At 42.1% G+C, this 72,089-nt stretch overlaps 1 protein-coding gene across 1 annotated transcript; it reads right to left on the reverse strand.

Moving 5' to 3' along the window:
* Positions 1-19,066: 19,066 nt before the first annotated feature.
* Positions 19,067-40,184, reverse strand: LOC115642542 (peroxisomal NADH pyrophosphatase NUDT12-like). Its single transcript, XM_030546166.1, has 5 exons — positions 39,234-40,184; positions 37,451-37,618; positions 23,440-23,553; positions 19,524-19,723; positions 19,067-19,072 (listed from the first exon to the last, which is right to left on the reverse strand). Exons 1-5 carry the CDS (start codon positions 39,298-39,300, stop codon positions 19,067-19,069), a joined length of 555 nt encoding a protein of 184 aa, XP_030402026.1. The 5' UTR covers positions 39,301-40,184.
* Positions 40,185-72,089: the final 31,905 nt, after the last annotated feature.

Genomic DNA, 72,089 nt, shown 5'->3' on the forward strand with positions numbered 1-72,089 from the left:
ACCATGCTGTTACCTCCCCCTGCTAGATTATTCTTATTATTATTTGTACAGTGATGGCTTCTGGAGACCCCAGTCAGGAGAAAGGCCCCATTGTGCTAGTAGTTGTAAAAACACATAGCTTGACACCCTTCCCCCACGAGGTAAGAATCTATGATGCAAGAAGCAAGGATAACAAAAGAACAGGGGCTCATGAGAGGGTTAACAGAATAAGATCATGTAGTTCCATAGGTGAGCTATGTGTACAGTTTGATGGGTCTGTATCATTTCCAAGTTTTTAGTTTTATTAATAATTCAATAAACTCTGCTAGCTCTAATTGCCCTCTAGTGTAACCATTATTAGTTGGTCAGTGTTTGATAGGAATCTCAGTGGAGGCGGAGAAAAAGGCCTATCAGGTTGCCTACTGACAGTGCCAGGAGAAAGAAGGTACAGCAGGCTCTCCCTGCAATTGTCAGAGGGGGTAGCAGGCTGCTATAGCACATGACCAAGAAAGCAGGATCACATAGGAGGAGCCATTGCCTCTTGGGGAAAGGAGTTTTGTGGGGAGGAGGGTTGCAGGACCTTCCAAGGATGGGATTGTTCACATGATTATCCAAGCTACAAAAAAGAAAGCTGGACTCAGACCCTTTTGTGAAGTTTTCCCCCTCACTCTCTGTGAGGTTTGTTCAACTTTCTACACCGAGAATCCTACTTTATATGCAAACTTCCTAAGGATGGTGACTGAAGGTTGTTGCTCCCTTAGTGTAACTACCAGAAGTTAATCAGTCCTGACTAGAGAAATGAATCCTTTCTAGAGCTGTGGCAGCAAAGAGTGGGTGGTTGACTCTGAATCTGAAACTAAAAATAAACTCTGCTCCAGAGATTTCAGAAAGCCCATCCTTTTTTCTTAGAAGCATAGAATCACAGAAGATTATGGTTGGAGGAGACCTCAGGAGGTCATCTAGTCCAACCCCCTGCTCAAAGCAGGAACATCCTCAGCTAAATCTTCTCATCATCTTATACTTGGATTTTGAATGTGAGCTCTTGTGTCTATGGAGAAAATTCTGAAAAATAATTTTTTTTTGCAAAAAGTGCCTGCTTTCCATGGATTTTTTTTTTGTCAAAAAAAGAACACCTGAACACCAAAATATTTCAGTTTGAATATGCTACCATGGTACCTCATGGGAGTGGTAGTTTGGTTTCCTCATGTCTCCATTCTCCTCTATGGGCTGTCCTCCTCAGCTGAACTATATCTTCCATTCTGCACCATAGCCAGGGACTCAGGTTATATATTGCCTCTGCTCAACAAGAAGTGAGACTGTGGTGCATTATGGGAGATGTAGTCCAATCCTGAAGCCTAACCTATTCAAATAGAAGCAGGAGGTACCACCACAGCATTTCTGAATCAAAATACTTTGATTTCCCCCCACCCCTCAAAAAGGAGAAATTTCCACAGAAATCACTTCCATTTTCTATCTAGGCCTAATATTCATGTAAAAAATGGCTAAACAATAAAGTAGACATGCAACATCTTCTGCTACTGCAAGGCCAGGTATCAAGTGACTAGTGTAACTGGGGTGACCAGGTGTCCAGAACACCCGGTTGAAAAGGGATCCTGGTGGCTCCGGTCAGCACCACTGACTGGGCCGTTGACTGTCCTGTTGACTATCCAGTAGCAGGTTCCCTGCTAGCATCTATGCTGTGCGGCTCCCAGGAAGCAGCCGGCATGTCCCCACTCCAGCTCCTAGGCATAGAGTCAGCTAGGGGGCTCTGCACGCTGCCCCCACCACAGCGCCACCCCCAGAGCTCCCATTGGCTGGGAACTGCAGCCAATGGGAGCTGTGGGAGCAGCACCTGTGGATGGGGCAGCGTGCAGAGCTGCCTGGCCCTGCCTCCATGTAGGAGCCAGAGGAGTGACATGGAAAGCACCATCTGGAGCCTGCACCTCTGAGTCCCCTGGCACCCCAATCCCCCACCCCAGCCCTAATCTCCCTCCTACTCACCGAACCCCTCCATCCCAGCCCAGAACCCTCCTTTACCTCACACCCCTTATTCCTAGCCCCACATCAAAGCCTGCACCCCCACCCACATCACTGCATCCCAACCCCTGCCCCAGCCCACAGACCTCTCCTGCACCCTGAACCCCTCATTTCTGGTCCCACCCCAAAACCTGCACCCCCAGCCCAGAGCATGTACCTCCTCCCACACCCCAACTCCCTGCCTCAGCATGGAGCTCCACCCCCAGCCCAGAGCCCCCTCCTCATCCCTGTCCCCATCCCAGAGCCCACCCCCACCCAGCGCCCTCACACCACTGCATCCCAACCCCTGCCCCAGTCCAGAGACCTCTCCTGCACCCTGAATCCCTCATTTCTTGCCACACCCCAAACCCGCACCCCCAGCCCAGACCTGTACCTCCTCCCACACCCCAACTCCCTGCCTCAGCCTGGAGCTCCACCCCCAGCCCAGAGCCCCCTCCTCATCCCTGGCCCCATCCCATAGCCTACACCCCCAGCCAGAGCCCTCACCCCCTCTCGCATCCCAGCCCACTGCTTCAGCCTGGAGCCCATTCCTGCACTCTGAACTCCTCATTTCTGGCCCCACCCCAGAGCCTGCACCCCCAGCCCCCAGAGCCAGCCGGGTGAAAATGAGCGAGTGAGTGAGGGGGGATGGAGTCAGCGGGGCCTAGGAGAAGGGGTGGGGCAGGGGCGGGGCCTCAGAGGAGAGGCGGGGCAGGGGACAGGGCAAGGATGTTCAGGTTTGTGTGAGTAGAAAGTTGGCAACCCTAATTGTAGCTGTGGCTATGCAAATAAGATCACGTAGAGTTAATATGCTAATACTTGTGTTAAGCATGGCCCACAGAGGCCTGGGCAGAGTCAAGCTGAGATGACAGCTCATGTAGTTCATAGAAGTGATGTGCCCCTCTCTGACCAATCTACCTCCTGAGTGATAACTAAATGTTACAACTACTGTAAAGGGGCATTTTAGTCCAGTGCACAAACTCCATTATAAGCCTAGATATACAGTACTAACATCTATTCTGATTCACACCATTTTACGCTGGAGTATGTGACGTTATTGATATAAACTGGGACCATATAGAACATGGTTTGCAACCAAGGTCCTGTAGTGGCACCAAATCCTATGTAAAGGGGGTCATATAAGGTGTCTAAGACCAGGTTATGGGTTACTGGTTATGATTATGCTGTCTGTATGTCTGTATCATTATGTAGTTGAAGTTATAAGCATTGGCTCTATACTGTCTGTATTTCCAATTGGTGCTGCAGTTCTGGGAAACACCCCAGACAAGTTGGTGTTAGTTCTGCTTAGCCTGCTTGATGGCCCATTAAGGACCATCAGCTACACAATTGACCCATTGAGAGGAGGCAGATACGCCTTGTAACTCAGCAAAGTATGCAGGGACTTGCCCATGTGACTCCAAACTCCATTTTGCTGTAACTTTCCACAGTAACAACAAAGACGTTTTCTTACACCTGGAAAAGCCTATAAAAGGCTGATGCCTCATCTCCAACTTGTCTTCAATCCTGCTTCCTACTTCTGGAGGGACTTTGCTACAAACTGAAGCTCTACACAAGGGACTGATGACCCATCCCAGCGGGGGATGTTCTCCAGAGACTTGATTTGAACCTGCAGTTTACTCCATCACTTTTACAAGCCTGAACCAAGAACTTTGCTATTACTGTATGTAATTGATTCCATTTAACCAATTCTAGCTCTCATCTCTATCTTTTTCCTTTTATGAATGAACCTTTAGATTTTAGATTCTAAAGGATTGGCAACAGCGTGATTTGTGGGGTAAGATCTGATGTGTATATTGACCTGGGTCTGGGGCTTGTTCCTTTGGGATCAAGAGAACCTTTTTCTTTTATTGGGGTGTTGGTTTTCATAACCATTCATCCCCAGGACGGGTAGCACTGATGGTGATACTGGGAGACTGGAGCATCTAAGAAAATTGTTTGTGTGACTTGTGGTTAGCCAATGGGGTGAAACCAAAGTCATTTTTGTCTGGTTGGTTTGGTTTCCCTTAGAGGTGGAAAAACCCCAGCCTAGGGCTGTAACTGCCCTGTTTGAGCAATTGGTCCTGAATTGGCACTCTCAGTTGGGTCCCACCAGAACCGCATCGTGACAGAGTAATTCAAATTCTTTATGTAAAAGCATAATAAATATCTGCTGTCAGATGTTACCACATGAAGGTGAAAACTGCACTGGGACCAATGCCCACCAGGAGAATTCAATGTGGGTGGTATTTCTTCCACTTGGGGCTCTATGGGAGCTCTGCTAGCTAGTGGAGGCAGCTGTGGAGATGTGCTGATTCATAGCATCTCTCCATCCCCAAATGCTTTGGCAATACACCTTCCCTGGCCTGCAGTGTACATTTTTTGGCTGGTGGCTCAGGGGTTCTGGTGCTATGTGCTGCTGCATTCCTACTCCCATGATTTGACTTTCCATTACAGGAACTATGCCCGGATTATGTTGGTGGAAGCTGGCACAGGCCCTGGAATAAGTTCCCAGAGAAGACTGTTGAAGCCTAGGGCATAAATTAGTACAAAACGGAGCTAGATTTGTTTCCTTAGAAAAATGGGATTAAGGGTTGCAATTATGCAAGAGAAAAAACCACCTAGACAAGAAGGTACAATGACGATAGGCCAATTAAAAGCATCTATGTGTTTGGAACAGTAGGCTTTTTCCTGTTCCTAAAAGTTCTATACCGTGGGCACAAGTTAGAATGCTGCAAAAGGGACCACAGTTTCTGGGTGATTGCTTATCTGTCTGAAGTTGACATATTAGTTCTATGTAAAGGACATTTTATAAAATATATGAGAAAATTAGGAACAACCGAGAACATGAAGAGTTGAATTCATCCCTGCTTCACTCCAGTTTTATGTCAGTAGTGCTCCAGTGATTTATCATTCAGGAGATGTGTAACATACATCTGAGAGAGGGTGCACTGGAGGGGGGGAGAAATGGTAGTAATAGGAAAAGCAGCTGAAAGGAGGATGTATGTTAGAGAGTGGGACTTGCTGTATATTGCATGTTCCTATTATTTTCTGCCTGCTATGCCTCTCATTGCACCCCTTACTGTATACATTACACTTATGTTGCACATCCATTGACTGCAAAGTCACTGCCAATTACTCTAATTTATCCCTTCCATCTACTTACAAATATTTTCTGGCCAGCTGACACCATCATTTATGTTATTTGGCCTAGAGATCGCCCTGAGAGTTGGGTTTACTCCAGAGTGAGGGATGGATAGATTTGCAGCTGGTGTAACTCAGCATAGCTGCACAGAGCTAAGGCTCTAGCCCTGAATTTGACCCTCATATCTTCCTGCATTTAATTTTGCTTTAAAAGTGGGGAAACTAATGCTTGAGCTCATGGACATGTATCTTTTTATAAGCTATGAAGTGTTTGACTATAAAAGATCAAAAATAGACACACTTGGAAATCAGTATATGTAATTTTGGAAGCATAACTTTCTGCTTGAGTAACTTTGTTGCAAAGTTACATAAAGGAAGGGACTGGAAACTTGTCATTATAGGCAAGACCTACTAAAGCGCCTTGCAAATTGTGCTATAATAGGATTGTAGAACAGATGAATTCGGCTGCTCTTCTAGGCATAGCAACTCTGAAAAATATCCGTTATCAAAGTCCTCCGTCTGCTGGATACAAGTTGAAATGCAACCATTGGAACCTTTAGGAACTGTCCAGCAGTGTTTAAGATACAGAACTTCTGTTATGGTGGTGCTAAGGGTAAGCAGATTTAAAGGAAAACTGCAATTAATAGAATTACAAAGAAGAAGAAACTTAGAAGCACTCATATATTTATATTTGACACAAACAGTAAGCCACCATCTTGCCAGTCTGCTGATTTACGCCTGGATTATGCCATTAAGAGACAGCATGTAAGAGTGCGTCCAGAGGTCCACATTGTGGTGGAAGTCTTGAGAGAATTTTTGGCCAGTTCAAACATTATCCCTTATGGGGCACCATCTGGCTTTCTTTTGGGAGAGCCTAGTGCTAACTGTGACATAAATTTTGTGCAGTACCTGTACCTCCCAGCCTTGCTGTGGCTGGCTCCTCCACAATTTTGCACTTGTGTGCAGAAGTCCCATGCTCATGGCTAATTTTAAAAATATTTATCTCAGTAGGTGGGTCTAGAGCTCCTGCACTTCTAAAATTACCACCTCACTTCATGTGTCTCTGAGCCTGTGTTCTGTCTTTGTTCATAACACACTGTAGAACCCTAACCACAAGATAGAATTAGAATCCACCAAAGCCTAACATTGCTATTCTTGAAGTAATGTCTTCAAAGGAGTTGCATGGGTGTAAAGGAAGGTAGAATTTGGCCATGAGCTTGAAGTGAGGGAGCCTCCTGTTAACATCTATGCAGAAAATACCCATCCAGGTGATAGCAGTCCTAGGCATTAGATGTCAATATATCTGAGCACACTTCCATTACATGTTTGAGTACAACACTGCTGCACCTCTCCGTTGTAAACTATGGCACTGTTTGCTTTCTCATCACACCCTCTTCTCCTTACCTTCTTGTGTTTGTAGTAGTGAAGGCAGCCATCATGTTTCAGCACAAACCATCTCTTCCTCCAGCCCTTCAGTAACCCTGAGTGAGTTTGCTTGTGCAAATATCCTCAACATGTTGGCCTGGGAGTATTGGGGCAGTGGCTAATGTCTGATCCAACCAAGAGGATCAAGATATCAGGGCCAGAAATTTTTCATTACAAAGATTTGAGAGTGGAGAAGAAATGGAAATAACAATTAAACTAAACTAAAAAGTGTATCCTCCTTCCTTGTAGAAATATAAAACAAGGAATGAACAGAAAAAAAAATCTGAACTCATTTTGTACTGGAGACAGCACTGTACCTTCAGGACCGAGTTTCCAAAGAAGCCCCTGAAGTTAGGCCTGCACATTTTCACATGTACCTCAATGAGGTTGCAAAACCTACATTTGAGGGGAAAAGCTGGTAACTGCATATATACCTGAAGGGGACACTTCTAAGTCCAAATCCAGATTTGTGTGCAGAAATGTTAGTTCACACAGAAATGTTGTAGGTGCAGCTTAGGAAGCTCCTGTGAAACTTTAGCTTTTAATCTCTTCAATATATTCTTTGGGATTCTTTCTTTGCATGTACGGATCCTCCTGGATTGCCACAACTTCTGTCTCAACCATCCTCCAGGCTATGGAGTACTGGATATGTGCCCCATGTGCACTGTCCCTGCCCTCCCACCTGCTCCTTAATTGGCTGATGGGAATTGCTCAAAAGGGATGTTAGACTGCTAGGCTAGCTGAAAATACAATTTCATGATCAGATTCTCCTATGCTATGCTATGATACTATTTTAAAATAATCATATAATACCTTGATGCTATCAGCACATGCATGTATTTACCCCCCAAAGACCTGAAATCCTTATTACACAGATGGAACTTCTAAGCAGCACCAGGACAGACAGCAATCCCTAAAAAAACCTTGAAAACTATGACTATGACACATTTTCATTTGCAAAATGTTTGCTGTTAAGGCTGCATCTTTTTATAGTGACAGTTGATGTTGGAACTACTGCTGTTAAGCCAAAATTCAGACAATGGAGAGTTTTCTTGGGTGAGTTAAACACCCCTCCACCCCATGAACAGGAATTTATCCAGGAAAAGCTGGTGCACACTGAAATTTAACAGTATGAATCAGTCCTCTCTATTTAAAGAACTTGCTATGTGTCAATATAATTTTGACACTGTTTTGTAAAAACATTTCAATTTATGTTTGGAACAGTCGGTCACTGCTTGTTTCCCAAGTATCCTCTCTCTCTCACCCTCCTCCTTCAAAGTCATTCTTAAATCCCACATTGTTGCTCTCCCCACCCAAAATCAGTTGATCTCTACACTCATTTTTTGTTCTGTTGCATCTTCCCTGTATTCAAATTTAAACTCTTTGTGTTAGAGAGCAGATCTAGTCCTTCATCTTGTAAAGTGCCAGGTACATTGATTGTACTTTATCACTAACACTGATAACTTTAAGATAACACTAATTAGGGGCCAATCATTCCATTAAGTTATGTAGGCAGAGAGATTCATATTCTTGATACCTTTCATATTTTCTCATATGCCTCCTTCCACACTGTCTCTTATTCTAGGAATGCTCTTCCAACATCTATCTGTTCACCAAACCATCACTGTCAGCTCATTTAAATCACTACTAAATATCCATTTCTGCAGGATGGCCTGCAAAAAGAATTTTTTTTATGTTAAATGCACAGACTCACACACCCAAGAAAAAACACGTGCTGCCAAGACATGTAGGCCTTAATTAAGTAATTTTGTTCTTATCTCTTGCCTCTACTGCTCTACACTTTATTCCCACTTATATTGTATGCTCGCCAGAGAAGAGAAGAGACCTGGCTTTCTTTAAAATATCTTCAGTGGACTGACTGGAACACTCACTGGTACTATAAAATCACCACAAAAGAAATGGGAAGCAAGGCATATGGGTGAGACCTTTGTTCACCAAGATCCCGAAACATTTCACAAAACATGAAAATAATTTGCTCACAGAAATACAGCCTCCACTTAGACAGAACTCTTCAACAATTTGAAGCATCCAACAACACTACGTACTGGTTCAGAACAGGCAATAAACAAGAATAGCATATCCAAATGAAAGTGTAGGTATGGGAATTATTCTCAGACTGAGGTCAGGCCAACACACCATGATTAACACGTCTGTCCATATGAAATATCCCATGGGATTTTTAATAGGCAAAGATATTTGGGTCTTGGTTTTCCATCTCACCCAAAACAAGATACCTCCCATTGCACAGTGCCTCTCAACACCATACTGAATTGCAGGAAAGAGTACTACCTGCAGAATTCATAACATCACTTAGGGAGCACATAAGGTTTTTCCAGAGGTTCCCCAAACAAATTACTCGAACTTAGCATGGCTAATACTGTAACAAAATGAACATGGAATAATCTAACATCAGACTGATAGTGTGAAACAGATTTAGATTGGCAGCTTGGAAGCTGGTTGTGCCAAATTGATGGTAGCTTTCATGTAGTCTTTCACACAGAACCAAATCCCTTCATAGTATTAAGAGCTGAAAGTAGAAGTTATTTCAATGTTACAAAGAGGACTTGATTTTAACTGAAAATTAGAAGTAGTTTAAATATAGGCAACATTATATTTAAAATTATACTTGGGCTGTCCCTAGGGGGCGGTGACAGGAAAGGGAAGACTTTTTTTCCCTCTCCTTTTAAGAAAGGAAAAAGACCTAGCTTCAGCTTTCAATTGTTCATCATCTCTGACCAAGCCATGTCTGACATTTTCTGTTGTGAAAGCTAAATATCTGCTCTGAGTCCCCTTTACTACTGAGCCAAGCTGACTTTTTCTTCAATTATTTTGAAACTTTATGGGGGAAAAAAAGATTAAGAAATTATACATAACAAGGGCCCCATGTCTTGCCCATGTCAAGGTGTGGAGACCCATTTTAGCCCTACATCACAAGACTTAGCCTTTGCATCAATTTGAAAATATACATCTCCCTTCACTGTATAAAAGAATGAACTCAATAAAGATACCTCCTCCCCCCACCTTCAAACATTCCATAAACAGAGCTCCTGTTGACTTTAATGGGAGTTCTGTACATTGAAGGTTCTGGGATGGGGCTTCAAACATTTTCCACTGACCAATATTCATTAAGAAGAATGACAGATGTTCATAGTACCATTACTGTATATATGCCTTGTAACTGACTTGAAGGGCTTCTGCACTTAGCTTAATTTAAAAAAAAAACACAATAAAAGGTTATGTTAAGTTCCTTGCCTTACACTCTCCCTTATATTGAATCCATTTTTTTTGGTAAAAGTTCTGTTAGTTTAATAAATTTTTCGCTGCATTTCTTTTTTCCATCTTTTGCCATTTTTGTCTCAGAACTCTTGGCACTATCCTGCTCCCAATGAAGTCAATGGAAAGACTCCTAATGTCTTAAATGGGAACAGGATTAGCTCTTTTTGATGAAAATGAGTTTGTCAAAGCTCCTAAGGTATTTGTGGTACTGCACACGTGTTTTATAGTAACTTTTATATTCATTTTTGCTTGGCAGATAATCCTTGATAATAAAGCATGATTCCAGAGAGCTGCCAGGTCAGGCGATCCTTTGGCAGGGCAGAAGGATGTGAAATTATTAGTAGCTGTAAGCTAAATCTTCATCAACTTTAATAAGGGAGAGCATGATTGCTGAAAAAGTGGCCTGGTCAGCCAGTCACAAATGGGGCACCCATACCGTCAGCCAGCTCTGGCTTTGCACATCTCAAATGCTTCAGTGACAGTGAGACTGTTCTGCAAAATGGGCCACAGACCCAAAACACATTGTGGCCTCCCGAGTGTAGTTACTAATATTATGGGTAAAGGAGTGTCTGGTTTATTTGGTTACTCACTAAAAGCTACTCTCTATTTGACTTCCAAACCATCGGTGTCTATTGTAACCAGGCACTTAGCAAGTGTCCATTTTATTTTTCCTCCAACCATAACATGCCTATTGTTAATCTGAAATCTTTTCCTGATTACACTTACAATTCACAAGACCCACAGAAAAAGACTGTGCAATGCAGTTACAATTTTCTTTGGATGAGAGTCAGGTTGTCATTTACCAGAGATTATTGAACACAGGAAAATAACATTATGATTCTAAGTAAAAAACAGAAAAAGAACAATAAGACCAATTTTAGATAAAATACAAGAGCAATATCCTCAAGGCTCTCATTCCCTAAGCCAGAGCAGCTGAGTTATATTGTACAGCACCTTCTGCCCATGGAGCAGCCCTGATGTGAACTTCTGGGGTCACTCTTTGGAGTGTCTGTATGGGACAGGATTCAACGGTGAGTGAGGGTGATGATCATGACAGAATGCAGTGGGTTTTCATACTTCAGAGGCCTGCCTGAATTGACTTTTAGTTCAGTCTAGATATGTTGAGAAAACACCTGTTTCTTGATTAAATTGTTTTTATTAGGATTAATGATAGATTGCTTGTCGTCTTATACAGGAGTGGGGAAACACTTCCTCTAAAGAGGTTAAATAGGCAGAGAAAAGAGTTGACAAGAAAATATATAAGCAGCTTTAGTTAACTTACCATCATATATTGCTGAGTTGGTAAACTAGTAACCAACTCTGCAGTGCAACAGGCACTGCTGGTTAAGCATTGCACTTCTCCATTCTACCGGTATCAGTCCTCACAGCCACCATCCGTCACTCGTATACAGATATACTTCCTTCAGAAAAGTGCTCAGGAGTATTACAGATGAGGGCAATTTAAATAACTGGGCAGACGGACTTTAAGCTTGTTATGCCTTCTGCTGTGCAAAATATTTGTATATTAGAATTAAGTCTCATATATAAAATATCATATTTAACACCAGGAAACAAAATCTACTCAAAATATCTGATGCTATTTAGCAAAACTTCATTCACATTTAATTCACAATATTAAATTACACACTCAAATGTAATTGATTCCTTAAACTGAACTTTTATTTCTTATTATGTAGAATTACTATAGAATTTCCATATTTTGTAAAAATACAGACGATGAGAATATGAGTTACAATAATAGTATAGCTACACAATCCATTTTGGACATTTAGGCCAGTTATTTTAAAACACAAAAGATGTTTATAGACGCATTTACTGTCATATGAGCCATTTTTCTTAGCTGTTCACATTCCCCATGTGTTAACACAGAAGCTTCATAAGTTTTCTAAGATAAGGACATGCTGGGATCTTGTTGGAGCTAAACAGGCTAACAAGTTAAAATATTTTTCCCTTTGCACTTATCCCTTTCTGTACTCTCAGTCCAGGTCAGCAATAATAGTATAACTATAGACATATATCTTTCCAATTACTGAAGGAAAGAAACCACTGGTGGCTAAAATAAAACAGGAAAAACAAACAACTCACCTGGGTAAATATTTTATCAACTGTCCATCTTTTCTGGAAAGTCTGGGTCAATACAATTAGTTACATTAAAAATAAAGAGAAGAGAAGAGGCAGAATTGTTCAGTGTGTTGGCCTGCTCCACTTCTTTTGATTTCTATTTCTGTCCCTTAAGCACAGAATCTGGTTAGTATATCTAATTCCATGCTGCATCAGGAATGGTCTACCTTTAATCAGACTATTAGCATCCACTTTATTTTTCCTTCACATATTTTACAGATTTAAAGATAAGAATTATAGATGTTTTTGTCACTATTCAAACTTTTAAGAGACTTATAGAAACTTTTGATAGTTATTCACCATGTTCAAATGTGCAGCTCACCAAAATTTGCAAATTGAAATTACTGACATTTTTCACAAATTTACATTTTCACTATAATATAATATGCTTAAGAGAAGGGTTCTGGTACACATTAAATATATAGTTTTTGTATACAAATGTCACTTATGAAGCCTCAGGGCATATATGCTATATTTTTAATGTGAGGTTATCCTGATTGCTCAGTGTTTCCTCATATATTTATGTTCTATTGTTTTGTCTGTTTTTGACTTTTATACATTCAGTATTGCATGTATTATATTTCTCTGTTTATAATAAGGTATTTTGTCCAGGATAAACATTAATACTAATCAACGTAAAAGTGATTAGGAAATAAAAAGTATTTATGTCCTCTGAAACAGCCCTTCTCACATTTCCATACAATCACAAATGCTTTTCAGATTGCTGTTGTATCAAAATGAAAGTGTTTTAAACAAACTCCAAGGAGGTTTCTTTCATTTCATACATTGAGCCATAGAGACGCATCCTTATTGGGACTGAAGCAAAACCACTAAACAGTATTAGTAGTTCAATAGATGGTATTATTCTCTCTCCATCAGCACTGATTCAATGCGCCGTCATGGTTCTCAGGAATACTCTGCTGGTGTAAGTGCACTCTACTGAATGACACACAAAACATTAAAATAATTATATTCTGTCTACTTTAATTCCCCATGCTAAATTTCAGTTGTGTTCATTCCTAATGTGCTGCAGCGCAGCATTTCATGCAAGAGGTGGCAGCATTTCAGTTAGCTGGCCCATATATTTGCAAATAACTATTCTTAAGAAAATTACTATGTATGCGGAGCAGATACTTTTCAAGAAAAATTCAAAATGAAGATTCCAGCAATAATTAAGAGGCAGCAGAATACAAAGAAAGCCATGGCAAACAGCTAGCTAAAATAGCCTTTATTTCCCATAATAACATACAAGTATTAATGTTTCATTCCACTTGTTTGCTAAATTAGAGTGAATGTAGCCTTTTTGACACATCAGCACCTTCTTGAAATACACAATTTTTGGGATGAAGAGAAGCGATGGTCATTCACATGTAGTAGAGAAGAGGGTTAAAATGGCCTGCCAGTTTAACATTTATATAATGTAAAAATTTAAAAAATAAATGTCCTTATGTTACAAATAAAACCAGAGAGGATTAAAACTGAAAGATTATTAAACCATTACTTTGTTCTTCACAATTTACCTTTCATTGTCTTTGGGGGAAGAAATAAAAAATAGTGTAAGTGAGTAGAATATAATGGGTTTTTCAGGTTCTTTTACGGTAGTACATGGGTTCTCAAATTTTTCATAGTGTGGTCTGCATTTTAAGAAAGAGATTGTCTTGTGAAAGCCTGCCTGAGCTTCACTATTCATTCTATCCCTATGGCAACTACCATGAAAAACTATTAGGAAAGGACCGTACATCCATATTTTTAGCTGCTTATTGTGATAAGAGATTTGTCTTTATCATGTCTACATTTGCTCTTCACTTCTTCTCCCCACTCCCATCTATTCCAGTCTCTCCCCTGGCTTATCATTCTCCTGCCCATGCTTACCGAATCACTTAATCCTCCTCTCTGCTTCGCATGCTGCCTATTATTCTTTTGCTTCTCTTGAACATACTGCTACCTGATTTCCTTCTCTCCACCTCCTGTCAACAGGAGCAGCAGTTCCATAGGTTACACTTGGTTCCCGTCCTACTGGTGGCTTGGGCCCCTGAAAGCATTTCCTATATCCTCTCCACTTGTGTAGCAGAAGCTCCTAGTGTACGCAGATAGTCTAGCTCACACTCCTCTCTTCCAGATGATTTAACAGAAGATGCAGCTGGAACACAGGTCAGCAACATATGACTTGTTAGCTCCCTGTGGGCCACCAGAAGTGCTGCCTGGACCACAGTTTGAGAACCACTCTGATAATAGTAAAATACTGCAGTGTTGGCATTGCAAACAATGCACAGGAAAATTTATTTCTACTGGGATTTGAAAGAGGCCATACAAATATTCCTGTTGGACTCAGACTCTTTAATCACTGAAAGAGCCACTTACGTCAAGTTTGGTCTCCCATTTTCTACAAAGATCTCTAATTTACTATGAATAAGTGAATCCCATAAAGCAATACACTATTTCTATGTTTAAGTCTTATATAATTACAATTTCTTCAGGTCATTTGCATTTCTCTTCAGACCACTACATTCTCTGTGTAATCAGCTTATTAAATAAAAATCTTTCCAGTATGATGCTTGCTAGTAGCAACGTATCGGTGCCCTTTTGCTATGTTGCTCCTAAGTGGCTATTGCTGTTACTGGGAGTGTTGTCTGACCAAAGGCGTATGAAGTGTTAAGGGTGTTTCAGAAGGGGTGGGGCACAAGATCTGAAACAGTGCTGTAAATTACTAATGTTAAACATATCAATAACTTTATATTTTATTGTTTAAAAATCTTGTCTTCTCTTCATTACAATTTAGATTTGGTATATTTAAGTTACCTAACATTATTGATTATATATGGTATTTAGATGAAATGTCATTAATTCTTGTGTCTTTTTTGTCTAGTTTAATCTACTTGTCTTCTGAAGTCTCTACACTAATGTGCACTGACCAAAGAAGCCAATCAACTGCAATCTTGTTTGCTGTCTACCAGTCAACACGTCTGTGGCTGCTTATAACAGTATCAGATATTTAGGCTTCTGGAGCAGCCATCCTCACCCACATTGATTGCAAACACAATATTCACCACTTCACTAAATGACCAATTATTTCAAATTTATTTACATTAGCAGTCACTGAAAACAGTCATTTAAGTCAAAGCACTCAGTTCCTTGAATTTAAAGATTAGCGTTCATTCCAATCCAGGGTTTTATCAGCTGGTGTGCAATAGCTCGACTCGACGGCACAAAGAACTAACACTGGTTTCCTTTAATGAGAACATCTACGACCTGCAATACATACAGATTTTGTTTTGGTAAATTAGTCTTATAAACACACAGAATCATTTTATGAAAATAGGAATTTCCATACTGGAGTGATCTAGTGGCCCTCTCCAAGTCCAGTATCATTTCTCTGATGGAGGCCATTACCAGATGCATCAGAGGAAGGTGCAAGAAAAAAGAGGGAAGGCTTTTTAACCCGTCAGGCAGCAAGTGAATTATACCCTAAAGCCTGCAAGCTTATTATTCTAAAGTAACTGTGTACACTCACTAACCATATACATGACTAATCTTTGTGTAGCTGATTGCTAGGGCAGGAATCACCACATGGCACTGTTATACTATTCTACACGTTCTTTTTCTTTGCGTGTGAACAAGCTTTTAGTCTGGAAAGAAAATGCTGTGTTGTTTATTTTTCTGATACAGATTTTTAGGGAGCTGTGGTAAGCAGCAATGGAATTTGCTAATCAAATTCTTGAGGCAGAGTTGTTCCTGAAAAGTAGGTATTTGTGTTTGGGCTGAGATTCCCTAGAAAAAGGGACTACCCCACATGCTGTTTGTGACCATCTGTGTTCAAAACCTGCATATACTGTTTAAAATAAACAAGTTACTCTAAGAATATACCCAGACTCCATACCACTGATTTCCTCTTTAATGGAAAACTGACTTGCAAAGCCCCAACATTTTCTACTGTTCTGAAAGATGCGTGACAATATAAAGATCTTGGCCTAACGGTCGCTTGGGACAATGATCTGCAGAGATTATATGGTGTGTTTATTAAAAGCATTTATTTTTATCAATTGTAAATTTGCTGTCTTTTTATGAATGGCTCCCTTGTATTATGAGAAACAGTAACGAGGTGTTCCTGATTTACTTTCTGTATATCATTCATTAATTTATACCTCTCTCATTTGTATTTTCCTTAAACTGACCAATACTTTTCAATCTTTCCTAACATGGAAGACTTTTTGTGCATCTAGCCACTTTCACTACTTGTCTTAGTACCACTTTCTAGTCTGTTATTCCACCAGAAGAAAGATGACAGGACATGATCTTTGATATATACAGTGGTATTATAATATTTTTTATTTTATTCTTTTTTCTACCATTTGGAGTGTGAGGCATCGACCTCCAAGGAGGACTGAGAGATATTTTCACTGAATTCTCTGCAACACGATCACATTTAATTTAAAACCCAGAAATGAGTACATTAGTTAAAATTACTCCTTCCAATGTCCATTACCTTACAATTACAGTAAGACAGTCACATAGTACCATCACCTTATAAAACTGATTTACATGCTATGGACATATTTGCACTACTTTAAAACTAGTTTCTGCTAGATTCTTTATAATTAAGGATAAGATATTGTCATGGAAGTCATGGATCCTGTGACTTTCAGAGACTTCGTGACATTTTCTGCTTCAGCCCTGTGCCCGAGGGTGGTGGGGGCCCTGGAGCTGTCAGCACCCCCGCTCCCCCCGTTATTTTTAGTAAAAGGTCACTGTTTACTGTTACAAAACATAATTGTGACAAAATCTTAACCTTATTTATAATACACAAATCTCTGACATGTAAAGCCAAATTCAGAACTGGTGTAAGGCTGTAAAACTTCACTGAAAGTTTACAGTTGCCCCATAATCTTTCAATCATCTTTTGAGAAATCACTATTGTATTTAAAGTATCCGGGTCATCCTACTTTCTGCTTTATGAAAATAATTGACAAAAGACATCTGAAGTTAGGCTTCTAAACAAAAGTGGCCTGATTTTCAAAGGTGCTGAGCACTTGACTTTCATAAAATTTGTGGGAGCTCAGCACGTCTGAAAATCAGGCCACTCTTATTCAGTGCCTACATACAGGTTTAAGAACCTAATTTTAGACACTCCCTTTTGAAAAAAATTGAAAATAAATTATTCTCCATTTCCATTACAAATGTAGAAAGAGAAACAAAAGAAAGCAATGCACAGGAAGGCTAGGTTTAGGCCCTATGTAGAGTAGAATTCTAATTTACTGAACTCTGATAACCCTAACTTGCCTATTCACTAAACTATGGCATGTTGCCTTGTAAAAAATGGAGGTTCACATACAATTTCAGTACATGGGGACTGGAGCTGCATGTTTCACTTCTGCACAACTTAGGTAATACAGAAGACTGAAACCAGCAAAGAAATTTACAGTCTGAAGACAGGAGAATCCCAATATACTAAATTTCTGATTATTCAAACTGAAATGGAGATGAGTAGGTGATTCAGATAACTGAAGTACTGTTGTATTACTCAGACTGCACTGGATGCATACATGTGTTTTTCAATAAACTTTATTTTAATTTCTATCATGACCATACAGGATATAGCCCCTCTTCACCCCACCCTCGGTCCTGTTTTAATATGCTAATAAAACTCATGACTGTTAGCATATAAATGCTGCCCTGATGCTACACACTGACTCCTCCTTACTTCTGTCATAAACAGATAGCTAAGGGTTAATGTCTCTTTCACCTGAAGCACCTGACCAGAGGACCAATCAGGAAACCGGATTTTTTCAACTTTGGGTGGAGGGAAGTTTGTGTCTGAGTCTTTGTTTTCTGTCTGCCTGCTTTCTCTGAGCTTTGGAGAAGTAGTTCTGCTTTCTAGTCTTCTGTTTCTAAGTGTAAGGACAAAGAGATCAGATAGTAAGTTATATGGTTTCTTTTCTTTGGTATTTGCATGAATATAAGTGCTGGAGTGCTTTGATTTGTATTCTTTTTGAATAAGGCTGTTTATTCAATATTCTTTTAAGCAATTAACCCTGTATTTTGTCACCTTAATACAGAGAGACCATTTGTATGTATTTTCTTTCTTTTTATATAAAGCTTTCTTTTTGAGACCTGTTGGAGTTTTCTTTTCTGGGAAATTTCAGGGAAATTGAGTCTGTACTCACCAGGAAATTGGTGGAAGGAAGAAATCAGGGGGAGATGTGTGTGTGTTGGATTTGCTAGCCTAATTTTGCATTCCCTCTGGGTGAAGAGGGAAGTGCTTTTGTTTCCAGGACTGGGAACGGAGAGGGGGAGTCACTCTGTTTGGATTCACAGAGCTTGTGTCTGTGTATCTCTCCAGGAGCACCTGGAGGGGGGAAGGGAAAAAGGATTATTTCCCTTTGTTGTGAGACTCAAGGGATTTGGGTCTTGGGGTCCCCAGGGAAGGTTTTTCAGGGGAACCAGAGTGCCCCAAAACACTCTAATTTTTTGGGTGGTGGCAGCAAGTACCAGGTCCAAGCTGGTAACTAAGCTTGGAGGTTTTCATGCTAACCCCCATATTTTGGACGCTAAGGTCCAAATCTGGGACTAAGGTTTGACAACTTCAGATAAGGAAGAATTCCATAATAAAAACAGAGCAGAGATCTGTAGGAGGTGGAAGTGAAAGCAATATGAAGGTGGAAAAGAATGCAGATATCTTTCCCCTTAACTTATTTCCATGCTTTTAAGGTTTTAGGTGGAGGGATATGGCCTGATGCCGCCTTCACTATTGCTGAATGTAGTTTGTTATTTATACAAATGTATAGACACACATTTGCTTTACTTGTATAAGACAATAAGGACCTGACTGCAAAGTACTTGCCATTTAAAGTTTATATAACAATGTAAATGCTAACCGACAGAAAAGGTGGCAGAAGGAATTCAGCAAGAACAAAAAAGCCTCATGTAATTTGTTTAATAGTTATATTTAAAATTCCATCCATTGTGATTTTCATTAGTTTTCTAGTTTTCCCCATTTAGACTCTGATCCTGGAGTGTTCTGCACAGTACACAGGGCATGCCCATGCACAGTGAATTGGATGACTGAGGCCTACAACTGTATGAAAAAAAGCCAAAAAAATAACTCTTTTAAATCTCTAAAAAAAAGAAGAGTACAAGTATTTCTAAATTTTGTTTTTTTAGAAAAAGCTCAAAAACTAATGCTACTTAACAGTTCTCTTGTCTAGATCCAAACAAAACTCAAGGAAGTAAATAGAAAGATGTTAGAATAACTAACAACAGATACTGCCCAAAGAGAAGCACTGAATAGTTAAGCATGGCAACAATGTCTTGAAATGGGCTTGCAGTGGGCACAGCATTCATCACAAAGTCTTTTATAAGTAGCTCTCTCTCTCTGGCGATGTGTAATTTACAATTACAATGTAATCACTGTATGATGTGGTGCATATAAACACCTATTCAACTTGCTGAAAAAGGGTGCATTCCTATTGTACACCAGAACCAATACAGGCACAGAACAATCAATGAGAGAAAGAAATGAACTTTACCTGTTCTCTAGTGACCCAACGGGCATCCTCTATTTCATTCTTGTCGACTCTAATTTCTGTAGACACTGCAACAGCTAAGCAACCAATCATTAGGGAGGAGGGCATTGGCCATGGTTGACAAGAGACATACTGAACATGGCCAATTTTGACTACACTTTCCTCCTCTACTTCTCTTCGAACAGCATCTTCTGTTGTTTCCCCTAATCAAACAGGGCAAAGAACAAGCATCTGATGAAAAAATTCTCCAAGCAAGGATTACATTCTGTGCCATGAACTGACTCAAAAGATTTAAAATTGCCTTGAACAATTATTTATAGGGGTCCAGTTCCCAGAGTGGGACACAGATCTGAAGTATGAGAAGCAGAAGTGTAATAAAAGAAAGGCAGGCCCCAAAGCAACATTTTCAAAATGAACAAAAATAAAATAAAATAAAGACTATAAAAATATCAGAATATCAACATTGTAATGTGTATTTCTTATGTAAAGCTACCATTACTCCTTGAAATTACTGTTCAAAATGTATAGAAAATAACACACCTTACCTCAAGTTAACTTTGAAACAACTAATCATTTGCTCACTATAACAGGTAAATAATTTTATAAACTTTAATTTAAGGTTAGTACTATGACTATAACAGTGGAATGTTACAGTTTAAAATTTAACTAAGCCTTTCAAAGTATGATAATCAACAGTAAAAAGATGCTGGATATTCAAATACACTCAGACACATGCCTACAAATACCCACTTTGACACATTCTTCCTCTCTTCAAGGAGCCTCCTTTGCACCTCAAAACATATAAAGAAATACAAAACAGACACTAAATTCCTCTAACTCAAGTTGTAATGAAAAACTTTAACTCCACCCTCAGGAATATTAATATTTATACACTGTTGGCATATGTGCACTGGATAAGTTTATAACATATTATTTGTACATGGGAAATGGTTGAAGTCAGTAGAATTTTTCCTTAATTTTCCTACCTTCTGGCTCTTATTTTTGCAAATCTTGGCCTACATACTTTAGGATTCTAGTATCCTACATAAGTCCCATAAAAGGAGGAGTTTTGTTCAAAGGATGAGTTGTCAGGTGTCATAACCTTAGTCCCAGATTTGGACCTTAGCGTCCAAATTATGGGGGTTAGCATGAAAACCTCCAAGCTTAGCTACCAGCTTGGACCTGGTACTTGCTGCCACCACCCAAAAAATTAGAGTGTTTTGGGGCACTCTGGTCCCCCTGAAAAACCTTCCCTGGGGACCCCAAGACCCAAATCCCTTGAGTCTCACAACAAAGGGAAATAATCCTTTTTCCCTTCCCCCCTCCAGGTGCTCCTGGAGAGATACACAGACACAAGCTCTGTGAATCCAAACAGAGTGACTCCCCCTCTCCATTCCCAGTCCTGGAAACAAAAGCACTTTCCCTCACCCAGAGGGAATGCAAAATCAGGCTAGCAAATCCAACACACACAGATTTCCCCGATCTCTTCCTCCCACCAATTCCCTGGTGAGTACAGATTCAATTTCCCTGGAGTAAAGAAAAACTCCAACAGGTCTTAAAAGAAAGCTTTATATAAAAAGAAAGAAAAATACATACAAATGGTCTCTCTGTATTAAGGTGACAAAATACAGGGTTAATTGCTTAAAAGAATATTGAATAAACAGCCTTATTCAAAAAGAATACAAATCAAAGCACTCCAGCACTTATATTCATGCAAATACCAAAGAAAAGAAACCATATAACTTACTATCTGATCTCTTTGTCCTTACACTTAGAAACAGAAGACTAGAAAGCAGAACTACTTCTCCAAAGCTCAGAGAAAGCAGGCAGACAGAAAACAAAGACTCAGACACAAACTTCCCTCCACCCAAAGTTGAAAAAATCCGGTTTCCTGATTGGTCCTCTGGTCAGGTGCTTCAGGTGAAAGAGACATTAACCCTTAGCTATCTGTTTATGACATCAGGTATGATTAAAGATGAATAAATGTCACTTTTATCCTGAAAGATCTCTGGCATAAAGAAATACACCACTTTCCTGCCAAATTGAATGGTGACCAGTACCTCTTGGTACAGTAATATAAAATTCCGAATTCTAGCTCCATTACATCTTGACAGTGCCTCTTGCTACTTTTCTATTGTGGATAATATCCAATTATTTTCTTCCATCTTTGCTTTAGAAATGCAAGTGACATCTTCCCTGCCCAAATTCAATGATAACACAGGCATTACTGTTATATGAGATAATTTAAGGAAGAGGTTAGGAGTTATGTGGTCAAAGGCTCCTTAAAGTAGATAAGACCCTATGTTGATGCATGGGTTATCGGCAGAGATTTCCAAAATTCCCTTCTCTGAAGTTTAAACTGGATCTGCAGTCACTGAAATTTCTCTCAGGTAGATCTTAATATACTGTGCATCTTTTGTGTTTTCTATTCTGACTAGTAAGAGGATAGCCCATTAATGCAGAAGGTTGAGTTCAACCAACTAGGTGCTAAGCTGCCAGATAAGAGGCTGTACTTTCACAATTTATATTTGTTCTCCAACACTTGATTGTTAAAAGGTTTCTCAAGTAAATAATTAGCTGATGGGTGAACCTGGAAGAGTTGGGAAGCTCACTGGTTGTTCATCCAAACTAGCCAAATCTCTTTGATAAGTAAAACTGGTATGAAGATAGCATGAAAATATGCTGGCTTGTGAGATTTCCAATAATACTGTCTTTAATTCAGTCTGGAAATACTCTGATAACAGGTGTCCTTGTATTTCAGAACTTTATGTCCACTTAAAACCAAAAAATGCAAAGAAGTACAACAATGAAAAATACAAGGGAAGGTGGGACAAGTGAGGAACTTTTACAACCTCTAAAATAATATTTGAGTCAATTCTTATTTTATCTGAACCAGTTCATTCAACCATATAGCAGAAGTCAGTCACACAGAATTTTTGGGCCTAGCTATGCATTATGGTCTCTTTAGTGAATAAGACACATTAGAGTAAGTGTTTAAAGATTAATTTTTGCCCCTTTTTTCCCAAAACAAAGGAAAGTCAATACAGAAAACTATATTTAAATCACAGTTGTGGATAGTGACAAAAAACAAGTAATTCAATATTAAGCCTTAATCTCTGTCCTTAACATGTGTAGCCAAGTGCCCTCTTTCTCCCCTGCTGTTCATTTGTACCAAAACCTCATAGTAGTGAATGAGTACAGTTTATTTGTACTAAATTCTCTAGACAATAATGGAAACGAGGTTTCAGCTGAAAGGGATGCCAACAAACTGAAAATCTCATTTCTGTCTGAAAATTTTGTACCCACTATAATTATGTTACTACCTGCGACTATTATTGCTGAAAACAGCTAGCAGAAAAAAGTATCTTCACTTTACCTTGTGCATTTTACAAAGCTTTTTCAATCTTCACTGTTCCTCTGTACAGTCAATTAGGCCTTGATTCTGCAAAACTTAAGCACATGCTACATTTTAAGCATGAGTAGTCCTGCTGAGTTCAATTTCCGTTTCTTTCTGGCCAAAAATATCCTCATAAATACTATGAGGGGAACAGAAAGAAATCCTGATAGAGATGCGTAAAGATTTTTTTTTTTAACTTAGGGCCTGGGATGTTCTATCATAAAATGGAATTTTTTGAAATTAACCTAAACAAATATTCAAGTTGACAAGTGTTCCTTTAAAAAAAATCAACTGCCAATATGTGAGGTGTGTGGAATATTTATTATAAAACATGCAGAACAGATAATATAAACATTTAGTTGACCTAATGTGGATCAAACTTCTGGCATTCTTTTCAAAGTACAGCACTGTTTAAAATCAATCTGCAGGAAAATCCTTTTGAAAAGCTCCAGGCAATTTCAAGGGTAAGCTGGGATAGAAATACAAGATGAATTGACATCAAAGCCATGAAGAAAATCTCACCAGGCTCTACAAATCCAGCAAGGCAGGTAAACATGGCAGGAGGAAACCTCCTCTTCCTGCCTAAAAGGCACTGGTTCCCATCTGGATGAAGGACTTGCATTATCACTACAGGATCTGGAATGCACATGAAAGAAATATATTTAACTTTTTGGGGGCTCAAAATATGGTAACAAATTGCAGGCATGTACAATTCTTTGTTCAATATTCATGGTGTAAATACAGATATAGTACAGTGACGAGCTTGAAAGTCCAATTCTGTAGGGGCAGGGGGACTGGACTCGATGACCTCTCGAGGTCCCTTCCAGTCCTAGAGTCTATGAATCTATGAGTAGATGTCCCAACTCAGGTATTATCAGGGTGTGTTTTTTAACAAGATCTCTATTCACCTGTTTTTGTTATACAAAGGCCTAATGGGGGTACTTAACTAGCCAGCGTTTGAGAGCCAGGATAGACGTTACTTGCAACTGTATGCAATTTGTAGAAGTACCCACAGCATTAACCTAGTTACACATCCAACAGAAAAACAATTTCAGTAGCAAGAATGATAAGCCAACACCTCTTCCTCAGTCATAGATGTGTGGGATGGATTTCCAAATGAAAAGCACTATAAAAGAACGAGATATTATTATTATTATGACCTAAATGTTGTCATGTTTTCTCATTTTTACCCTTTTATTTCCTTCTCTTGGTTTCTAGTTCTCATTTTCTCCTTTGGATTTTTTATCCATTTTCTCTCTCCTCTCCCTGTCCGTCTCTTTATCTTTCTTTTAGAATTTTCTGTTTTATTTTCTCCCCTTCCCATCAGTCATATCTACATTGAGCCTCTCTCCTTTTCCTATACAGTCTTCGGTTATCTCGTTGCCTCTCTCTCATTTAACCATCCTAATCACTATCCATCCTCTCATTTAACCATCCTAATCATCTATGTTTTCTTTTTGCCTTCCCTTTCTCTCTCTCTGCGCCTTGGTATTCATCCCACTTGCTTTATCTTCCTTGCCTGACTGATCCTTCTTCTTGTATATCCCCCTCTGTTAGAATTGCTGATTTATCAATCTCACAGGCAAATGCTTCTCAAAGATTGGTGTCGGATTCAAAAAGCACCTGCCATGGAACAAATTGTAGTATTTCAAGTCCTGCTGGCCACCAGCTTTTTTTAGAAAAAGGTACCACAAATGCTGGCTCAGCAATTTTCCATTTAATCTTACTCCTTTTCTTATGCGTTCTGCTGCAGACTGTAAAGAAAACATTACTAATGATTTTAGTAAGCTGCACTGCAGTCCACAGAGCGCAAGACACAAGTGGAGCAGGTAGGATTAATAAAAATGAGAAGCAACAGACAAAAGGAGGGAGAAAAGGGCCAGACATACAACACACTATGATTGAGAGGGACACACTACAGAGTGAGGGGAAAGAAAAAGAGGTCAAAGGGTAAAGATACAAGAAAAAAGATGGTGAGACAATTGAATGAGAGGAAAGATACAGTCACTCAAGCTTGAGGAAGGATGGTCCAATGATTAAGACAGTAACTTGGGAGACTAGAGTTCAAGTCCCTGCTCTACCACAGACTTCCTGTGTGATTTTGGGCACATCACTTAGCCTCTATGTGCCTTAATTCTCCACCTGCAAAACAGGGATAATGATACTGCCTTCCTCATTAAGGCGTTGTGAAGATCTAAAGACTGCGAGGTGCTTAGATACTAAGGTAGTGGGGGGGGCCATTTAATGAACTTAAATGGATTAAAAAAAGCATAAATTTCAAGAAAATATATTCTACATATAGTAAACGGCCAACAGGGAAAGAGAGACCAAGAAGGAAAAATATGATGTCAAGGCATAGGTAGTATAACGAGGTGGCAGCATCTCCTACTGGTCTTCCTTGGGAATTAGCTCAGTCCAGGGTCCAGAGCACCCTCGGCAGGCTGGTGAGCCACCTTTCCAGCTACTGACCCTGTGTCCCTCCCTGGACCCGGTGCCCTTTTACATAGGGTGCTGCCCACTGCCAGTGATCCCTTGTTCTCAGGGTCTCCCCTCCCTAGGGAACCCCCACCCTCCCTCAGTGTATAGCTACTGCCAGTCATTGTCTAGCCCCACACCCTGGGGCAGGCTGCAGTATCAGCCAACTCATCACTTACAAGGAGGGTTTGGACCTGCTGCCTTAGCCTACCCCTGGGCTACCCCTTGCAACCCCCAGTACTAGCTCCCTGCAGCCAGGTCCTTCTCCCTCTACAGGCAGAGGGAGACTGGGTGCCTGGCTTCTCTGCCTTATATAAGGGCCTGTTGCTCAGTTTGGGGCGTGGCCTCAGCTGCCGCCCCTTCCCCCAATCAGCCCAGCCTAAAAGGCTGCTTTCTCCAGCCCCAGCCCTTATCCAGGGCTGTTTTAACCCTTTCAGGGCTGGAGCAGTAGTCCACCCTGCTACAGGTAGGAAAGCTGTTTACTTGTTTAATTTATTTCAAATGTTTTATATTTCCCTGGCAGAAAGTCCACAACTCTGTAACTGAAAAGAAAGGACAGAATTCTCATTTGTAACCTACGGGCATGTATCTTTTTATATGACAAGGGTTTCAGGAGCAGGCAATTTCCCCCTGAATTTTACCAGTTTGTTACAAAAGCTTGCTACTTATAATAGTTTTTTTAGTCTTTGAAGTAAGTATCCTCTATATTGCACAGCTCTCCCTAGTTTACAGTACAGTTCTAAATATCTTCTTACAATTAAATGAAGTAACCACCTTTTGCACCATATGTACAACATTCAGAATGCCAAGCAAAAGAATTCTATAAATGAACCTTTATGGTAAAAAGATGATTATGGATTTTGGCACAAGATTCAAACAACTTTCCAAGTGCAGATGTTACATGGATAACAAAAGAAAAGATTCCAGCTCCGTGAGATCTCTTGTCAGGGTCACCATTTATCATGGATTTTCTAGAACTGTTGCAGTTTTTATGGGGCAGGTCTTTAAGCACTGACTGCAGAATCATTTTACTGTCTTAAAAATTATTTCAGACTGTAAGATGTAAGCACAGTGTGATGCCACACTGGAATGTTATCTGTATTGGAGTAACACCTAGACTAGAGTCTGAGGCCTTTTGTATGAAGCACTGAATAAGTATATAATACAAAGACAGTCCCTGCCTTGAAGGGTTTACAATCTAAGTACCAGACCACAGACAGCAGGCAGATAAAACAAACAGATGGCGCAAGAAAATAATAGCATGAAATAAAGGCATGAAAGAGAGTGCTCGCAGCAGAAATGGTTGCCTAAGCACCACAGAATTTTTTTTGTAAGCAACATGGAAGAGGAGCTTTTAAAAGGATTTGAAGAAGGATGATGAGGTGGGCTTTGTGGATATCTATGGCAAGCCCTTCTTATGATGAAAGGCAGCATGAGAGAAAGGTGAATGTTCTCGATGGAAAATTTTTAAAAATGGGACAACCAAAACTGGCATCTTTTGCAGAATGAAGGCTTGCGTCAATGTCCCTATATCATCTAAGAGAAGACAGGTTGGGCAGGGTTAGGCCATGAAGGCCCTTAAAAGTAAAGAAAACTAGCTCATGACTGATGCAGTGGAGAAAGGGGAGCCGGTGGAGGAACACAGAGAGAGGCATCATGTGGTCAAAGCAATGTCCCAGAAAAATGATTGTTGCATCATCATTTGGAATGGATGTAAGTGGGAATAAATAAGATTTGTCAAGGCCAGAGTAAAGGAGGATGCAATAATCAAGACCTGAGATGATGAGAGCCTGGATGCTGTGTGGATGAAGAGGAGAATGTTAATGTTATTTTAATCATTTGCTTACATTGTTGTAACATAGGATTTTTAGTGCTCTTCACAGCAACACAAGAGGCTGAAGTTGAATTAAAACTTTTTTTTTGTCATGCACAACTCAAAGAAAGACAGAGAAGCTTGGACTACTTTACCTTGAATAAAACTGACAGAGTGGGGTCTGGGGAGACAGTTGAAAAAAAAAATTGGAGGGACTGAGTGAAGAGGATGGGAGAATTAAAAGGGATTAAGATACATGAATACAATGAAGTAAGTAGTGAATAATAAGATCACGTGAATAAGATAATGGAGCACACAAAAATCAAATAATCGCTTTGTACGGATCTGGAAGATAATAAGCTAAGTAACAGGCAACAGGGATTTGTCAAGAACAAATCATGTTAAACCAACCTAACATCCTTCTTTGACAGGGTAACAAGCCTTGTGGATGGGGGTGGGGGATGAGTAGCAACAGATGTGATATATCTTGACTTTAGTAAGGCTTTTGATACCGTTCTGATGCTGTATGATTGAATATGACCATTTATACCACTGTTATGCATGTGCAACAAATCTTGCACAAAGTATATCATTTAAGGTGTCAATACAGAAGTCATGATTTGCTAAATAAGATTATCCTGTTTAAATCCATTTGAAGTTATGAATATTGGCTATGTATCTGTATCTCAAATACATTTGTTCCTGGGGTAACAACAACAAGGTAGCTTACATCCAGTCTTGCCAGCCCGTTATGAGTGGACTAGTCAAGCTTGATGGCCCATTAAGGACACTTCACTCTAACAGTGGGCCATAGAAGAAACTCATCCTGCCCAATAAGCCTTCCTGAGTATGCCTCAGCAAGTACATGGGTAATGGCTGCCCGTGTGAGTCATCAAAGCACGTAAGGATATGTGATATGCTCATGTGACTTTGGACTCCATCTCGAGCCACTAACTTTCCAGGCATATGGCAAAGAGTATAGAAGACCCCTGAGATATTTCCATTTTGCCTTTCCTGCCCTGATTCTCTGGAGAATGTACGGAGCATTTTAAACTATGAACTGAGGGCTTTCCAATCTGTTGGAAATTACCAGGGAGACTTCACAAACTAGCAATCTATTCCATTCATTGCTTCAAACATAATATAAGGACTTTGCAACTATTTGTATGTATATGATCTATTAGCCATTTTTAACTCCTGTCTTTTTTTCTTTGATTAATAAACCCTTAGATTTTACTTACTAAAGAATTAGCAGCAGCATGATTATTGGGACAGATCCGAGTTATATATTTACCTGGCTGTGTGGCTGACCTCTGGGGATTAGAGAACTCTATAGGTGATGAAACTGATTTTAAGTAACCATTCATCATAGAGGCCAGTGTCTGGGTGGTAAGACAATGGCTGAAATGCCTAAGGAGACTGCATCTGAGAGTTCCTGTTAACCAGCGTGGCGAGACAGAAGTTTACTTTTGTTACTGGCGTGGTATAATATAAGAATAGAATAACCACCAGTTTGGGGTGAGTCTGCCCTATTTCTCAGCAGTTTGTCCTGACCCTGGTATTCTCAGCTGTGACCCACTGAGGCATGCTGACAAGTGTCTCATCTGATGTTCTCATAAGCATACTAGAGAAATTCAACTTACACAAACCTACTATAAGGTGGGCACACAGCTGACTGGAAAACTGTACTCAGAGAGGAGTTATCAATGGTTCATAATCAAGCTGGAAGGAACTATTGTGTTGGTTCCCGCAGGGATCTGTCCTGGGTCTGGTTCTAGTCAATTTCTTAATAAATGATTTGGATAATGGCACAGAAAGTATATGTGTAAAGTTTGTGGATGACACCAAGGTGGGAGGGGCTCGAAGACAGGATCAGAATAAGAAATGGTCTGAAATAAATAAGATGAAATTCAATAAGGACAAATGCAAAGTATTGCTTTTAGGAAAGAATAATCAGTTGCACAAATACCAAACGGGAAATGACTGGCTAAGGAGTGTTAGGCCTGAATAAAGATATAGCAGACAAAACCAGGTATGCCAACCTGACCAAAGTCAGGCTAACAAAGGTTTGTGGGTAATCCCTGAGTGGAAAACACTGAAAAGCAGCAGCATGTCTCACAAGCGCTGGGAAAAAGTGAGATAAAAGAGAAGCTGCATTCCTGGCATAGTACCAGATGTGCTGTGTTCGGGCAGCTCCTTCGAAGAAGTGATAAGAGCCCTAGTTTCCCAGCCTCCTTGTTTTCACTCCCTGGTTTTGTTCTTTGTTTGTTTTTAACTCCCCTACATTTCTAACTTTAGGCATGCATGTATACTAAGGTGTCTAGTTTCTAGTTGTTAGAAGAAGGGGGTGGGTTGCTCCAGTGAATAATTTATGACGCAATAAAACTGTCTATATAGGCTTATACTAAGATGTAAGAGGGGGCTGGTTCTCTCTGGAGACGAGCTGCTCTCTATTGATGCGTGCACTTGTCAATAAAGAGCTTTTGATCGGACCTTGCTGGTGTTGCCTGTCTCTCTCGCGGTCAGACAACGAACTTTGCCGTCGGGGTTAGAGTCCCTGACATCTTTGGCGACTCCGGTGGGACCCGTCTGACTCTCCGGCGGGGGATCGGACCCTGAGGCAACGCAGCGCGCATCCTCCAGTTTAGAGGAGCCTTGCCTGGTGATCTGATCTCTGCGTTGGCGATAAGGCGTGTTCTGTGAACCAGCTGAAGCTCGTAGAAATCCAGCAATGTCCACCTACCCGTTGAGTAGGGTCCAGGTTGTCGGGGTTAGAGTCCCTGACTACTTAGGTCTGGGTTAGAGTCCCAGTCCAGGTCTGGGTTAGAGTCCCAGTCCAGGTTTGCGCAGGATCCAAGTTGTCTGGGTTTGAGTCCCAGTCCAGGTGTTCAAGTCCCTGGAGAGGTAAGCGAGCGCTCGACGCGGGGAGGTGGGGGTTAGAGTCCCTTTACCTCAACCTGGGAAAGAGGGGTTAGAGTCCCTTCATTAAAATGGGACAAGTTGGCAATAAGTGCCCGGGGGACGCCCCGTTGTCTCTGATACTTAGAGATTGGAAAGAGATTTCTGAGACAGCTGGCCTAATTAAATTTAAGATGAGAAATCTGTGTTGGATCCAATGGCCATCATTTACCTTTCATTTGTCCCCAACTAGAGACTGGCCGGAGGGTGAAACCTTTTCCACAGATAAAATGAACTCCTTAAGGGATATTTTGGTTGATCTTAGGCCGGGACAAATAAATTACTTGTTTGTATGGTATAATTATGAACCCATGGAGGGACGGATAGCTTTTGAAGCTGTTTGTATGGAGAGCTCTTGTAAAAAAAATCCCCCACCATATGCCCCAGAGCTGCACCGGGAGGAGGACAATTTGTTCCTGTTTTTCCCCACCTGATGGAGTGCAAAGATTCAAAAGCAGGTTAGGGACAGTTCAGGGACAGAGGAGAATCAAGGGGAAGCTCAGAGTGATGGTCCCTCATCTTCAGAAGAATCAGGCAGCCTCACCCCCTCTGTGCAGCCTCCAGCCAGCCTTTTGCAAACTTGGTCAGGGACTGCTTTTCAAACACCCCCAATATTACAGCAGCCCTCGTCCTTGCCCTTGTGGACCCCCACTAGGTTACTTAACTCCATGGGGGAGAATGTTTCTGAGACACCCCTGATATGACAAGCCTCGTTAAGAACTTATCTGTTTCTACTGGTTGCTGGGGAACATGAGATGGTTTTACCCGTACCCTGTTTGCAACTTCAAATTTGTTTAACTGGCAGTGCACTATGCCTCACTTATGAGACAATCCTGAGGCAGTGGAAAGAATGTTCTGCACAATCTTTTTCACTCATGTGCCCGCTTGGGCAAATGTAAAGCAGTTATTAGATACTCTCATGACAAAAGATGAAAGACAAAAAGTAAAAGAAAAATCTGCAGCTCATTTGAATGCACCTTGGCTAATTACTGACCCTAACTGGAATCCCAATAATCCAGCTCAAAAGACACAGTTGGATGGATTTTTAAAAGCTGTTTTGAATGGTATTAGAGATGCAGGGGAGGCTACTCCAATTTGGAGCAAGGTGACTGCTTGTGTTCAGCATCCAGATAAGCACCTCTCTGACTTTTGTGCTCGACTGATTTATGAAGTTAAAAAGCATGGGAATTTAAATCCTGAAACTAATCATGGAAAGGAGATGGTTAAAATGGTTTTCATGTCACAATGTGCAAAGGATATTGCAAAAAAATTTAGAGAGCATCCAGATGGTACGCAAGAAAAAAGTTTGTCTAAAGTAGTTAGCATTGCTACTAGAATGTTTAATGGGAAAGAGAAAAAGAAAAAAAAGACATAAGGAACGGGTTAATTTAAAAATCATCTTGGTCCCGGGATGGAAGAAGGGGGTTGCTCTGCGTTCAGGGTCAGGAATCGGCGCGGACTGTGCTTGGTGAAGGGAGAGGCTGCTTTCGGCCCCAGCTGGCTGTAAAGGAAAAAATATAGACAGAGGCGAAGCAAAGAAAATACAAGTTACAGAACTGAAATTACATTTGCAAAGCTTAACTGTCCAGTAAGATCCAACAGAGTGCCTTTGTGACCCTGGAGTCGGTGTGGCTTGGTGACACCAAAGAAGCCACAGGCAGCCAACCTGGACTGGAATCTCTGAAAGAGACGCCGCAGGAGATTCCAGGGTGTAAGAGAACAGCCCTCCCAAGAGCAGAAGCATGTTGGAAATTCTGGACGAGCTGTAAACAGGATAATCTCCCTTCCACCTCTCCCCCTCCTCTGAACATTATACACAGAAGTGGCCAGTCTAAACGTACGTGTGTGAGTATGAAAGGAGCTTCGGGCTTGGGGCATTAATATTTTCCTGAGTGATGTGGGAGCGTTCCCAACACTCTCCGTTGTTGTTTTATTATTTTATTAATGAAGCTTTAAAATTCAGTTATATGGTGTGTTTTCTTTATCTTCCCCCAACAATCCTGTAGTGTCAGCCTGATCACCTGACACGAGGAATAGATTGGTAACAGAAATTTGTCACAGTTTGGTGAGCAATTAAAAAGAGGGGAGCCCTGCAGAATTTACACCATCTATTTGTTTTACCCTTGTTATTTTGTGTTTGTTTTGCTTGGTACCGTTAGTGTTATATGCTGAGAACTGCATGAGTAAAAGTGAGTCCTAATAGAATAAGGAAACACTATCTGGTTCTGGTTCTGTTCTATTTAACCAGTTACTGTTGGGTTTTTTTGCTCTGTTCATTTGGGTGTTAGAAGTGTGGGCGGAACTGAACCTCTCGTTCATAATTCCTCGGAGTGGAAGCCATGTGTGCGAGAGAGCTCTGAGGTGGAATTGAGATCCTTCTGTCCCGTCCCCTGTAGCGGTCAGTGTATAAAAGTGGGAAAGTCTGGCTTAGACTGTAATTCCCTCTGCTCTCTGTGTAATTCTCTTTGCTGTTTAAGAGTCAAACAGATGAATGAGTCTCTGGGTAAACCCTCTAAGAATAGTCCTTTAACTTATATGTTAAGTAAATGGCCTTTGCCCAAGGGCCATGTGTCTTCGTCTAGGTGGCAAGCCTCATGAAGGAGGACTCGGGTAGTCTTGTGAGTGAGAAAGTTTAAGGGAAGAGACCAGGAGGGGTGGGGGCTAGTTGAGAAGCCCACCCTCCTAGCTAAACTGGTAGTGGAACAAGTTGGTGCCTATGGAAGGGACAATTCAGTAAAAAAAGCAGGATTGGGCCCAGGCGGGCAGGCAACAGACAGAGAGATTGGAAAACAGGTTGGAAAATGTTGAGGGTGTAGTGAAAGGAAGGAGTAAGTAAGTGTAAGCATGGGGATTTCAAATACCCAGGACTTACTTGGAATGGTGATTTGAGTTAATAAAAGTGGCTGTTGGGAAACAAGCAAGTGATTTAAGGGAAAGTAAGAAGTTAACTCTGTAGTTGCTAAAGAAAACAGCAGTTGAACTTTGTAAAAATGCTAAAGAGGAAAGTTCTTGGTGTCTTTGAAATGTTTGTAAATAAATTGAGGCAAAAAAATTGTTAATTGCAATCATTTAGAATTTAGTTAAATTAGCTAAAAAATGTATATAGTGCTATGTAATTAAAATTTTATTAGGCTGTAAGGGCACTATAAGTAGTGATGTTTTCTTTCAGTGTTTGAAAGCAACAGTTAAAAGTAAAAAGCAAGCCAGAAAGCATCTGTATTAATGCAAATTATCTAACTAATAAGGTAGGAGCCACTGAAACCTGGGCTGCCTATGAAACACATAAAATATGGGATAAATCCTCTGTTTTTCCTGAAATCAACAAGGGTATTTGTCTATTTTAAGCAATGATTGACTGCCCAGAAGGGGTAGACCTCTGTTTTTTTTTGTCTTTCAGATAATCAGAGAAAACTGATGCCAGCTGAACAGCATTCAACGTACCATGCATTTACTGGCACAATAGAAATTATGTTTTGTGTTCTATGTTCTGTCTTATGGTGTTTGTCTTGTGGCCGGAATTGTTGTGTTTAGTGTTTTCATGGGATGGTATGGTTTGGAATCAGGCAAAAAAGGTTAAATTAAAATGCACATACTTGTTTTGTTCAACTTGGAATACAAAGTGTTTAAATAAATCAGGACAATGTGATATATTAAAGTCTAATGCATTTCCTTAAGTAAGAAAAAAAAACTTCATTGGCCAAATTGTTAATTGCAAAAATTGTTGTTAAAATTTGCATACCAACAGTCTTTGAAAGCAAAGACATGAAAAGTTAACCCACTCCCCATATTGTACATGGGATCCTTCTGGCTACCTCAGATTTCTAGCCAGAGGGCTGGGGATGGTGGAAAGCTATTGGACTAGAGGTTGTATTAAGTGAACTCCTCAAAGTGGGTGTGCTTGTCCTGGCCTGTTGCTCCAAAGTTCTGTAATAAAATTATTTTAGTAAAAGGGTATATGTGGCATACATTAAATAATAAAACTAATGTACTGTATAATGACAGTGTGTAGGTATTCATTGTTGAAAAAAATGTGTATAAGTAAAAAGTAAAAGTTTCCTTTGCAGGTTAAAAGAAGCCAAGAAGAAAAGAAGGACAAAGAACAAAATAAATTAACTAAAAAAATAAAATAAAATAAAATAAAATAGCAAGCTCAGGCTATAGATAACACACTGACTCCATTCAAGGACACTGCTCACAGTTAAAACTTGGTTAACAACCAGGAAAAGAAAAGCTTAAATTTGCCCATGCAGCTATGAAATCTGAAAAACACTGCCAGGCACTAATGAAATGTGTTAAGTTTCTTTTCTCACAGGTAAGGAAGCGCTACCCAAAGACCCTAGCAGCCCTGCCACTCCTTACAACCAGGAGACGAGATTGATGTAAAGGTCCACCAACGAAAGACTGCCTTGGCTCCATGCTGGAAAGGCCCTTAAGTCCTAATGACTACCAACACCGCTGTGAAGTGCCAAAAACTGACTGTTTGGACTCATGATTCTCACTGCAAAAAGACCCCTCCAACTCGGGAGAATTCTCCTATTGATAATTAGCCTATTTCTCCTTCTAGCTCCACTGTGTCTTCTGGACAGTAGGAAAAAAGTACAAAGTAACGTGCTAGTAATCTCTCCCTTGTCCACCAACAGATCTATTGTGCCTTTAAATTTTTCTACAAAAAGCAAAGCCATTACAGGGTTATGTGCTAGTAACCTCTGCCCTATATGATGCTGCACCACGACTGTTTTGGGAAAGAAGAAGAAACACTCACTCCACTGAAATTGCCAAAGTCCAGGAATTCCTGACTAGAAAGAACATTAAAAACTGACCCTGGTGAAGAAACAAAGAATTGTACACTGGCAGAAAAAATTTGTGGGACCCATGCTTGGGAATGTGGTATTAATTGAATTTTGGGGTTTATTCTACAGGCTGTGCCCTGTGTTCTGAATAAATTCTTCAGCATGTATTGAATTTTAAATAACAAGTACCCAAAAAGTTTGTTCTGCCACTGGAAATTTTACCTGTATTGAAACCATTCCAGTAACTAATAATGTAACCCCCTCCTATGCTATTAATGTCAATGCCTTTTAAAAGTACCTAAAATAGTTAAATAACAAATGTAATATAGTACTACACCAAGGAAAGATGGTATTAAATATCACTGAGGCTGGGAAGGCATTGCAGTGGGATCTAGTATGTTTGGAGATTCAGAATTTCCTGAATGACCAGTTAATGGCCATTCGAAGTAATCTTGAGTACCAAACTTGGCCCACTGCCCTTACAGAAACATCAGAAGTACCATCTGATCTGTGGTCATGAAAATATACTAAAAACTTTCTGGGTGAAAGTGTAAACATTTACAGTGCTCCTTCCAAGCATTTGGACCGGGGGGTGTGGGCTTCCACATACCGAATCCTGACGGGTCCATGGGGAAAATGCACATGAAACTGAATTATTCACCGAAACATCTGAAAAATTAGACCACTTGGTATACCTAACTGATTTATAGTCAGTGCCCCAATCCCTTAGTTGTCAGACAAACAGAATTCCACTCTTTTGTCCGTGCACTCATTCCTGGATTGTAAATGGCTAAGCTCAAAAGAGCAGTTGTAAATATTTCTGCAAAGCTTAAAAAAAAAACAGCTAATGCATTAATAGACGCTTTCCAAAAGTTGCAACAAAAAACTGATAAAGTAGCAAAAGTAACTTTGCAAAATAAATGTGTGCTAAATGCCATAAATGCTAAATTAGGGAAAAGCTTGTGCTCGCATCGGGGAAAAATGTTGCTTTTCTGTTAATCATTCTGGCTTAATTAACAAGAATTTACAAGCTATTAAGAATGTTCTGTTGTTTTCCATGCTATATCTCTTGATCACACTTTTAGTTTTAAGGACCTCCACTCAGACCTTGGGTCATGGTTTACTAGCCTCCCGCGTACAATTGTTAAATGAATATGTGTCCCAAGAGTCCCATTATGGTCCTCTAGGGACAAAGGGGGGATTGTTAGGCCTGAATAAAGATATAGCAGACAAAACCAGGTATGCCAACCTGACCAAAGTCAGGCTAACAAAGGTTTGTGGGTAATCCCTGAGTGGAAAACACTGAAAAGCAGCAGCATGTCTCACAAGCGCTGGGAAAAAGTGAGATAAAAGAGAAGCTGCATTCCTGGCATAGTACCAGATGTGCTGTGTTCGGGCAGCTCCTTCGAAGAAGTGATAAGAGCCCTAGTTTCCCAGCCTCCTTGTTTTCACTCCCTGGTTTTGTTCTTTGTTTGTTTTTAACTCCCCTACATTTCTAACTTTAGGCATGCATGTATACTAAGGTGTCTAGTTTCTAGTTGTTAGAAGAAGGGGGTGGGTTGCTCCAGTGAATAATTTATGATGCAATAAAACTGTCTATATAGGCTTATACTAAGATGTAAGAGGGGGCTGGTTCTCTCTGGAGACGAGCTGCTCTCTATTGATGCGTGCACTTGTCAATAAAGAGCTTTTGATCGGACCTTGCTGGTGTTGCCTGTCTCTCCCGCGGTCAGACAACGAACTTTGCCGTCGGGGTTAGAGTCCCTGACAGGAGTATTGCAGAAAAGGATCTGGGGGCTATCGTGGATCACAAACTAAATAAGAGTCAAAAATGTAATACTTTTACAAATGCAAATACATTCTGTGATGTATAGCAGAAGTGCTTCAAAAAACACGAGAAGTATTTTTTTTTCTCCTCTGCTCATCACTGATAAGTCCTCAACTGGAGTAGTGGGTCCAGTTCTGGGCCTCACACTCTGGGAAAGATGTGAACAAACTGGAAAAAGTCCAGAGGAGAATAACAAAAATGATTAAAGGTCTAGAAACCAAAACCTATGAGGAAAGACTGAAAAAACTGAGTTTGTTTAATCTGGAGAAGAGGAGGGCACATGATAAGTCTCAAATAGGTAAAAGAATGGTATAAAAAGGAAGGTGATAAATGGTTCTCCTAATCCATAAAGGGCAGGACAAAAAGTATGGGTTTAAATTGCAACAAGGAAGATTTAAATTAGGCAGTCGGAAAAATTTCCTAACTGCAGGGGCAGGTAAGCACTGGAACAAATTACTTAAGGAGTTTGTGGAATCTCTGTCATTGGAGGTTTTAAAGAACAAAGTTAGACAAACAACTATAAGGGACAGTCTAGATAATACTTAATCCTGCCTCAGTGCAGGGGATTGGACTAGATGGCCTATAAAGTTCTTTCCAATCCTACATTTCTGATTCTATGATACAAGCCAGTTTTCTTCAGCCAATTGTTTATTTTTATGATATTCTTACCAACTCTTTGGTACGATGTATTGTGAACACTTTGAAGACTGAGACGGTCTTCTTTTAAGCAGGTCGTCTTGTAGCCTCCTTCTTCAATCTTGGTTGCACTGCCACATGTTGGACAGAATTGGTATCGGTTATGCCATGCTAGAACAGATCTGGCCTGGGCTGCTACTACTTTAAAAGAATGCACCAAAATGATAGTCACATAAAATCAAATTACAAGCCTTCTAATCTTTTACAATATATAGCACAACAAGAAAATTCTTGTAATTCAACAGGAAAATCACACTAAAACCACCGTTTAAAATGTCCTCTTGATAATCTCATGTCGTTCAAATTCCCTTATCTATTTTCCCTTGTAACTACATTAATTTAAGACCTGCATTGTCCTGAACCCTGTGCAGTCACTTACATTAGTGCAGGACATAAGTTTCAGGGTAACTATACCTCTGTTCCCCCTCCCGTGATCTCTAGATAGCACCCACTTAAGGTTTCAGCTCTCATCAAGCACCTCTTTTGGACGGAGACCCGTGTGTCTCTCCCTCCTGACCAGGAGTTTTAAGACTGTACAGCTCCCTGCCTTACACTGCAATATCCCAGTCTGCCTAAAAGCCAGTGCCTGTGCTTTGCTGTCTCTTCAAGCGCTATAAACAGTGTATTTATTGCCAGCAGCTGCAAATTATACCAGGTATCAGAGGGGTAGCTGTGTTAGTCTGGATCTGTAAAAAGCAACAAAGAGTCCTGTGGCACCTTATAGACTAACAGACATATTGGAGCATAAGCTTTCGTGTGTGAATACCCACTGTGAAAGCTTATGCTCCAATAAATTGTTGCAAATTATACCAGAGATAGTTTCTAGGCAAGCACATTTATCCTTAAGGTAAAAGCATTACAGAGAAAACATAAAGAAAACACTAAACATATTAGGGACTCACCCATCAGTCTTATGGGGCCCTAGTAGGCCAGACTTTCCAATCCTTCTGCAAGGATTGGGGCCCATCTTGGATTTAAGGTCCTGTCTGTGTGCTGGTTCAGAAAGATGGTCCTGAGTTAACTTAAACTCAGTCTTTTTATATTAAAAGCTCTTTCTTTGTCTGTTGGTTTCTGAAAAACCCTGTCTGAACCAGTATATGAAAGCCTTCCCCGGAGGTAGTACTTCTCTGGGGGGGCGTGTTTATAATTAAGTGATTCACCTTAATCACTCCCTATTGTCTTTAGTTCCTGGTGGAGCAGTAGGAACCCTCCCCACTTAGAAGTAAATAAAATCCCTGGGCCAGGGTTACATAAACCACTGATACACTTAATGCAACATGTTCTCCACAGATATTGCATACAGTTGCAATATTATTGTCTGGTTTCGCAGATATTAGTATCTTTCAACTGTGTATGCAAATTTTTACACAACCAGTTGTAACTAGTGAAAAAATCAGGTCATGGATCTCTAATTAAAATCCCTGGAAACAACGGAATTTGCCTGTACTAGGTGGCTGTCATTTTTAATTCAATCTTTCTATAAAAAATGTTGCACCTTTTTATATGAGGATTGCAACTCATACTTCAAACAAACAACAAAACTCTTCTATGTGGAAGATACATATTATTACAGCTTATTATGGGCATCACTGAAGCACATAAATTGGGTAGGGATTTGCTTAAGATCACGCAACTAATCAGTAGGAGAGGGGCAAATAGGAGCCAATACAGAAGCCCTTCCATGGCTCTTCTCCCACTCCCCATTTGCTCTTTTCTGACTAGACAATTGCTAAAAGTTACATTTTGGACATCTTACCAGCTTCCTTTTTCAGGCAACTGCAGCAGAGCAGGCATTGGAGGATGAAGAAAAGAACAGTCTTCATGCTTCTGTTTAAACTGTTCAGCAAAGGTAGAATCTATGCTGAGGGCAAACCAAGCAACCAGTCCATCTTCTTCTTCCTTCAGAATTCCTCCATTCAGAGTAGCCAATTGAAGTTCTACTCCAAGAAAAATCAAGGTGATTTTCAGTCTGGCTCATGTATTCCTTTACATCCTTGTGGCACAGCCCGCAAAGCCTGACTTCAGGCTGCTGGGAACCATCTTCCCCTCCACTCAAAGTGACCAATGGGTTTAAATTTGAGAAAAGGATGTATGCTGTGGCTGGATGGTTTTATTTTGTGTTTAACCATTTAGAATCTGTTCTTTTATCACTCCTTCTATCCAGAAGTGTCCTGCTAAAATAATTTTCATACTCTATTGTATCGTTTGGCAGGAAAAAAGGCTTCTGTCCACCCTTAACATTTGCTAGTAAATTAGCTATATGCTTATACCCCCAAAATTTAGCAATGTCTAGTGCAGTCTGGCTCGATTTACTGACAATGGACCTGTCATACCTATAAACAGGGGGGAAAAAAAGATGGTTACCATAGTGACTGTGATTCTGTAAGTGTCTTGCTGGAGCATATTCTCACTGTGAGATACATCCACACCACCACTGAGTTTTAGGGGACCTTTAGAAAAGTAGTCCCAATTGAGGCCACGTACGTACTCTTTCTCAGCAATGAACATTTAGAAATGTGATGCTAAAATGACCATATGTTCCCAATACCTTCATTCCCTCCTGCTAAATCCAGGTGTTGGAGCCTTAGATTCTAAGGCCAGAAGGGACCACTATGATCATTTAGTCTGACCTCCTGGATAACAGCCACAGAACTTCTTCAAAATATTTCCCATAGCATACCTTTTAGAAAAACATCCAAATATTATTTTAAAATTGCCAGGATGAAGAATCGACCATGACCCATGGTCAATTGTTCCAACAGTTAATAACCCTCATTGTTAAAAATGTACACCTTGTTTCCAGTTTGAATGTGTCTAGCCACTGGATTGTGTTATGCCTTTCTCTGGTAGACTGAAAAGCTCATTATCAAACAAACATTTATTCCCTAGTGGGCACTCAGACAGTAACTTGCTCTCTATTAATCTAAACAGATTGAGCTGCCTGAGTCTATAAAGACAGGTTTTTCTAACCCTTTAATCACTCTTGTGGCTTTTTCTGAACCCTCTCTAATTTATCAACAACCTTCTTGAACTGGACACAGATTTCCAACAGTGGTCACATCTCTGCCCAATACAGAGGTAAAATAACCTCTCTACTTGTACTCGTGTCACAGGACAGTAGAACTCTTTAGAAAACCTGTAGCTACCTAATTAACTTTAATGCAATACAACATCAGAACTTAAGGGAGTCCTGGATCAAAACCCAGAAATTGCTCCAGGCCTAGACAGAATAGCTTCCCCTGCAGAAGGGGAAGAACTAAGATGGACCACACAGCCCTTTTATAGCTTTGGCTCTGAACATTCAGTGCTGCAAGAGGGAGCTCCTGCAGCTGTAGTGGGCAATGCTTTATAGAAGGATCCCAAAGACCAATGGTACTAAAAGGCATATTCCACAAGTGAGAATATGCAGAGGAAACAACCTCAAAGAAGAATCAGGGAAATAGCCTGTTAGCAAAACATTTCTACTTTCAAGAAAATATTTGTTTGTAATCACTTTACTTTTCTTGCCTAATTCATTCAAAGAAGAAACATTTCAGCCTTAGTGGCATCACAATGGACTATCTTGGAAACAAGTGTGACACTCAGAAGAGGCAAAGATTCTGGAACCCCTTTTCGGAGGTCTGCAGAATGAGCATTTTAAAATCATGCTTTGGAAGAAGAGTTGATCCACAGACATCTCTCTCTCTTACAGAGCTGTCCACAGAATGAAAGAGCTGGAGAAACACTGCTGTAAGGCATATATTAAACTATTCGTAAAAAATGTTAGAATACCTGGGATTTCAGTGCATATAATCTGTTTCAGACTAGGAGGAAAAGATCACAAGCATAAATAATATGAAACCAATCCATACTGCCATACAATCTGACTTGTGAACTTTCCTTTTCCAATTAGGATTAATTGTTCATTCAGGGACAAACTCCACCCTCACATATTGACATGCAACACCAGTTCTCTGCACTGGGAGATAAGCACATGCCCTAACAATCATCTTCTCTGGGGAAAATCTGATCTTCACTTTGTAAAAAGTTTCAAGTTTAAAATTATTTTCCTATAAACCAATTTTAAAATCAATTCTTATATTGAAAATAGCAATTTTGGTAAACAGAAAGTTCTGAAATACTATGATTGGGAAGTCAGGAAAAGAATGCACTTGTTTTTGTAAATACAAACCCTGGTGGATGATGGACAACAGCATCACTATAAATCACGAAAAAAAATAGTAGATGTTGGGTCAGATTCACCTGTATGTTCCAACTGCTTTGTATGTCTCCATGAGCTATTTTCTGTTGGTACTAATGCTTGCTTATAACAATAAGTGGGGAATTTATAGTAAAGATTGGATTGGGACTTTTTTTTTAAAACAATGTAAAACAAAATGATTTAATCATGTAACTCTACTTCCCTGAAGCTTTCACTTTTAAGAAATCTCAGTTCTGAGTTTTAGCTCCTTAGCAAGAGACTGACAAAACGACCCTAACTCGTAAGGTTTTTTACTCTTGAGGGTAATGGGGCAGAGTGAGAGGTAAGCCTCCTATTTATCATGTTTAGCTCAAATGCTGCCCCTCTGAATATTCCAATAAATTCCTTTGATTGCTTGGAAAGCAACACTCAGAGAAAAAAAGCCAATTCAAGATGAAAATAAGCGCCCCAGAAAAATGAAAATAAAAGTGGAAGAAAAAATACTTCATAGATTAGTAGACTTTAAGACCAGAAGGGGCCATTAAGATCATCCAGTCTAACAAACAGGCCAGAGTATTTCACCTCACGAGTCCTGCCTTAAGTCCACTAATTTGTGACTGAATTTGAGCACCTTTTAGAAAGGCATCCAATCTCGATTCAGACTTCAAGTGATCGAGAATATACATCCAGGGTAGTCCATTATTTTTCGTCAAGATCCAAATTTCTTGGCAGAGATGCTTAATGACTTCTTTGTTTCGGTCTTCACTGAGAAGTCTGAAGGAATGTCTAACATAGTGAATGCTTATGGGAAGGGGGTAGGTTTAGAAGATAAAATAAAAAAAGAGCAAGTTTAAAATCACTTAGAAAAGTTATATGCCTGCAAGTCACTAGTGCCTGATGAAATGCATGCTAAAATACTCAAGGAGTTAATAGAGGAGGTATCTGAACCTCTAGCTATTATTTTTGGAAAGTCATGGGAGACGGGAGAGATTCCAGAAGACTGGAAAGGGGCAAATATGGGGGGGGGAAATAAAAACAACCCAGGAAACTAGAGACCAGTTAGTTTAACTTCTGTGCCAGGGAAGATAATGGAGCAAGTAATTAAAGAAATCATCTGCAAACACTTGGAAGGTGGTAAGGCGATAGGGAATAGCCAGCATGGATTTGTAAAGAACAAATCGTGTCAAACCAATCTGATAGCTTTCTTTGATAGGAGAATGAGTCTTGTGGATAAGGGAGAAGCGGTGGATGTGATATCCCTAGACTTTAGTAAGGCATTTGATGCGGTCTTGCATGAGATCCTTATCGATAAACTAGGCAAATACAATTTAGATGGGGCTACTATAAGGTGGGTGCATAACTGGCTGGATAACCGTACTCAGAGAGTAGTTATTAATGGCTCCCAATCCTGCTGGAAAGGTATAACAAGTGGGGTTCCGCAGGGGTCTGTTTTGGGACTGGCTCTGTTCAATATCTTCATCAACGACTTAGATGTTGGCATAGAAAGTACGCTTATTAAGTTTGCAGACGATACTAAACTGGGAGGGATTGTAACTGCTTTGGAGGACAGGGTCAAAATTCAAAATGATCTGGACAAATTGGAGAAATGGTCTGAGGTAAACAGGATGAAGTTCAATAAATATAAATGCAAAGTGCTCCACTTAGGAAGGAACAATCAGTTTCACACATACAGAATGGGAAGAGACTGTCTAGGAAGGAGTATGGCAGAAAGAGATCTAGGGGTCATAGTGGATCACAAGCTAAATATGAGTCAACAGTGTGATACTGTTGCAAAAAAAGCAAATGTGATTCTGGGATGCATTAACAGGTATGTTGTAAACAAGACACGAGAAGTCATTCTTCCACTCTACTCTGCACTGGTTAGGCCTCAACTGGAGTATTGTGTCCAGTTCTGGGCACCGCATTTCAAGAAAGATGTGGAGAAATTGGAGAGGGTCCAGAGAAGAGCAACAAGAATGATTAAAGGTCTTGAGAACATGACCTGCGAAGGAAGGCTGAAAGAATTGGGTTTATTTAGTTTGGAAAAGAAGACTGAGAGGGGACATGATAGCAGTTTTCAGCTATCTAAAAGGATGTCATCAGGAGGAGGGAGAAAACTTGTTCACCTTAGCGTCTAATGATAGATCAAGAAGCAATGGGCTTAAACTGCAGCAAGGGAGATTTAGGCTGGACATTAGGAAAAAGTTCCTAACTGTCAGAGTAGTTAAACACTGGAATAAATTGCCTAGGGAGGTTGTGGAATCTCCATCTCTGGAGATATTTAAGAGCAGGTTAGATAAATGTCTATCAGGGATGGTCTAGACAGTATTTGGTTCTGCCATGAGGGCAGGGGACTGGAATCGATGACCTCTCGAGGTCCCTTCCAGTCCTAGAGTCTATAAATCTATGGTCAAGGTATAGTCAAGGTCCAAACTCCAGAGAAAATAATAAAAATGACAAGTAAATATTTGAGGACCTTTCAAAAAGCCTCTGGTAGTCCAGATTTTGGCCCGCAATTCACCTACTGACTACCCCAAGCCACACCTGTAGTAGTCTGTTCCAGTGGTTAATTAGTCTCACTGTTATAAATTTGCCCCTTATTTCCAGTTTTATTTTTTCTAGCTTCAACTTCCAACCATTGGATCTTGTTGTGCCTTGTCTGTTAGACAAAGAGATCTGTTAGATCTTCTGCCTGAGTAGGTATCTGTAGATTGCGATCAAGTTGCCTCTTACCCTTCTCTTCAATAAGATAAATAGACTGAAATCCCTTGAGGCTCAATGTAAGGTGAATTTGCATGTTTCAAATTATTCTTGTAGCCTTAAAACTCCCTTTAATTTTCCAATATCTTTTTTGTACGGAAACAAAAATGGATACAGAATTCCAGTAGTGGTCTCACTAATGTTCTATACAGATATAATATCAACTCCTTACTCTTAATTTATACCTCCAAAACGATCAACCCCCTGCTCTGAGCTCCCTGCCACACGCTGCACCTCTCCTGTGCCCCAACCCCCAGCTGATCCCCCTCCCTCAGTCTGCACCCCTCCTGTACCCCTGCCCTGAGCCCCTCCTGCACTCTGCACCTCAACCCCCTGCCCTGAGCCCTCTGCCACACGCTGCACCTCTCCTGTGCCCCACCTGGCCACACTGCCCTCTCCTGTGCCCCAACCCCCTGCTGAGTCCCCTCCCTCAGTCTGCACTCCTCCTGCACCCCTGCCCTGAGCCCCTCCCGCACTCTGCACCCCAACCCCCTGCCCTGAGCACCCTGCCACACCCCGCACCTCTCCTGCACCCCAATCCCCTGCCCTGAGCCCCTTCCAGCACACCGCACTTCCTCCCACACTCCAGTCATACATTCATGGCCCTGCATGCAATTTTCCCATTCAGATGTGGCCCTCAGGCCAAAAAGTTTGCCCACCCCTGTATTAGTCCCTCTTGCCATAGCATCACACTAGGAGCCCATATTCAATTCATTATCTAACAAGACTCTAAGTCGTTTTCAGAATCACTGCTTTCCAGAATCCTGTAAATATGATTTTCATTCTCTGTGACTTGATGTGATCTTGCATTTGGCTACATTAAAACACACTGTTTGTACCCAGCTTATCAATCAATGCTCAGTATTAGCGATCTCGTCTGTCATTTTTTACCTCAAAGAAGGTATCCTCCAAACTCTAAGGCAGGTGTAAAGTTTCCCATCATAAAGAACACACATTGTTGCTTGAGGCAATCCAGCAGTAGGAGAGGGCCTCAGTCCATGATGGGCAAAGAGGGTGTAATGAACTAAAAAAAGATGTAGATATACCACCACTGAGTTTTGCCAATTTGTGGCTGCCAGAATGGTCCCTTAGGGCTGTGGGATAGCTTTGTGCAAATTATAGAAGCCATCAGATGACTTATTTAGCCAGTGATTGGCTCAGGTATGGTTGGTTCCAGGAATGAGGGAACAAAAAGGTGACAAAGTCTACTTTGCTTCCCTCTGCTCTGATGCAAAGTACAGCTCAGTTGCCTTAGAAAATCTGTCCCTTGCTCAGGCTTTAGTTTTGAGGGTTTTATACTTCATAGCATTCTAGTCCAGCTTTGTGTTGGATTTACAATAGTATGCCTGGGGTGTCCAAACAAGAGCTTTGAGGCAATCTTCATGTTCCTTCAATGCTCACAATGTTAGCAGCCATATCTAGCAGTACTGTGGTTGACTTGAAGGCAGACAACACAACATACATGGTAGTCAGTCTTTGACATTGGTTTGGTGTGCTGACATGGTATGAAGATACTACATGATTTTCCTCTCTCCTTAGAAGCCACACTTAGAAGGCAGTGGTGCATGGAGGGAAGAGTTGAACCAGCTGAGAAGTGCGTGTCATGTGACAAAACAAAGAAATTCAGCATCAAGTAGTATTAAGATCCTCTAATAAAAGGCATGGCACAGTAGGGCCCTAACTCCAGTGAGCACAGTGCTAGCACAGGAGTACTCAGAAATACAAGTAAAAGAAAATACCATAGAAGTACTGAGGTACTAGACAACTGCTGTGCCAAGAAAAGCACTGAAACAAAACTGTTTGCACTACAATACAAAGGCAAGTGCTGGATTAGAGTTAAGGCTTTGAGGAAAAAATAACTGGAATATTTAGATTTATTAAATTTAATATATTCAACTTATACATGCAAGGGGAGTTGTCCAATGGTCAGTTTAGGGCATGGCTCATGCTTTACCCTATTACCACTACTCTCAGGAATGAAAATAACCTTACGCAATAGCAGAGTTCCACCAGTTTCGCATGAGGAACTGAGTGAGATCCCAACACAGGAGGTAACTTCAAAGAAAGATGTTCATATGGATCTGTAGCAGCTTCATTGATAAGGGATTGAGAATGACTGCATAGCGCTGTCAATCTGATCTTGTCTCCAGTAGCAGCAAAACTGTGCAGTTGAGAAATCATTTGGTGCCTGGGTTCCTTTCAGTGTTTGTCATTGTCTCACCTATGTTAAAAAAACCAGAAATATGTCTGAACAAAATTTGGATTTTATATTATTTAAAAAAGAAAGAATAAAGAAAAAATATAACTTGTAGAACAACAAAACTCACCCACAATTATCACCAGGAAAAATGATATAATCGTAACAATGTCATGTGTAGTATGAAATTTAAGAAAATCAATTAAATTCAATGTTGATAAATGTCAAGTAATGTACACTAGAAAATATATTCCACCAAACAAAATAATGGGGCCCAAATTAGCTGTTACAGATGAAGAAAGATCTTGAAGTCAGTGTGGATAATTCTCTGAAAACCTCTGCTCAACATGCAGCAAGTCAAAAAAGCGAACAGAATGTTAAGAACCATTAGGAAAGGGATAGATAATAGGGTAAGTATCATAATGCCACTATATAAATCCATGGTATGCCCACACTTTGAATACTGCATCAGTTCTGGTTGCCTCATTTCAAAAAAGATATATTAGTATTGGAAAATACACACAGAAGGGCAACAAAAATGATCGGGGGGTATGCAACAGCTTCCATTTGAGGTGAGATTAACGAGACTGGACCTCTTCATTTTAGAAGAGATGACTAAGTGGGGATATGACAGAGGTCTATAAAATTCTAAATGGTGTGGAGAAAGTGAATATGGAAGTGTTATTTACCCCTTCATATAACACAAGAACTAAGGGTCACCCAATGAAATTAATAGGCAGCACATTTAAAACAAACATAACAAAGTACTTCTTCATACAACCCAGTCAACTTGTGCAGCTCGCTGCCAGAGGATGTTGTGAAGGCCAAAAGTATAACTGGTTCAAAAAAGAATTAGGTAAGGAGGAGGATAGATCCATCAATGGCTATTATCCAGGATGGTCAGGTCAGGGATGCAAACTCATGCTTTGGGTGACTCTAAGCCTCGGACTGCCAGAAGCTATGACTGGATGACATGCGATGGATCACTTGATAAATTGCCCTGTTCTACTCATACCCTCTGAAGCATCTGGCACCAGCCACTGTTGAAAGACAGGATACTGTGCTAGATGGACCACTGGTCTGACCAAGTATGGCCATTAATTTCTAATGAAATTGTCATCACCAAGCAAGTTTCTTTATATCAAAACTCACATGACAAAATCTTTCCTTACACATTTTCCTCCAGGAAAGAAAACTAGCTTTCCGAGAGGCTTGAAGATACAATGAATTGAAGGTAAACACTGGTGCTCAAATAACAACAGACACCATAAAAGGTAATAATTGGAGATATACCAATCTCTGAGAACTGGAAGGGACCTTGAAAGGTCATTGAGTCCAGCCCCCTGCCTTCACTAGCAGGACCAATTTTTGCCCCAGATCCCTAAGTGGTCCCCTCAAGGATTGAACTCACAATCCTGGGTTTAGCAGGCTAATCCTCCCCCCACACCCAAATACTTCTTGACTTGTCTTGGAAGCTAAGACAGAAGACACAGCACTGAAGTGCCAGGAGTGACACCCTTGCTGGCAGCACAGTCCCAGCAGCTGAGGGGGGGAAGAGTGTTGGCTGTGGCCTCGACCTCCCCTTCCCCCAATCAAGCTATGAATGTCTGGTGTGGCCAAAGGAGCTGGCCCATGCAGCCAGGGCAGCAGCCAGCGGGGGAAGCAGTGCAGACTGGAGTGGAGGGGGTATCCCAGGAGCCATGCAGGAAGTGGGGGAGATGAGGGGTGGTCTGGGGACCCACATGCATGGATGGTCACAGAAATGGAACCATGTCACTCACCCCTTTATTTAGATTGTCAGAAAGGCACACTGACAGGTCAGTTTGGAACCTTGCACCATCATTGCCTCGCTCTGAACATCCAGGACTTTCAAAGCACTAAATAGCTAATCCAACAACTTTCACTAGCACTACATTTATTACATATGTATAGTTTTATAGATCCAAGAAAAAAAAATAAAGTTTCAGCCTCAGATTTACCAATAACAAATCTAGATTCCCTGTATGTTAAATGAAAACAATGAAGTTCAGAATTGCATGTGGTCTCTAGTGTATATATAAAAAAATATATTTTAAGACATAGTTTAATTGCCATGTTAAAAGGCTTCATGACAAGCCACAGAGGATGCATCCTCCTGGATACCAACTGGGAAGTATAATGGAGTAAAATAAACCGCCCTGGACGAAGGCTTAGAATCATAGGACTGGAAGGGACCTCAAGAGGTCATCTAGTCTGTGATTCTCACTCATGTCATTTGGCCAGTGTGCCACACAATATGAAACAGAAAAATACCCTCAGAAAAAAATATACTTGAGATAAAGTTTTTACCAAGTCTGCTGTTTTTGAAAGATGGAAATACTGAGACACGCTCCGTTCCAGGACAGAGCACAGGACCAGCCGCGTATTGGGATCAGTCTCTGTGGGTCAGTAGAACCATTTCCGATCCTGTTTCCATACAGACAATATCTATTAAACCGCAGATTTCTGCCCTGGTCACGGCTTGTGCAGGGCAGCGGGGGAGCCTACGTGTCCGTCAGGCAGAGCCCCCGGGAGCCGGCAGAGGGGGCGCCCTGGGCCTGCTGGGATGGCGGGAGCCTCCCTCCCTGCACTCCCCGGGGTGCTGCCGTTACTGGAAGAGACATACCTCTCGCTTCCAGTCGGGCAGCGCAGAAGCTCCCGCTGCATGCTGGGAACCATAGTTGCTTGCGCTCCGCCTGGCGGGACTGGGGCCGCGTTGCCGCGCCCCATTGCTGCAGGCCCCGAGTCCGAGCTTGGTGAGTGCAGGGCTGGGGGTGGATGCCTGGCTGCCCCGAGCCTGGTTTGTGCCCTTGGGGCCGCTTCGCCCATGGGCTCAGCCCTGGATCCGCACAGGCTCCCCGCAGCCAATGAGCGGGGAGAGGTGGGCACCCGGTGACTGGCGCTGGCTGGATTCCTGGAGATTTAACCACATGCCGTAACCTTGAGTTCCAGGCGGGCGGGCGGGCTGGCAGCTTCGGCTCCCCGCAGCCAATGAGTGGGGAGAGGTGGGCACCCAGTGACTGGGACTGGCTGGATTCCTGGAGATTTAACCACATGCCCTAACCTTGAGTTCCGGGCGGGCGGGCTGGCAGCCTCAGCTCCCCGCAGCCAATGAGTGGGGAGAGGTGGGCACCCAGTGACTGGCGCTGGCTGGATTCCTGGAGATTTAACCACATGCCATAAGCTTGAGTTCCGGGCGGGCGGGCGGGCTGGCAGCCTCAGCTCCCCGCAGCCAATGAGTGGGGAGAGGTGGGCACCCAGTTACTGGCGCTGGCTGGATTCCTGGAGATTTAACCACATGCCGTAACCTTGAGGTCCGGGCGGGCGGGTGGGCTGGCAGCCTCGGCTCCCCGCAGCCAACGAGTGGGGAGAGGTGGGCACCCAGTGACTGGCGCTGGCTGGATTCCTGGAGATTTAACCACGTGCCCTAACCTTGAGGTCCGGGCGGGCGGGCGGGCTGGCAGCCCTGCTGAGAATGGGCCTAACAGAAACCAGCCTCCTGGGTGGGGAGCTGCCTCAACCAGCCGCGCGGAGATGCTGCTGAGAGGGTGTGGGACACGCCCTTCCCCTCGCACTCAGCTCGGCAGCCATGTTGCGGCTGGCAGGACGTGTGTTTCTCTGCCAGGGAACCACAGGCTGGGAACCCTTCTATTGAAGTCAGATGATTTAGGCACCGAAGCTATTTCTTGTGAGAATGAGTTAGATGCCTGCCTTGCACCACACAAAATGGCTACAAGCGGGAGGAGGCGATGCTGCTGCCCACCTTATAACTTTTAGCACTGACCTGGGAGACCGGCTCAATTCTCCCTTGTGTCTAATGAGAAGAAAATAGGTAGGAAACGCCTCTCCTAAAAGAGTGCTGTAACCACTGAGCTCTGCATTGTTCTGATGAGGCCCCCTCATTCTCCTGTTAAAACTGTTCCACTGTGTACAAATAATAAGAGTCACTGGTGCAGGAGGTCTGGACCCTGCATCTCACACCTGGCAAGTGGCCATGCTGACCCCAAATGTACAGATTCACATTCTCTCTTTAATGACTGTCTTTGGCCTAATGACTCTTAAGTATTTATCCAAGCAGCAACAGCGTCATCAGGAGAGATCATGAGTACCCAACGTTAGAACAGCCATAGCTGCATGGTTACAGTATTCACCTGAGAGGTGGAGAGACAGCTCTTCAAATCCATCCTTCTATCAGTCAGAGAGGGAAATTGAACCCAGATTTTTCTCATCCCAGATGACTGCTTTAACCACTAGGGTGAAAGTGGTAAGGTGGATACCATCTTCTCCTTTGGTTAGATTTTGAATAGGACCTGATCTGGTATGTGGCCCCTAAACATGCCAGCTGGATGGGCCCCTCTGCCTATATTTCCTTGTTCCTGGATTGCAGTGGGACTTAATGGGGAGATAGGGATCCACACACCTAGAGTGAGATAGCAGTGCACATGTTCAGGGGCAAATATGTAGGCACCTCAGGAATTTTTATAATGGAAATTTAGGTGCCAAGTGAGTTTAGGCACTTACAGGATTAGGTGGCAGCTGAGCAGGGATTTTGTCAATTGCAGTGATGTCTAAAACTGATTTAGGCATCTTGCTTCACATTACAGAGGGCTAGATGTAAAAGCAAAGTTTATTCTTAAATAATAATTGAGTTAATTACAGAGCAGTATGTCCAGTGCTATGCGAATTATTTAAATAGTCAACATTAATGGTTAAATGTTACATGCTTCATTATAAATGATTTAGTGAACATATTAAGTCGTTCAAAATGTGTGAGTTTCTTAAGTATTTACAGTTGCCCGATAGGCTTTCAAGTCCCTGCTGAGTATTGCAAGGCACGGAGTTTTGCTACTGGTCAGTAAAGTAGCATCAGTATCAAGCAAATATTACAGCTTGGAATATTAGGCACAGTTTAATAGGCTTTAAGTTGTTAATGTTCCTTTTGGCTATACCTGTATTATCCCACGCACGTGGCAACTTGAAATAGCATTTGTGATGGGAGTATAGCTAAATGAACTCATACCTCAACACTCAACCTGTGAGACTCTACATTTCTCTTGCTCTTAAAATAGCTGATTTATGTTCTCTTAGGGTACAAACACACAAAAATCACTCTCATCAATGGTAATTTTATCTGAGTCTTGAATTTATTTTACTATGTGTTTTAGGATTTTTCTTCTTGCATGTGCATGCTAATATACCTATATATGTTGAACTACCCCAGTCTCAGTTTATTTCTAAAGAAACATTTAGAATTTGTTACTTTGGCAATGTCTACACTATGCAGCTTTTAACAACACGGCTGTGTCACTCCAACCGTGCTGCTAAAAGGCATGCAGTGTAGCCGCTGTCTGTCAGCAGGAGAGAACTCTCCTCCTGACAAAAAAAACTTCCACCCCAGTGAGCAGTGTTTCTGCGTTTGCTTTGTCGGCAGGAGAGTGCTCTTGCTGACAAAGTGCTGTTCACACCAGTGCTTGTCATCAGCAAAACTTGTGTCTTTTGGTGTGTGTGTGTGTGGGTGTGTGTGTGTGTGTGTGTGTGTGTGTGTGTGTTTTAAATCACTTCTGAAAGACAAGTTTTGTCTTTCTGTTGCCAGTTTAGACAAAGTGCCTTAGTGCCATATTCTGGGCCCTTGGGCAAAGCCTGAATAAATAGATCTTGGACTATAGATCTATGTGGGAGCTGCATTTACGAAATCCCCTTCGCAAAGGGTATGGAATGCACATCAGAATCTGCTAGGCCCTATGAACCTCCTCCCTGATTTATAATTGCAGACCCAACCTATATATCTCCCATGGTCTACCTGAACTCCCCCATTCTGTCTTGCTGAAGAGAACTGCTGTTGAACAGTTCCCCTGAATGACCTCTCCATGGACAAATCTCCTCCCCCAGTAGAAAGGAACTGTGGCAATTGTACAGTCATTAAGGGCCTTCCTTACTTACACAGGGGTAGGTAGCAGGATTTGGGTCTTAAATCATAAGCTTTTGGGGAGAGAGGGGGAGATTTTGCTGTTAGGTTCTTATAACAGCTAAGATACTGGTAATAACTATGTATCACTCTTTGCTGCTTTTACAGATCCAGACTAACACGGCTACCCCTCCGATACTCTGGACCACTGTAGTGCTATATAGATAATGATATTTCATTTTGTTGTGAATTTAATAAATTAGCCACCATGACACAGGAATGTGCCTGAAATGGAGCAAAATTAACATCACTTGAAAGATTTTTGTGCACATGTTGAGGTTAATTGATACAATAAATTCATCATTGAGTGTACACATTACTTGGCTTGATTTCTTCTTCTGAATATTTAGACTGAAATTGCTCTTCAGTGGCTTTATTGTATTTTAATCAATTTAATGTAAAGTATTACAAAACTGACTGTAGCACTTCAGTTACCATATTCAAATTGAGTCAGTATATTTAGTCCAAATACTTACCCCTGTAAAGCGCTGATTCCCCGCTTCTTTTTACATTTGACTCCCTTTGTTTATATTTGTATGAGTGTTAATGAGGGTTTAAAAATGTTATTGAATCATGTGTTTAGGCTTTAAAAATAATTTTATTACTATTATTAGCTATGGACGTGAACAGGAAAATCAAAACTACCCACTTGCCCTAATGAATTTTTAGGGGAGGTCAGATTAAAATTTCTGGCTACACACCCATCTCTACACTTTTGGTTCTGGGTTATATCCAGACCAGAAGGGGTCTCTTTCCTGGGTCTGATCAGACACGTCCTGTGCTGGTAGAAATATTGCAAAAATAGCTTGTTTGATTTCATCTCTTACAAATCCTAGAGCCTACACTTAATCCAGATGCAAACTGCATCTAGCTCTAGTTGTTAATATTTTCAGGCAGTTTTAAGTACTGTATGTATGTCTTTGAATGCACCCAAAAGCAGAGTACATTTTCTCAATATGTATTTTTTGATCTCCTATGCTTTTGCCTGTAAATTGACTTGAGTGTGATTGCAACACCTAATCTTTCACCTGGAGAGAGACAAAGCAGTTCCTTTCAAGTGTAGTGAGTGCTCAGTGTATTCTTTAAACTGGCTGGCAGGGAATGTTGCCCAGGCAATGCAGTCAGTTACCTTCTACTGAGCAAGTATCTGCAATGCACATTAATTCCTTCCACCCAGTGATTGAGAGCTCTGCATCTTCTACATTCTGCAATGCATGGAATCCGCGCCTGTTGCACTGTAGGGACAGATTATTTAATATTTAAAACCACAGGGCTTTTGCCTTGCTATGTATTTTCTATTTCTATGCACTGGTTAATTTATTATTAGAGAATAGTAATGTGTTTCTGAATCACAGAAGTAAGTGTTGGGAATGTATATCTGGAAATAACTTTTTAAAAAGAGATTTCTTCATGCTGATTGAAGGGTACCTGGCATCCTGAGAGTTTCACTGTATTATCTTCCAGTACTCCAGAGTCAGACAAATTATGGAGAGAAAGCTTGTCCTCTGCTAGTGCAATGAGGAAACAATACACACAAGTGGGTAAAACACATTTGTTTTATAAATAAGAGTTTTTTCAACAAATTGTGTGATGTGTCTGATTACGTAGATTCAGAGTTGGTATTAGAAAAAGCGTGAAATGTGATATGTATTGTTGTGACGTTATGAGTGTAATATAATATCTCATTGAAAGATGACAGGGCCAGAAAGAGTTAATTACCTCACCTCACTGACTGACCTCACCCATGGGTGAACCTTTAAGGACTGGTTAGGAAGATCTGTAAATGAACAGAGCTTTGAAATGCAGTCTGCATTGTTAGGGGTAGAAGGGAACAGGGCCGTCCTTAGGCATAGGCAACATAGGCAGCTGCATAGGGCACCTGAAAATTTGGGGCACCACTGGGTCTTAGTGTCCACCATCTTGTTTTCCTATCCCTGTTCTGACCCTTCCTGCAGGCTCCCACAGATGGCTGCTCTAGCCTGGTGAGTCTTCCTTGGGAGGGAATCTAGTAGTTAAAAGTGAAAAAACCTCCAGCCTGCCAGACCTATTAGCACAACACTAAAACTGTTAAAGAGACATTCAAGGGGTAATAAAGCCATTTAACAGGCATTTGCCAACCCCAAGGTATATACTGACAGGTTTCAGAGTGGTAGTCCTGTTAGTCTGTATCAGCAAAAACAAGGACGAGTCCTTGTGTCACCTCAAAGACTAACAAATTATTTGGGCATAAGCTTTTGTGGACTAGAACCCATTTCATCAGATGTCCACGAAAGCTTATGCCCAAATAAATTTTTATACTGTCAGTTTCTGAATTTACTGACAAAAACAGTTGTGCATTAATGTAATATTTACACAGAACATGTCAGTCTACAGGACCTTAGTTTAAAATTTGCTTTAAAAATATTTCATTAGTGAGCTGGTGAAGATTATAAAATCACATTTCTAAAAAATGCTTGCATAGAGTTTTAGATGCACAATCATCTTTAGCCTTAAATGTGTGGATCTTCACACATAGTTTTTTAAATAAATCCTTCAAAAGACCTCCCTTATCTAAAATACACATTTTAATTACTATAGTTAAAAAAAAAGTGCTTCCAAGTCTTCCTGTCCTTTCTGTCCATCCCTTCACCACCTCTCCCCCCACTCCCCACTGAAGAGAGCCCTTAAAGGGACAACAGTGTTTCCCTTCCAGATAGCTGGACAAAGAGTTCCCTTTCTTTACTTTTGACTATCCGACAAACTAGTTTTAAAAGAACCCTCCAGCAAAATCAGTACCTTAGTAAGACAAAATCCTTGTTATACCTAAAATCTTTGGAAACATATTTTTTTAAAGTTGGTGAATTTTCATAACCATGTCTCTTGTTATGGAGATCACACAAAGTAAATTACCGTTCCCTTTTTCTAAAAGCAATGAACATTGTTATGAACACACTAAATCTCTCTGATTAATTTAAAATAATGTCTTTGTTTCAGTGAGTTAAATATGTAGTAATCTGGAATGTTGGCTTAAGATTTGAGTACATTTAAAATATAAATTCAACTTAGAAATACTGATGAAGAAAATGTAAAACAGAGAAGAGCTGCATCATGTATTCCATTATATGTAATGTTGTATTCAGGAATCTTTTTACTGAGTTTAGATTAGGTCCTTAGATTTTCAGTTAGTTCAGTGGAAGACCTTTTAACGAAGTTGGATGTATTCAGTAAAGGTGCTTATTCCCTCAGTCAACTGAGTGGTATTAATGGAAGGCCTTTTGTTAGCTTTGACACAATCATGACATTCTATTCTTGACAAGATAGAGTGAATCAAATATCATTTGAGTTGGTTATTTCTTTGTTTCCTCATATGAAAGGCATTGCTGTGTTGAAACCTTGGCCTTTTGACTGTCTTATCTATTTAATAATGATAAAGATATTTGACTTCTGTAGGCACTACATTTTAGGCAGGGCTGGTCACTTCTAATCTTCCTAAAAAGATTGAGATTAGTAAATACTTTGAATGGAGCATAAAACAAAATTGACCCCCAAACTTGCACATATTTTATTGAATTGTTATTTTAAAGGAAGTAGGTAAAAGTGCTGAAGTTTAAATGTAGAGGATCAGCCTCTGGCATGAAAGTTGGTAAAAGGCAAACCTATTAGTAAACTATGAGCCATGAGTCATGATGTTTCAGAAGTAGATAAACTCAGCATTTTGAATGTCTCTCAAATATTCAGATTTAGAAAAACTGCAACACCAATTAAATATCTGTAATGTTTGCATGACTATTGGCTGCAAAGTTCCAGTCACATGGGGTTAGCCAGTATTGTAACATCAGCCAAAAATTAGAGAGCAGGTAGATATTAAACTTCCTTGCTCTTCCTTAATACCTGAACAAACTCCCTTTCTAATAGGCCCCCCGACATACCATCTCTTTTCTCTGGGTAATTGTTGGGATACCATAGTCTACCTACTTCCCCAAAGTGGCACCTCTGTCATTACAGTATTAATCATATCAGTAACCTACATAAATTATTAGAATACTCAATATTTGCAGTATCACACACAAAACTATATCAAAAGATTATTAAGGTTGCAAAGTCAAGCACTCAACCATTAGGAAATGCCAGAATTAAGATTGTCTGTACAACCTTAACTTGGCCCTTTTGTTGTGTGTTCACATTGTGATGCAGTCTTTAATGACTTGACTATTTTTTCCAAACAACCCCTGCCATATGAACCCTGCCCTGACGATGAGTTAGGACTGTGTTGTGATAAAAAGCTGTCGTCTGTAAGACCCCTGGCTCATTTATTGTAGAAGTTGTAGCATGCGTACGTAGTATAATGGGCAGGGGACTGCACAGAGAGAGAGAGAAAGAGAGAGTCTCATGGTTAAGGCAGTCAAATGCTAGCGCAGAGAAGTGGATTCTGTCCCTCTCTCTGACAGATTTCAATCCACTTAAAGCCTCCACAGATTCCTCATGCAGTCACCCCCTCTCTGGCTCCTTTTTCCCAAGGCTCACTGCTCCCTGGTTTCTTGTCCTAGACTCTTTACTCAGCCAGTCCCAGTCCCCACCCTAGCTCCTTGTCAGATCTCTCTCACCTTCCCACTCCTGGTAGTGTTCTCCCCCTACTGCTTCCCAGTACTCTTGTTCAGCCAGATCCCAGATTCTCATCCCTGGCTCCCAGTCTTAGAAATATCCTTAGCCAGCCTGTCCCCTCCACCCAGCTCCCAGTTTCCCCTGCAAAATCCCAGTCAGTTTCTCTCCTCCATCCTCAGTTTTCCCAGGTTCTGTGTCCTAATCTTCTCCTTCACCGCCTCTCCATTCAGCTCTTGTCCCCTGTGCATTTGAGTGAGGCAGGTCCCTGCTGGTGTGTGGAGGAGGAAAGGGGGGCCGGGTACTGATAGAGGAGGGACAGTCATCCTGCTCTTAATTCTAGTGCCTGGCCCCATCCTGGCCTGAAGCAACTGGGAGCACCAATTACAGGGAAAGTCCAGCTTTGTCCCTGCAGAGCTGGGTGTGACGTTATTGATATAAACTGGGACCATATAGAACATGGTTTGCAACCAAGGTCCTGTAGTAGCACCAAATCCTATGTAAAGGGGGTCATATAAGGTGTCTTAAGACCAGGTTATGGGTTACTGGTTATGATTATGCTGTCTGTATGTCGGTATCATTATGTAGTTGAAGTTATAAGTATTGGCTCTATACTATCTGTATTTCAAATTGGTGCTGCAGTTCTGGGAAACACCCCAGACAAGCTGGTGTTAGCTCTGCTTAGCCTGCTTGATGGCCCATTAAGGACCATCAGCTACACAATTGACCCATTGAGAGGAGGCAGATACGCCTTGTAACTCAGCAAAGTATGCAGGGACTTGCCCATGTGACTCCAAACTCCATTTTGCTGTAATTTTCCATACTATAAATAAAGAAGTGTTCTTACACCTGGAAGTGCCTATATAAGGCTGATGCCTCATCTCCATCTTGTCCTCAATCCTGCTTCCTATCTCTGGAGGGACTTTGCTACAAACTGAAGCTCTGCTCAAAGGACTCATGACCCATCCCAGCAGGGGATGTTCTCCAGAGACTTGATTTGAACCTGCAGTTTACTCCATCACTGCTACAAGCCTGAACAAAAAACTTTGCCATCACTGTATGTAATTGATTCCATTTAACCAATTCTAGCTCTCATCTCTATCTTTTTCCTTTTATGAATAAACCTTTAGATTTTAGATTCTAAAGGACTGGCAACAGCGTGATTTGTGGGTAAGATCTGATGTGTATATTGACCTGAGTCTGGGGCTTGGTCCTTTGGGATCGAGAGAACCTTTTTCTTTTACTGAGTTGTTGGTTTTCATAACCAATCATCCCCAGGATGGGTGGCACTGGTGTTGATACTGGGAAACTGGAGTGTCTAAGAAAATTGCTTGTGTGACTTGTGGTTAGCCAGTGGGGTGAAACCGAAGTCATTTTTGTCTGGCTGGTTTGGTTTGCCTTAGAAGTGGAAAAATCCCAGCCTAGGGCTGTAACTGCCCTGTTTAAGCAATTGGTCCTGAATTGGCACTCTCAGTTGGGTCCCGCCAGAACCGCATCATCACACTGGGTTAGAACCTACTCACTCTCTGGGGATGGCACATGTAGTCTGCTCGCACATAGGCCATGGTAGGGGCTGGAGGATGCTCAGTGTGCTTGGAGTCTTTGGAGAGTTTAGCTGCTAAATTCTGCAAAGTTTCGCTGTGTGCGCATACTGAGATTTTTCTCAAAGGCATAACTTGACCAAAATTTGGCAGATTTTCACAGAAATAGCAAGAGGCACATTCTTAACAGGAGGTCCACCTCCTTCCATCCTTGCTCCAAAACGTGGGGGCACTAAAGCTTCTCGAAGAAAAATGTCACAACATTACAAAACATTTTTCCCTTAGCTTCATTCTTATAAATGGCTGAACTGTTTTGGCTGAAGCTTTCAAACAAATACTCAGCCTGAGACACACAGCCAGGATGGAAAAAAAAATTTAGCCCAAGCAGTTAAAGTTTGGGAAATCTGTAAGCAACTGAAAACATGGGAAGTGCTAGAGAATATTGATAAACAAAGGAAGTGCTAAAATTGTAGCTCGTAATTGTACTAGATATAAAAGAGTAAAGTTATACATTGAAGTAAGAGAAAAGAACTACTAGCAGCTCTCAAAAATGGAGTTCTAGTGTACAATAAAAATAAGCCTTCAAAATGAAAAGAAATGTGACTAAAGCAAAAATTAGTCTTCAAGGCTAACAATTTAAGGTTTACTTGTGAATGTTGTGCGGTTTTATAATTTATCATATACTATTATTATTCATTTAATCGAGAGTTTACTTATATCTATCCACTTGTATTGTGTTTCTCATCCTAATATCAGATTTTTGTTGTAATCTTGATTTACTGGCTGGCTGAATTAATGTGTTACTTGTATCTTTAAGCTGCTAGTGGAGTTTCCATGTTGTTTGTATATCAGTATTGCATGCCAGCAGGTGGTCGTCATTACGTTATCATACATTTAAATAACTGTTAGTGCCTAGAACTTTTTGTACGGGGGTTAACTTTTTTGTTAAATCCAAATAAATACATAATAAGTTATCAAATTCAGAGGGTTGTCATACATTCTAGTGCTCCTCTGCAATATATGCACATTTGCCTCATGCAGCCTCAACTGTTCGGTGTTTTATGATGGAAATTAGCTGTCTTTTTATAGTGTTTTAAAGTGATTTTCATGATTTGAGTGTTGCCTATTATATTACTGTTGCCACAGGACTCTTATGAAATACGCCTAAGTGTATTCAGTCTGATGATTTAACCTGTAGTCCCTGTCACTTTCTAGAACACCATTCAAGGCTTATGTGTTTGTGCAGGGTAGGATGGTTACTTAATCCCACATACTGGATGTGTGTCAGTCCCCCCACTACTCTCTGTACCAAGAGTGCTGGAACAATTTTTATAGTGGGGATGCCGAGAGTCATTTAACCAAACTGTAAACCTTGTATATGATGGAAACCACTTCAAACCATGGTGTGCAGCTGCACCTCCAGTTCTAGCAGCGATGTTCTGTACCAAGGTTAACTACCTTCTAGTTGCACACTCATGGTAGGGGGTAACTTCACAGGCACGCGTCCTCTGTTAGCCCCCTCTTGCAGACTCCTTACAAGTTCCACACAGTCTAATTTGTGGCTAACAGTGCCCCCACCTAGGACTAGTTTAACAGAAATGGTTCAAACAATCACAGTCCCAACACAAAAGTTCACACTCAGACCTGGTTCTTCTGCCATACACAGAGCTCTTCTTCTGTCCCAGTCTGCTTCACCCAAAATTGCCAGTCTCAGCCTTTCCTGACTGGAGTTCAGCTCTGAGCCCTAATTTACATCCACCCTGTTTCCAACCTGGGATGCAGACTGTGGTCTAGGCTTAATAGGCTGCGGACTGGAACAGCCAGAGTGTTTGCAACAATGCAGAAATTTGGCTCAGTCCAGTCTTCACAATGTGACTGTAGGGCAGCAATGTGGATGGTCAAGCATGTGGTGGAGGAGCACACAATTAGATGGGCGGGTGGACTGCAACACCTTGCTATCCTTGATGATACAGCAGTTAGATTGCTGAACAATCAGCTTGTGACTCATACAAAAGTGGTCTCTTGTTCAGGGTTTGTGTTAACTCTGAAATCTTGCTGTAAAAGAGTGATACTAGATTATGATTACAGTTACATTGCATTGTAATGCATATGCACAAGGGAACATAATTATGCTGTGACAAGAGTGCTTGATGGTCAAACCAGGGCTCTCCGGATCTAAAAATGTGAGCCTCTCCTGCTAGAGCTAAATGACCAGCTCTGCTAGCTTGGAGACAGTAGCTGATTCATAACTTCTATATGTGATCTTGCTGCTGGAGGTGCACAAAAAACCCAAACAAACCCACACTAGCTGCATAGCGCTCTTAGCTTTTGTATTTCTAGACTTCTGATTGCTTAGCTGAGCAAACTGAATACTGCCCTAATATAGTTTATGCATGTACTATGTAAACCTCAAACAGTATTCCATTGTTCTCTATATTGCCTTAATACATAAAATAGGCTACATTTTCAAAGAAGAGTCCAGTGAGTGCAATTATAAATGCATGCAAGTATATATTATGTCAGCATTGATGCACACAGGCTGACATTGGAGGCAAAAATGGGAAATTGGGCATGCAAATGAGTAGTTAGCTACACAGTTACCTGATTTGTCCATGCATATATCAAGCTGTATGGGTGCAAAAGATGCAACAGCATTTTTTAAAAAAAAATAATTTTCCTGAGAAGCTTATGGATGTGATATAATAGATATACAATGGAATCCACTACAGTGTCCTTTAAAAAAAATTGCTTCTGTATGATACAGTATGGTTAAGCCAGTGATGCTGGGGAAATCAGAAGTTAATTTTCTTACTTCATCTGACAAAAATATTTCTAATGCCCAGATTAATACTTGTACTTAACTTCCTTGTTTCAACTGAAGCCCCTTCTCCTCCCCACAAACATGGAGGATGGTTGAATACATGCTGTCCTTAGGCATAGGTAGCATATGCAGCTGCCTAGGGCACCTGAAAATTTGGGGCACCCCTGGGTCTTAGTGTCTGCCCTCTGCCTTTTCCTATCCCTGTTCTGACCCTTCCTGTAGGCTCCCACAGCTGGCTGCTGCAGCCTGGTGACTCTTACTCCAGAGGGGATCTAGTAACATAAAAGTGAAAAGCCTTCCAGACCTATTAGCACAATACTGAAACTGTTAAAGAACCATTCAAGTGGTAATGAAGCCATTTAACAGACATTTGCCAACCTCCAGGTATATACAGTCAGTTTCTGAATTTACTGACAAAACAGTTGTGCATGACTGTAATATTTTCTCAGAACACGTTAGTCGGCAGGAGCTTAGTTTAAAATTTGCTTTAAAATATTTCATTAGTGAGGTGGTGAAGACTGTAAAAATCACATCTCTGAAAAAAAATCATTGCATAGATTTTTAGATGCATAATCATCTTTAGCCTTAAATGCTTGGATCTTCAGACATAGTTTTTAAAGTAAATCCTTCAAAAGACCACCTTTATCTAAAATACACATTTTAATTCCTATAGTAAAAAATAACTTGCTTCCAAGGTCTTCCTGTCCATCCTTTTCTCCCTTCATTCCCTGCTCCCCTGGTGAAGAGAGCCCTTAAAGGGACAACACCCCTTTTCTTCCAGATAGCTGGACAAAGTTTCCCTTTTTGTACCTCTGACTATCTGATGAAATAGTTTTAAGAGAACCTTCCAGCAAAATCAGTACCTAGTAAGATATAAAATCCTTTGTTATGCCTAAAAATCTTTGGAAACATTTTTTAAAGTTGGTGAAATTTCATAAATATGTCTAAACCTCTGATTAATTTAAATCAATGTCTTTGTTTCAGTGAGTTAAATATGTAGTAGCCTGAAATGATTACTTTATGAAGGCTTAAGAGTACATTTAAAATATAAAATCAACTTAGAAATACTGATTAAGAAAATGTAAAACAGAAGAGCTGTATCATGTATTCCATAATATTTAATGGTGTATTCAGCAAGACAGCTGACTCACCCTTACTACATAGTTTTTGCATATAAATCTGACAAATTTCAGGGCATATCAAAAAACCTGTGACTGACATTTTTGATTCTCAAGTTTACTGCTTTTGATTAGGTACCTTCTGCATGTCCAGTCTTCACCCATCTGGCAGGCAGTGGAAAACATGCTCCAGTCTCTTTAGAAAGAAATTGCAGAAGAGTGGTTTTTCAAATGTCATTTAGCTCATTTGGGTTCAGGGATTTGGCTGGAAGGGGGTGGGGGAGGGAAGAGAAGAGGGAGACAGTGGGGAAAGGGCAGGGCCTGGATGGAGTGGAGTAGGGTAGGGCCTGGGGTGGAGCAAGAGAGGAGTGTGGGTGGGGCCACAGGCAGGAGAGGTGGGCTGGGGAGCTGGCCTCCCCAAGCAGCAGCTTCACCCACCGCCCATGAAAGCAGGTAAGAGCTCCTGCACACTCAGTGCACGCTCCTTAGGCAGGGGCCGTAGTCACAGAACTGAATGTGCCAGCGCTGTTCATTCTGGGTGAGGCAGAGGGTACGGGAATCTCGGCGGGGAACTGGGACTCTCTGCTGTCATGAGGTGGGCCGGGTGGCTTGGTATCCTTTGCTGCCTCATCCCTTCCCCCTGGGCTGTGAGCCCAGGCTGCTGTTGGGCAAAAGGGCACCAGCTTAATACTGCGTAGGGCCCCATCAATCCTAAAGACTTCACGAAGGGAAGATCTACTTTTGGGGGTGTGTGTGTGCAAAGTATATTTTCCTTTGTGATGATAACAAATGTGCCAAGTTTGAACTTTTAAAACAAAAACTAATTTTTGATTTTAGCAGAATATTGCCTGTGTAAGAACTCAGGATAGACGGTGCAGAAAAACTATTAATCTCAAACTCAGTTTAGGTGGGTAAGAGGCATTTCAGCTTAAACTCTGAAATCAGTGCACTTCTTGCATGAATTGTTCAGTGTTACATTAGCATTAAAAACTTTAGCAATCCAGTGACATGGCCTGAGAAATAATGAAAATCCTACTATAGCCTCCTAATATATTTGTTTACTTCTATCAGGGCTGGCTTTAGTCACGTCTTATTTCTATAATTTAAGGGCCTTACTATACACTTCAAAAGTTAATTTATTTGAGGGGCGGAGGCGGGGGGGGTAAGGGACAAATTGCCCCACTTGCCCCCCCCTGCCCCTTCCCCCCTGCCACACCCAGCCCCTGGTCCCCTTCCCCCCTACCCGGCACCTGGCTCCAGGCCTCCTTCTCTCCCCCCCGACGCACCCGGCACCTGGTCCCCTACCCTCCTACCCGGCACCTGGCCCCAGGCCCCCTTCTCTCCCCCCCGACGCACCTGGCACCTGGCCCCCTTCTCAACCTCTCCCCCACTGCCCCTGGTCCCCTTCTCCCCCCCCTCACCCAGCCCAGCACTTGGGCCACCTCTCTCCTCCCCTCCTCCGGAACCTGGCTCTTGGCCTCCTTCTCTCCCCTTCCCCCCAACTGGCTCCCTTCTCTTCCTCCCTCTGCACCTATCTAGTCCCTTTCCTCCCCCACCTCTCACCCCTCCCCCACATCTGGCACTTGGCCCCCTTCTCTCCTCCCCTCCCTCGGAACCTGATACCAGCCAGTGGAGTCCTTGGCTGTTCCTGGGACACCCCCCTGCACCCGCAGGCTGGGCCCAGGGCAATGATTTTAACGCTCCTGGCATGTTCTCCGTGTCCACTGTTTGCCGCTGGGGCTGGGTTTAGCTGGAGTTTGGGGGGAAGGGCTCAGTCCCTTGCCTGGCCTGTGGGCTCAGCTGGGCGGCCTGGCCACCTGGCCCCTAGGAGCTGGACACTGCTGTGCAGAGCCCTGCCCAGGCCTGTCCAGTGACCTGCCCACCCTCTTCCTGGGTTAATGGCGTCTCTCTCCCCTAGGAGCTGGGAAGATCTGCGGCCGCCCAGAGAAGTGAGCTGGGGCCGAGCCTGTTGGCCTGGCTCAGGGTGCCCCGTGGATGGGCGTGGGACAGATTTGCTGCTAGCGCAGACTTAGCTCCCTCTGCCGTAGTTTGCCAGGTGGCTGGAGGCACCGCAGCAAGAGAGGACCTGGGAGCTCGTCTTTCCATGGGGGAAAATGCAGCGTGGTGGCATGGCTGTTGAGAACCCCTACGCCAGGGTGAATGTTCAGCTCGACAACAGCTTCCTTAAGCGCTTCCTCGGGGAGGAGCTGCTCTCGCCCACTGTCGTTAATCCCAGGGCTGTGCCCACCTCCCCAGCCCCAGAGCAGCTGAGCGGTGCCATGGCTGTTGAGAACCCCTACGCCAGCGTGAATGTTCAGCTCGACAACAGCTTAATTAAGCGTTTCCTCGGGGAGGAGCTGCCCTCGCCCACTGTCGTTACTCCCAGGGCCATGCCCACCTCCCCAGCCCCAGAGCAGCTGAGCGGTGCCAGGAAATCGGTGCCACTGGATCGTCGGGTTGGTTCCAAAGTCCGGACGCGGAAGTCCAAGCCCCTGCCGTATAACCCGTATGGCAGCCTGGAGGTGCTGAACAGCGCTTCCTCGGGCCCGCTCTACACCATCGAGCTAGACAAGCACCAGAAGAGTCCTGAGGTGGGCACGGATAGTGGCTGCTGCTGTAAGTGCTGCCCCTGCTGCTGGAAATGCTGCTGTGTCGTCTCCTAACCCCACGAGCCCTGACCCCTTGCCACACCCGGACCGGCACCGGGCTGGCCCTGCTGAGATGTCGGCCTGAGCCAGCCTCCTTAAGGAGCTGGGATCCTGCAGCAAGCAGGCTGGGATGGACAGCCCCAGCTATGGTGCCCATCCTATCAGGAACTGTGGGACGCCTCAGGGGGCAACTGGAGCCTGCAGCAGCCTTGCAGTCTCCTGAGACTCTCCGTGATCTTTGGCTCTCTTGGGGATGCTGGGCATGGCGGGAGGTGTGACTATTTTTGCCCCGGTTGCAGGGTGACTTTCTGGACCTTGTTTATCCTATGGAAAGTGAGCTCAGGTGCCATGGTGATGGGCATGTAGCAGTGATGTGCTGCCAGGATCGTGGCCAGGCCTCGGGGGAGTTGCAAGACATGCTGATGAAGCCTGGAGTGCCTTGTGCACTGTCCTGTGGTGGAAACTCGACGGCTTGCTCCCACTTACTGTCTGGCTGGGGAACAGCCCTGATGCAACAGGCCATGCAGCTGTGCTGACCTCCACGCAGAAGAAGGCATGCCCTAGTATCACCCATTGGAGAAGCAAGAACCTGAGCTTGGGGGGGCCCTGAGCGGTGTTTTATGGGTGCTTGTAGATTCTCACTGCCTCTCCCCGTGGCTGGGGCATGCTGGTACAGTCTCGCCTAGCTGCGGAGGCTGCGTGCCTCTTCATTCTGTGAGGAAATGGCCGTGCAAACCAAGGCCTTGTCTACACACAACAGTATCATGGAAAATGACCACCACCGTGTTGAGTTGATCAGACAGCCTGAGGCTCCTTTATTGATTAATCAGAGAATACATGCATATGCACGGAGAGACGACAGGTCCCCTAGCAAGGGGTAAGTCGCTCTACCTTACAGCAGTGATACCTGTGCTTATAAAGCCTAAAACTGCAAATTATCATATGAGCTTATACATCCGTCATTACCTTATTTGGCTAATATATGACATCTTTCAAAACAATTAATTATTTTTATATATTGCAAAAAGAGCTAAAAATTGCAAAGCTTGTTCTTTTCTACTTCCCCATAGGAAGTTCTCGCATTTGCCAAGACCTTGACACTCTGGTTATCCTTTACTTGTGGTCATACAGCTGTTACTTAAGCTTTTTTGAGGAACTTGGGTCCAAAAATACATGTTGTTTGTTCTTTTGGCCAAGTTATTAGGAGTTATCTTTTATGCTTACATGAGCTACTTAATGAACTATAATGGTCCAACAGCTGTTAGTCTATTTTGGCAGTGATAGATTGGTTATTTAAGGTTATTGAAGGGATTTCATGTTAGTTTAACCCCTTATAGCAGCATGTTATTGTTTAGCAGCATTTGATTGTTATAGTAGTGTTAGCAGCATTTAATAGTGTTATGATCATGTATATTAAAATCAGAGAGTGAGCCTCAGGTGAGTTGGTAAAAATTATCTTCCTTACTCTTTATATATTAATATGATTGAGGCCTATGGCCTTGATGTAATTATTAGCTTGATCAAGACCCGGCTTTTGGGCCTGGAGTTAGTTTTCTTTATCATCCCCTCCTTTGTTTGCTGCCTATGGACTCTACATGGCAGCAAACACTTCATCAATGTCTGAAAGGGGAATATTCATGAGTTCCTGTGCAATTTGTTCAATGGTCTCCTGACCCCCTGTTCCTTGGCCAAGATTACCTTCCTGGGGAGTGTTGGAAGGAATCAGAACATTGGCAGGAAAGTTAGCCCTGAAAGTAACACAGATATCATCATTGACATTGGTGGGTGTGAAGTATGGTTAGGGTCTGACAGGGTTAATGGAGACTAACTGCGGTGGAGGATAGGAACGAGAAGTTGTATAAGGGCAAGTACAATGTGACAGCAATTACAGCAACACCAACAGCAAATGCATACAAAGGTGAATGTACCAATGGCAAAAAGAAGCCATACATACCAGGGGTGTTGCTGGGGTGACCGAAAGCTTTTTGTAAATTGGCAAAGAAGGTCACTCTTGACACAGAGGGTGGATACTAAATGAACAGTTTGGAGGGCGTTCAGAGCTTCCTGATAAACAGTTTCTAAATAGTGAATTTGAGTTTGTAAGTGTGAGATAGATTGAATGTCTGGTAGGAGAGATAACAGTGAATGGAATCGGTCAGGGACAACGGAGGTCCAGTCAAAAGGAACCTGAAATTCCAAATGTACCTGGTAATCCTTTTCTGCAGGCCAGTAAATGTTATGAGTACCTGAGCTGGTGTGGAGATTAAAGGCCACATCATGTATGATTGATGAATTGACATGAACACAAGTGCTATTGGCAGATAACAGGGTATGGGAGGCTAAGTCTTGTAGGCTGCCAGGACCCTCCCAACATACCCGGTGATGGATAGTTACCACCTCTCCGGGGTGTAGATTTCTAAAGCATTGCAGTTGTGGTGGCTGTAGAGGCCAATAGGTCCAGAGATCTCCTAGACCTATCCTAAAGGTCAGGGGTTATAGCTGGGGCACCGATTAAGAAGCGGTTAGGACCGCCAGGGGGCTTAATTTCCCAAACATCTCGATGAATTACCCAATCCCACAAGCAACCACCCCAAGGGCCTGGGAGAATGCGATAAGTGGGGGCCCAAAATCCTTTCACGGGTCCATAAGCCCGGAAGGAGCACTGTGAGCGCCAACACTTCCATTTAGAGAACTTCCAAGTATATCTCCATGGCCACAAATTGAGGGGTATGCCAGATGTATTAGTAAGGGCAGTGGGCCAACGCTGCTGTTCGAGGTCCTTTCGTAAAGAGAAAAGGATAGTATTGAGATAATCCTGTACTTCAGAACACGCTTGATCCCACTGCAATGCCTTTCCTGATGCAGCAACCTGGTGGACCATTTGCTTAAGCAGGTCCTGGGTAACAATGCTTAGTGCTGAGATAGTATGGCGTGCGCCTATACCGGCCTTCTCCTCAGTAATCTGAGCCCCAGAGATAAATCCTGTGGCCTGGTCTAATTGTCCCAGATGACCCTCATGTTCCTGTGTTTTGTAAACAGTCCAAGCTGATGCTGCAGTGTTAGCACCGTGCAGCAGAGTATCAACAATATCTCTCCTTCTTCTGCTATCTTTAAGTCGAGCTTGCTGTTCCATTAGGTGTATGGCCGCACCCTTAGAGCAGTTAGAATAAGTGCTAGTAATCTGAAAGTGAGTAAGGGGTAGGGAGAAATGGACGGTTCCCAAAGTAGCATTTAAGATTGTCCACTTAAATCCTGATAAGTGAGGTTTTCCGGTAGGCTCATACCATAATTGTTGGCTTTGAACCTGAATGCCCTCTTTGGCCAATGTGGTGTCAATTGAATGTGAAGGAGTGTATTGAAGTAGTGTACAGGTGAGATTTGCAGTGAGGGGAATGTCCTGGACACAAAGAAATCCTACAGTGGCCAAACATATTCTTTCAACAGTAACATTAGTCCTGGTGGCACGAGTAGCTACAAAACATTCTGTACCCTCGTCAGTAAGAGGCCAACAAGTACCTGGGACTAACACAAGGTCTATATCATGGTCAGTATCCCATGTGTCTATGTAAATTTCAGCTTGGTCAGGTTCTCCTGTATAAGTAACATAAGAGGTTATATTACGGTAACTAAGATACACCATACCAAACGCATTCCATTTAACATACCGTTCATACACTTGGCCATGTAATGAAAAGATTAACTTGGATAAACAATAAGAGAACAAATCACCAGAGGAAGAGGGTCTGGGCCACTGTATAATGGTTGAGGTCTTGGGCAAATATGGGTCTGATTGGGGCTCGGAACGGGCATGATTTTCTGAGAGATTAAGGGATGGAGTTACTATGGGAGGTTACTTAAAGGGGGGACTGTGGGAGGAGCAGGGGAGGTGTGGTCTAGCAGTTCTGGAATGATCTGACATGGCCAGGGGACCTGACCTGGGTGGCAATCAGCTGTACTGGGGACAATATCCAGTGTATCCCACATTCCCATGCCTGCCAGCCACAAGTTCCTCCGTGATACCACATTATGTACCGTCTTTTATACCACGGCCAATTTTTAACGTCCTCAATAGTAAGAGTCTTTGGTTTAACTGTAGAGGCTTCTCGAGACCTTCTTGCCTTTCCCTTTTGTTCGGCAGCAAGGGTCTGTACACCACACAAAGCAGAACGAGGAGTCGTCCTTTCCCTTTTCCCAGCAGCAGCAGTGTTTACCCCACACAGAGGATAGCGTGGGGTGGTCGTCTTAACTTTCGGTTTTGCTGTCGACAGGAAGCGCAACGAAGTAGTCTTTCAAGCAGCAGCTGAGAGCAGGAAAGAGTCATAAATGTTTAGAAGGAACATGAGAAACATCAGAGTGGAGATGAACCAAATAGAGGGCATCAGCCATCTCCGCACTCGTGCAGTCTGTTTGATTTTGGTCTGCGGATCAGTCATGATGGATTAGATAACCTGCCGACCTCGAAGGTGATACTTGGGGTCTCGCTCAGGTTCACCTGTTGACGCTGCCGGCCGAGGCTGTGGAACAAATGGGGCACTGGTGGGATCCAAAGGAGGTGTTACCTTCTTGCAATGAGATGCGTGTACCCAATTTGGGAGTCCTTGGCACTTCACTGCAGTATGGGTAGTCAGTAAGACCTGGAATGGACCCTTCCACCTGGGCTCCAAGGCGGACTTTTGCTGGAACACCTTACAGCAAACCCAGTCACCAGGCTCCAAGGGATGGCATGCAGTTTCAGCTGGATCTGGTAGGGCACACTGGACCTGTGAATGAACAAATCTAACATGTTTGTTAATTAGCGCTTTGCAATATTCTAGCACATTTTCATCACAGAGTTGTAAGTTTTGGGTGTTAGGGGGCAGGGGCGGGGACACTGGCATCCTCATTGGTCTAGCCATGAGAATCTCATGAGGAGACAATCCATGTTTACGCATGGGAGTGTTTCTCATTTGCATTAATGCCAGAGGGAGTGCATCTGGCCACTTAAGGCCTGTTTCCGCACACAATTTTGCCAGTTTGTTTTTCAGGTCCCCATTCTTCAGTTCCTCCGCTCCTGCACTTTGAGGGTGGTGAGCACAGTGTAAACGTTGGTCCACATGGAGGGCTTTGCAGATTTGTTGAGTGATTTGACCTGTAAAATGGGTTCCTCTGTCACTGTTAATTGAGACAGGGATGCCAAAGCGAGGAATAAATTCCTTGAGCAACTTCTTTGCTATTGTAGTTGAGTCTGCCTTAGCACATGGGTAAGCTCCCACCCACCCAGAGTACATGCACACACACACAAGTACGTACTCATATGAACAGCACTTAGGCATACTTATGAAGTCTATTTGAATATTTACAAATGGTCCCCATGGCGGCGGATGCGCTGCCTGGGTCGTTTGAACAGGTCGTCCACTGTTATATGCCAAACAGATAGGACACGTTTGGCAGTACTGCTGGGCAATGCTCGTGAACTTTGGAGCATACCAATGTTTAAGTACAGAAGCAATCATCCCCTCCTTGCCCACATGGGCCAGCCCGTGTGCTAACCGAGCAAGGTGTGGAAGCAGAGCCAAGGGTGCTACCAGGCGGCCGTCTGGTGCATACCACAAGGCATCATCCGGATGTTTGGAACAGCCGGACTGTTTCCAGTGGTCTTTCTCATCCTCTGGTGCCGACTCCTGCATAAGCACTAGATCCTGCAAAGAGTCGACTAAGGAGATGGGCTGGGACATGCAAAGGGCGAATATTTCCGAAGGAGCCGGAGACCCGGAAAGGGCCGCTTGCCAGGTGGAGGCATCCGCCAGGGCATTTCCTCGAGTAACATCGTCATGAGGTTTTTCATGGGCTGCACATTTGACTACAGCAATAGCAGAGGGCAATTGTAAAGCAGACAAAAGAGCATTAACATATGGTCCGTGGCTAATAGGTGCTCCGGTAGAAGTAAGAAATCCCCTATATTTCCATAACTGCCCATAATCATGCACTACTCCAAAAGCATATCTAAAATCAGTATAAATAGTAACAGACATACCGGTTGCCAAGCAACAGGCTTGCGTAAGAGCAAACAATTCAGCAACTTGGGCTGACTTCACTGAAGGAAGGGAGAATGCTTCTGTAATGCTTTGTTGATTGCACACAGCATAGCCTGCTACCAGCTGTCCCTCTGCATTCCTTAAACAGGAACCATCCGCATAATAAATTAACTCTGGATTTTGCAGGGGAATATCCTGCAGATCAGATCTGGGAGCAGACAATTCAGCAGTTATAGATAAGCAATATGGGGTTCCCCATCGGTTGCCTTGGGGAGAAGGGAAGCAGGATTCAGTACTAGACACCTAACTAAAGTAACATTTGCAGCATTTAAAAGTAGCATCTCATATTTAGTAAGTCTGGAATTTGAGAGGTGCTGTGTTTTACTTTTAATTAGAAGAGTGGTGACCGCATGAGGGACAGCCACAGTGAGAGGGCTGCCAAGAACTAGGGAAGCGGAAGCTTCTACTAACATTGCAGCCGCTGCAACAGACCGAAGACAAGGGGGTAACCCAGCTGCTACCGGATCTAATGAGGAGCTGAAATAAGCTATGGGTCTGTGTTTTTCTCTATGAGTTTGAGTAAGAACACCCTGGGCTGAACCCTCTCTCTCATGACAGAAGAGAGTGAAAGGTTTTTTGTAATCGGGTAGACCGAGAGCAGGGGCTTTGGTTAAAGCAATTTTAATTTGCTGAAACGCTTCTTCTGCTTCCGCAGGCCATGGAATAGGGTCAGAGATTTTGTTAAGGGTTAGATCCTGTAAGGGCCGCACAA

This window comes from Gopherus evgoodei, unplaced genomic scaffold (genome assembly GCF_007399415.2).
Source record: "Gopherus evgoodei ecotype Sinaloan lineage unplaced genomic scaffold, rGopEvg1_v1.p scaffold_41_arrow_ctg1, whole genome shotgun sequence".
NCBI lineage: Eukaryota > Metazoa > Chordata > Testudines > Testudinidae > Gopherus > Gopherus evgoodei.

What these genes read in the sequence shown, in the direction of transcription:
- LOC115642542 (XM_030546166.1), bottom strand. Translation starts at nt 39,300, where the DNA reads ATGAAGACTGTTCTTTTCTTCATCCTCCAATGCCTGCTCTGCTGCAGT. An exon ending in TTGCCTGAAAAAGGAAGCTG is followed by an intron (nt 37,619 to 39,233) that starts GTAAGATGTCCA and finishes ATTCTTTTAAAG; the next exon opens with TAGTAGCAGCCCAGGCCAGA. An exon ending in TACATCGTACCAAAGAGTTG is followed by an intron (nt 23,554 to 37,450) that starts GTAAGAATATCA and finishes TGTGCATTCCAG; the next exon opens with ATCCTGTAGTGATAATGCAA.